The 72,089-nt window shown below is 33.9% G+C and overlaps 2 protein-coding genes and 2 long non-coding RNA genes across 13 annotated transcripts; 3 read left to right on the top strand and 1 right to left on the bottom strand.

The window, feature by feature from the left end:
• Positions 1 to 22,440: 22,440 nt before the first annotated feature.
• Positions 22,441 to 30,235, top strand: LOC146918105 (LEAF RUST 10 DISEASE-RESISTANCE LOCUS RECEPTOR-LIKE PROTEIN KINASE-like 2.1). Of its 3 annotated transcripts, XM_085719773.1 has the most exons (7): positions 22,441 to 22,740; positions 22,831 to 23,412; positions 25,403 to 25,761; positions 26,771 to 27,280; positions 27,941 to 27,982; positions 28,300 to 29,379; positions 29,514 to 30,235. In XM_085719773.1, exons 3-6 carry the CDS (start codon positions 25,425 to 25,427, stop codon positions 29,367 to 29,369), a joined length of 1,959 nt encoding a protein of 652 aa, XP_085575899.1. In that variant the 5' UTR covers positions 22,441 to 22,740; positions 22,831 to 23,412; positions 25,403 to 25,424; the 3' UTR covers positions 29,370 to 29,379; positions 29,514 to 30,235. The 3 variants fall into 3 exon arrangements, with proteins under 3 accessions (XP_085575899.1, XP_085575897.1, XP_085575898.1); XM_085719771.1 differs by lacking the exons at positions 22,441 to 22,740; positions 22,831 to 23,412; positions 25,403 to 25,761 and having other exon boundaries at positions 26,856 to 27,280; positions 28,309 to 29,379; XM_085719772.1 differs by lacking the exons at positions 22,441 to 22,740; positions 22,831 to 23,412; positions 25,403 to 25,761; positions 27,941 to 27,982 and having other exon boundaries at positions 26,856 to 27,280.
• A 12,585-nt stretch (positions 30,236 to 42,820) lies between these two features.
• On the top strand, positions 42,821 to 46,903 carry LOC146918104 (uncharacterized). 8 transcript variants are annotated; one of them, XR_015015999.1, is made up of 9 exons: positions 42,821 to 43,405; positions 43,997 to 44,102; positions 44,333 to 44,399; positions 44,770 to 44,860; positions 45,394 to 45,442; positions 45,845 to 45,919; positions 46,003 to 46,055; positions 46,466 to 46,528; positions 46,641 to 46,903. It is a non-coding gene; the product is annotated as an uncharacterized LOC146918104 (long non-coding RNA). The 8 variants fall into 8 exon arrangements; XR_015016000.1 differs by lacking the exon at positions 43,997 to 44,102; XR_015016004.1 differs by lacking the exon at positions 44,333 to 44,399.
• Positions 46,904 to 51,109: 4,206 nt separating this feature from the next.
• On the bottom strand, positions 51,110 to 52,284 carry LOC146918103 (uncharacterized). The gene is made up of 2 exons (XR_015014251.1): positions 51,948 to 52,284; positions 51,110 to 51,416 (listed from the first exon to the last, which is right to left on the bottom strand). It is a non-coding gene; the product is annotated as an uncharacterized LOC146918103 (long non-coding RNA).
• Positions 52,285 to 55,181: 2,897 nt separating this feature from the next.
• Positions 55,182 to 56,843, top strand: LOC146918102 (uncharacterized). The gene has a single exon (XM_085721996.1). It carries the CDS (start codon positions 55,182 to 55,184, stop codon positions 56,841 to 56,843), a length of 1,662 nt encoding a protein of 553 aa, XP_085578122.1.
• The last annotated feature ends 15,246 nt before the right edge of the window (positions 56,844 to 72,089 follow it).

The following is a 72,089-nucleotide window of genomic DNA, read 5'->3' as shown; positions in this document are numbered from 1 at the left end:
ACCCCAATCTAAGAAACTCTTAAAGAAATTCACTTTCAAACCTGACGCCATCTCAAAACCCCTAACCAACGTCTTTAGAGCCCACAATTTATCCATCGTTGCCTAGCCAATGCAAAGAGTATCATCCACATATTGTAAACGAAAGATAATTGTTCTGGTTCACCACACTAAAACCTTCCGCCACCAAATGAAACAAAAACGGGGCCAAAGGACCCCGTTGATTAAGAATCCTTTGAATCCTAATTTCCTTCGTTGGTCTCCCATTAACAACGATAGACATACTACCCCAAACACACAAGTATTCATTCAAGTCACCACTTGTTAATCAACCCCACTCTCATCATCGTGTATTAAAAAAAAAAAATCCAATCCACCGAATCATATGCCTTTTTCAAAATCTACCTTTAAAATTAAACATGCCCTATCCAAATTTTTCGCTAAAGTTAGAAGAGATTACATATTATTTGTGTTTTAATTTATGGGAAAGTGAGGATTTCAATTGGACGTTTGGTCCATCCGAGGACAATCGTGAAGGTATTTTATCTTTATGAACTAAATCCTTAATGTATTCTCCATTGCTAAATTTTTGAGTAAAAAAAATTCTTAACCCCATCTTTTAATTCGCAGTGACTAAGTAAGCTTCCCACAACCACTTGAGTCTCCCACTTTTGCTTATCAATTGAGTTTTTTTGCTAAGTGTTTTCTTTTCTTGGACAGTATATAAAATTTTATGCGTTGATTATGCATTATTTTTGTTTCCCTAAAAAAAAATGTATCATTTTTGTTCTTTGATATTGCAATAGTCGGGCAATTTTTAAAATAGTAAATTAGTGCTTTAAACTAGAGTGCCAATTAATATATTAAATCCAACAAAATACTTTTTTATTTAGCATCCATCAAAATCAATGAAAATACCTATTTTAGATTGTTTCTTTTTAAACAATTTAAAATCCTGTTTTGCACACTTTTTTTTTGTTGCACTGGTAGTCTCATTTTACATAAAGACAATCATATGAATTTTAAAATTATGAAATTTAAAAAAATTACTAAATTAATTGATATTTGATCAATTGAAGGGATTCAATATATATTTTAAATTTTTTTAAAGAATAAGTTGACCAAAATTTACAATTTGAAATAATAATGTCCTAATTTACTCACTCTAACATTAGAAGTTATTCTTCAATCTCATTTCATGCTAATGGATCCCAAAAAAAACTCCTTTGATGTTAAAATTAAGTTCCTTACAATATCTCTCCTCACCTACTCTATACTTCAAATTTGGATAAAATGTTAAAATTAAGTTCCTTACAATATCTCTCTTCAATCTCATTTATTTATTGTTTTCCTTTTCTTGGATAGTATGGAACAATATGTCCTTACTTTTAAAAATAGATGTTACTCTCTAACATGCTTTCACATTGAAAGCTCCTTGTAACCTCTCTTCACCTACTCTAATACGAGTACAAGTTATCTTCAACATCCCTTCACATTAATTGTGTGTTTCAACCTCTCATCTTCTACTCGACGTACAAATTTCCTTCACACTCTATAAATGTTCCTTTCTACATCCCTTCACCTACTTTATATTACAATTTTTTCTTCATTCACTAGAAAAAACACTATTCAACTACTCTTCACCGATAAACTCCTTTCAACATATCTTCACACACAAACAAGCCCCTTCATTATTTTTCTCTCAATCCACTATCTGCTCATCTCAAACTTCATAAATCAAGAATGAGCTTTTTTTTTCCTTCTTCTATTATTATATATGCCTTTATAATTTAATATTGGTATAATAGTGACCTTCGACCATTTACATGAATGCATAATGTATATCCCAGTAAACCTTCTAATAAATGTGTTTACAGTACATGGTTCTGGCCACCAAACTTCAAAGTTAGCCATACATGGTTGAACCAAGTTTGATGGCCAGAAGCCATGTATTGTGAACATATTTTATGGCTACCTTTTATGTATGACAAACATACTTAACAAGGTTGTGGTGATACATTTTACACTCATGGATATGGTTATGGGTCATTCTTCCAATAATCCCCAACAAAGAATTCACATATGGTGAATTTTCTCACAAATATCATCTTACGCCTAAAAATAGCATTTTAAATTTGTCTTGCTTATTAAAAAAAATAAAAAATTGTCTTGCTTATTAGCATTTTGAGAAAACTAAAATATTAGTTAGACATATTAGCATTTGACAAAAAAAAAATTGGCACAATTAGCATTTCATAATTGATATTGGTATAATAGTGTAGCTTGCGTTTTTTTACATGAATGTGTGATGTATATATCAATGGTTCTTTCAAAATGTGTTTACAGTCCATGGCTTTATCCATCAATTTTTAAAAATATAATTGGTCAGACAAGGTTCAAAGAAGTTTTATTGCCATAAACTAGGGATTGTGAACATATCTTTCATGTATATGTCTTATTGAGGAGTGTCCGGCCCCAGGACACCCTTTATTGCTTAGAAATAAAAAATAAAAAAACTTATCCATCAAACCTAAATTAAGGAAATACTTCAATTTTTAATGTATAAAACTCACAAATTTTCATAAAAAACTTATCATTTAAGATAATTAATAAATATTGGGGCACTCATTAGTATTTTCTTTATGTATTTATTGAGACACATCTTACATGAATAGATAGAGTTGGGAGCCAATGTTGTGCCAAAAATCACTACCAAAGAATTTTTTATTTTATTTTTAGGGAACTACCAAAGAAATCTAAAGCGTGTAACTCCATATGATCGATGATAAAATAATTGAATTTTTTTTTTAAGGGAATTGATTTTATTTAATTCAATTTTGTAGCTCGCATATTAAGAGTAACATCCTAACTATAACAGTGTTGGCTTGGATTGTATATGTGGAAATCAAAATTGGTTATAAAGTCCCCTCAAAACAATTGGATATAAAATCAAAATAATAGAAATTAATTGATAAAATTCACAATATCAAATGAAGTAATTATTACTTACAGACATATATATTAGCATTTGTTTTTCAAATTTGCATATCTTTATCATTTCATTTTGACGGAATCTTTATTGTTTAATAAATATTTTTTTTTTTGAAAAAATTGTTTAATAAATATTATTAATTTGTTTGAGACTCTGTTTGAGTGATTATTTTCATTTTTGTGTTGGTAGCTAGTATTTTTATATTTTATATTTTATTTTCTTTACCATAGCCCATTTCTGTTCATATTCTTTACTTTATTTTCTACACAAGAAAAAAATAATAATTTGTGTTTACATATTAATGGTATGTTTTCATGTGTGTGAGAGAGAAAGAGAAAGAGACTATCAACTTAATCGACTAAAACAAACTGAATTGCAAATAAACATTTTTTTTGAAAGAAAATGATAAATTCAGCGAAGAATTGTTTCAAGAATGTCTCGCGAATTGTTTTTATTGGCTGCTCAATACATTGGCCCACCATGATTTCCACTAAAATAGGAATTTAGATGATTGTCACTGTTTATTAAAACAACACATCAACATGTGAATTTTTCGGGATGATTTTTTCGCTAAGTTTGGCACTGCTCTTTTTTGAATGATTCAATGAAATAAATGTTGACATAAATCAAATTTGGTTAACCTGTTTCGTAGGGGTTAGTTAGTGTGTGTAGCTGCCATTTGTGCAAAACATTAGTAACAAGAAATTAAGGTTTTAGAAAGTCATGAGAGGAGGAAGCATTTGAAGATGGCAACCGAGGAAAAACATGCAACTCTTCATGATTGGCAGAGCATTATGTGACGGGTGTCTCTTCGAGGCTCCAATCATGTTGATCTACTGCATTCCATATTTTCAATCTTCCATATATGTTCGCTTTTAATAGTTTAGTTTCTATAGGTTTAATTCTTATCTATCCTTTCATTTTGATTTGTCTCCAGGTCATGGATGCATATGGGAGAAATCACTTACTCTATTTCATGCTAAATTTCAGAAAAGCCGTCACAAAGAAATTCTCAAACACGAGAGAAAACTGAATATTGGAAAATTGTCAGTATTTTCTCATTGATCAATTCCGTTACAATGTAAAGTTTATATACTAGTGGAAGATGACAACTAAATATAACCAACTTGTAAATAACTAAATTCAACTCAAATGAAAATGAAATCTTAGCTGAATGAAATAACTTGTATTCCAAGTTAACTAGATTCAAGCAAAACTAAAAACTTTTCAAAAACTCTTTTTTAGTTTTTAAAAACTTGAAAATTAAAAACTTGTTTGCTAAACTATTTTTAAAATTACAGTTTTGGAAACTGTTTTGAATTTTTTAGTTTTGGGGACTAAAAAACTAAAACATGTAAAAGGATAACCATTGTGGGAAGATGACTTGTATATTTCAAAAACTGAAAACAAAAACTATTTCAAACAGGCCCTTCTCTTTCTCACCCTTTGTTACTGCAAATACCAGTGAACATGTTATTCACTTCCTTTTTTCAAAAGCAAAATACTAATTGTTTTAACTACTGATTCCGTGTTATCGTTGATGATTTTATTGAGATCTTTGATTATGATGAATGAGTTATTGGAAAAAAATAACTCAAGTTTCACATTAAATAAAGATTGAACATGAAATGAGTTTATAAAATAGTTTCGGTCTTCATTTTAAAACATTTGTAGAAAGTGTCATTTTATTTTTATGTCTTCTTCTCTTTCAAGTGTAAAATATTAGTAACGAATAACATTTTCTTTTATCATCAATATTTAGAGTGAGAGGATGGTGTTTCAATCCAAAGCAGAAAACACTTCATGGCTTAAAACACACTTACAAAATTTGTTACATTTCTCAATCCTTTTTTTGTATATTTGGGGATCATATTGCTCTTCTTTAAAACAAGTGTTATCTATCCCCGTGAGCTTAGCTCAGTTGGTAGGAATATTACATATTATATATATGCAGTGACCGGGATTTGAACCCCGGACACCCCAATTCTCCACATTTAAAATGTGTGAGCTGTAGCCACTAGGCTACTTGACACAAAAAAAGTGTTATCTCTTTTGATATATATATTTTTTTAAATTTAAAGAGAAAGAAAATAGCTAACAATTTTGTAAAATAGTTTACAAAGCAATCGATAAGAAAAAATTGTCCACATTCTAAATCAGATATTAAAAAGAGAATTCAAATAAACCCTTAGCCATCAAGTGTTCTGTTATTCTTTTTTATCTCTAACTTTGTAAAAATTGGTTAAAAAGAAACATCGAGTATATAATTTCTACAAACGTTGTTTTCTCCCCGATGCACTAAAATAGATTATGTAGAAAGTGAAAGGATTTGTTTAATAGAGAACTAAAAAAATTATAAACCAAATTGTGCACCACAAACAAGCGCTTAGCGGACAACATGTTTCGCTGGTCCTGAACATTTTATCATGTATCGGCAATCCCCTTTGATTCTGCACAAAACGACGCAACTGTTATGATGCTACTGACACCATCATTTGCCACCTTACTTTCCTCTTCATACAAGTCAGGTGGAAAATGATGCTCTCAATAGCATCAGAACTGTTGCGTCATTTTGTGCAAAATCAAAGGTGATGGCATGTACAAGAAAAAATGTTTAGGACCTGCAGCAAAACAAGGTGTTCACTCGAAGCTTGTTAGTGGTGTAGGATTTCGTTTATGATTTTAAATTCTCTATTGCACAAATGCTACATTCTAGTGCATCACAAGAAAGCAATGTTTCTAGAAATTCTACGGGTACGAACGATCATACAATCAACTAACTTACCTTGCTTTATATTTACTTACTCAGTGTAGCAGTCGAATATTTTTTATCTCTACATATTTTTGTTTTAATTAAATATAATGTGTAGGCATACCTTCTAACACACATGAAAAATAGATAGGGTGATAATGGATCATCTTGTCTCAAGCCTCTTCTAGGAACAATCGAACCAACTTTTTTTTTCTTTCAAAAAAGAAGTAAACTAGCAAAGTGCTAGATGCAAAGGAGGGGGACCATACCAAACCTCCATATTAAGGTACAAATCTAAAATTAGGCATTCCTAATTTGTTTTGAACATAATTGGTCCTAATGCAATCAGGGACCTCCATCCAAATAGTTAAGTGATTGCAATCTATTCCTTTCTTAGATAAAGCATAACACAATGATGACCTTCTCTATAAACACGGGAAACGAAGAAATGCATACTTCTAGTTAGAATCATGCAGTTTCTCCATCTGTTTCTTGATTTCCAAGACACCAAAGAAGAATTGTTGAACACTTTTAAGACTAACTCAAAATCAGTTTCTAGCCAAAGATAGTTGAAATTGTGCAGGTTGGCCAGCTCAATGGCTCTCATAGCTCTAGATAACTCAGCATGGAAAGAGGTACCATTACCAGTGTTCTCAGCAAAACAAAGAAGCAAATCAGAGTCTTTGTTTCTAAAGATACCACCACAAGCAGACACATTATTACTACATGACTGTATTGGATTTTATCCAATTCAAGGGGGGAGGTTCCCAAACAACCCTAAATGATTCTGGAAGCTTTGGGAGGATGTAAGGTGACACTGAAGTTCTTAAGAATCATAAAGTTATAGATGCTAGCAGATGCAACATTGTTAGACATATTACTTGACAATGATGTGTTGGAAATGATAGTGGCAATACCGCTTTTCCAATGAACCTTCTTGCTATTAAATATTATCTAGTTCCTGGCATATAAGATGGCATTGAGGAGATTAAATCGAACCAACGTTTGCATCATTTACCAAGATAAGATATTAGACAATAGTAACACATATACTACAAAAAAAATTTACTACTTTCGACGAATTTCTAAATTATTGAATATAGAATCACTTTATTTGATAGTCTGTAACAAACGAACCTTAAAAAGGATTTCAATTTAAATTTAATTGAGTGTAATACTTTTGTAAATTGTTTTATCAACACGAAATTTAATTGAGTGTTTCAAGAAATTTTATGGGTACAGACGATCATACAATCAACTAACTTATCTTGCTTTATATTTACTTACTCAATATAGGCATCAAATAGTTTTTATCTCTACATATTTTTGTTGTAATTAAATATGATGTGTAGCCATATCTTCAGCATACAAGATAAATAGATAAAGTGATAATGGATCATCTTGTCTCAAGCCTCTTCCTGGAATAATCTGACCAACTTTCTTATCATTTACAAGGATATGATATTTGACAATAGCAACACCTATACGCATCCAATTAATCCATACTGAACTAAATTAAAGCCCATTTTTTCGAACATGCTAAAGTGGTAATTCCAATTCACATGACCATATGCCTTATTGAGGAAAATGATTAGATCGATTGACATTGCTCAATTTAAGAAGATAATTAATAAGGAGTACTCCCTCCGTTCCTTTTTAAGTGTCACTTTTTGAGAAAATTTTTGTTCCTATTTAACTGTCACTTTCAAAGTTCAATGCAACAATAAATGTTGTTTTACCAACATTACCCTTAGTTATTTATTGTGGAGAGAGAAATATATGAAATAAGATATTAAATGACTAAGGCTATTATAGTAAAAGTATAGATTATTGTAAAAGAAAAAGTAACATTTATTGAGTGTCTTGGTTTGTGTAAAATATTAAAAAGTGACACTTAAAAAGGAACGGAGGTAGTATTTTATAACACTGAAAGACTAAATTGACCGAAATTTACCGTGTCATTATTGCTTTGAGACTACAACGTTAGTAACTTGTCGGTAATCCTTCTATATTTCTTTAGGGTCATGTTAACTTGTGTCCTAAGAGCACATGTTAAGGAACCTAAAAAGAGTAATTTTGCATTGAAAAACATAATATTTTAACTTTTAAGAAGTTGACTACACGACTTTTGATATATGTATTTCTATAATGAGCTCATTAACATGTGCCCTTGAGGGCACAAGTTAACATTTGCCATTTCCTAACGATCAACATGCCAGTTTTGAAAATGAAGTTTTTCTTTATGTATTTTTTTCTTCAACTGAAGCGTCAGTACCCTTCCTCGCATCGAGCTTTCATTGATTAGTGCGTCTCTACCCAACTTGACAGTAACTAATCCATAATTATTGCTTTCACAAAACCAATTTATCTATATCACTAAAAAAACCAATTTATCTATTTTTGCATAACCAATTTGCCCGTTTTTGTATCATCAATTTATCTAATTTCGCATTACCAATTTATTTGATTTTGTATGATCAACATATCTTCTCTCACATTACCAATTTAATTCCATTCACATAAACAATTTATCTAATTTCTAATTATACACACTTCTCCATAATCCAACTTTCTCATTTCACTAATTTCTCAATCTACCACTTTCACATTTTACCTTTTCTCATATCTACGCTTCAATAACAAAATTGGCGACGATAAGTTTTATCTAAGCATCAACATTCAACTTTGTGATGATCATGTTTCACTTGATGAAAGTCAAAGACTTTTCCACACTTTTTTTTAGCAAAATATTGTTCGTAAAATCGAAAAATAAATAAACGTCTTTATTTCGATTATTAATCTTCCGTTACAAAGGTAGTGTTTGACCAAACTTTTATATAATTTCTCTTCTCAAAATGAGAAGCTGGGCCAAACATGATTTAGAAAGCTCTACAATAAATAAGTGACTTTTTTTCTTATGAAGAAATATATTGAGAAAGGAGCTTGAGGAAAGCCATAAATATTTACTCTTTGGTGACTTGTGAAACTACTTTTTGGCCAGTCCCCTCCTATACTTTAAAATCACAAGAAAACATATAAAATACAAAAAAATAAAAATAATTGAAACAAACTTTAAAGGAAAATTTAAAGGTAAAGATGGCAAAATGGTGTGATAAACTGGTTGCTATTTCAATCCGTAGCCACTCGCCCTTTATCTTTGATTATACAAGTTTCCTTTGCATAAGGATGAACCACATAACTACATTGAGTTTGATACAAATTTTCCTTTTCATGGTCCATAGTTGTTTTTTCTTTCCCTTCTCATTTTGCGTCAAACAATGTTCTATCACACATTCACACTCACAGTAGGGGGCCCACTCATCCCCTTATTTCATCATAATTTTTTGTTCTTTTCCTAACAAGACTATAATCTTCAATTATACAAGTTATCATAAATTAAACATTTTTCCTTCCTCTTCCATGTTTGCAGCAAACAAACAAACTTTCAAAACTGAGTTTTATCATAAGGTCATAGTGGTATAAAATTACAGGAATACGAGTCTATAAATTGAGGGTATCAAAGAGGAGGAGTAGCAAAATACATATATACTCATGATTGTCATGCACTCTTTCTCTTGCTCACACTCTTCTTTCTTTTCTCACATTCTTCTTCCTATAAAGATTGTTCCCTTTGTAAGGAGAAATTGCATCTTTCAGTCCTTTTGGTTGGATGCTAAAGGAAGAGTACTCTAGGTTTTCCGGTCTTTTATTTATTCTTTCTATTAGTTTTTATTCTTTCAAACTTACATCTTAAATCCTAAAGTTGACGGTTATTTCAAATTATCTTTTTGTTTAATTAATACAAAATATTAAAGTCAATGGCTACGTCAAGTTCTCTTTTAATTTAATCATTGTAAAAATCACAAAGTCTGTCTATAGTAAATCCTGAGTTTGTTTGATAATCGCAAAAATCTCAATATCGATAACTATGATAAATTTGGTTTTAGTTTAATCATCATAAACGCTTCTTGAAAGAAATAAAAAGTAAAAAAAAAAATGTCAATATTGACTGCGTCAACTCATTTTGTAAAATTTATTTTTGATTAAGTTATTATGCAAATCTCAAAGGAGATGATTACCTTAAATATTTTTAAGTCCTCGTGAACTTAACTCAGTTGGTAGGGACAATATATAAAATATGCAGGGTCTGGGGTTCAAATCTCGGCCTCCACAAAAAAAGAAACCTTAAATACTTTTAAGTTTATTCATCAAAAACCCCTTTCAAAAAATATAAATCTAAATATACCATTAAATATTGTGTTAGATCTACAGTCTACTTATAATTTCCAAAATAAAATAACTCATCACATTCAACTTGCTTTACCACAACATTTGTGTTCAGATTCAATATTGTTTTTCTTCATCAACTAGCAATATCAGATCTTTTCTTTTTCATTGTTTTAAGAATTTTGATTACAAAAATACACAATTAATTGTTATAGTGTTGCTAATTGGAAGGAAGGTACCGTAAATAAAGAAAGCGTCATCTTTCATCTATAAGAATACCACATTATTTTTTCATCAACTCAACACTATTTTTTGAATTCCTACAAGAAGTTGTGTTATGTTAATAAAAATATTGATGGTGTTTTTCGTAGAAGAGGGAGTGATTTCTTTATTTAAGAAACCTCCATTCCAATTAATAGTCGACCATGGCAACTTTGGAAAGCACCATTGAAATTTACATACACTTGTGAGGTCTCGGAGGTGAATGTCTCTCACAGACAATTAGAATTCGTTATATTAAGCTCATTTTGCACTAACATTACATTATTTCTCACATTTTTTTTCAACCCACTCTTTTACACTCTATGGAGTATTGGACAATAAGCAAAAAAAATTCACATTTTAAAACAGATATTAAAAAGAGAATTCAAATAAACCTTTGGCCATCAAGTATTTTTTTTATCTCTAACTTTGTAAAAATCGGTTAAAAAGAAACATGGTGTAAATAAATATAAAGCAAGCTAAATTAGTTGATTGTATAATCGTTTGTTCCTAAAAATTTCTACAAACGTTGCTTCCCCCCGATGAATTAAAGTAGACCCTCTGTAGAAAGGGAAAGCATTTGTTTAATAGAGACCTAAAAAAGTATAAAGCGAATTGTGCACCAGTATCAGGACACGATCGAAAACCTTGTTGTGATGGTTCTTAACATTTAGTCATGTATTGGTCCATCACCATTGATTCTGCACAAAACGACCCAACAATTATGATACTACTGACAACATCATTTTCCACCTTACTTGCCACTTCATACAAGTAAGGTGGAAAATGATTCTCTCAGTAGCATCATAACTCTTGCGTCGTCTTGTGCAGAAACAAAGGGGATGATATGTGGATGCAAAAATGTTTAGGACCAGTAAAAAGAGGTGTTCGCTCGAGGCTTGTTAGTGGTGAAAGATTTGGTTTATTTATTTTTAGTTCTCCATTGCACAAATGAAATATTTTAGTGCATCACAAGAAAACAACATTTCACGAAATTTAATGGGTTTAAACGATTATAGATTCAACTAATTTAGCTTGCTTTATATTTACTTACCTAGTGTAGCCATCGAGTATTTTTTATCTCTACATATTTTTGTGGTAATTAAATATGATGTGTAGCCCATACCTTCAACTCACAAGAAAAATAGATAGGGTGGTAACCAATCATCTTGTCTCAAGCCTCTTCTTGGAATAATCAGACCAACTTTTTCATCATTTACCAGGATATGATATTAGAAAATAGTAACACATATAAGCATCCAATTAATCCATAAAAAATTAAAGCCCATTTTTTCCAATTTTCTAAAGAGGTAATTTCATTCCACACGATCATATGCCTTATCAAGGAAAATGATTAGATTGATTGACATTGCTCATTGTAAAAATAAATTTAATATTTTATAATGTTGAAAGACTAAATTGATTGAAATTTACCACATAATTATTGCATTCAGATTACAATATTAGTACATTACTTGGTGCTATCTGGGTTTGTTTTGCCGGTTCTCTTTCTCTCCGGTGAGATTGTTAGTTGCTAGTTTCTTCCGTTTGTTGTGGTTTGGGGCTGATTCGTTTGATCTAAAACCATGGTATGCCGTTGGCCTTTTCTGGCCCCGCTGGAGCCGCCAGCGCTGGAGAATTTGGTGAAATCCTTTGCGCAGGCGGTGGCCGTCTCGGACAAACCTCCTGCTCTGCAGCTCCCCCCCCCCCCCCCCCCCCCCCCCCCGGAACCATTATTGGGGATTCTGTTCGGCTTCAGCTTTCACAAGCACACTATGAAGCTAGTATCAAGGATTGCAGCACACATTTACATGGTCGAGTTACCCTTCAGAAGCATGATTCCCCATTGACAACTCAGTCTCTACGAATGAAATTGAAAACCTTTTGGCCAAACTTAAGCAGCTGGTCTATATTACTGTTGAGAAGGGGATGTTTTGAATTCATGTTCAATACCATTAAGGATATGAGAAGGATTTTGGCACAGGGAGTAATCAATCTAAAGCCTGGGATTCTGCGGCTTTCCCGTTGGACTCATGATTTTAACTCTCAATCTCAGCAGCAAACACACACTCAAATATGGATACGCTTAATGCACTTACCTCAAGAGTATTGGCGTAAGGAGACTCTATTTGAAATAGCATCAGGGATTGGTACACCGTTAGTCATTGATGAAGCAACCAAATCTAGACTCTTCGGAATTTACGCAAGAATATTCGTTGATTTGGACATGTCCGGCAAACTATTTGACTATGTTATTGTGGAAAGGGTAGGCTATGCATTCTTAGTTGAAGTTCAATATGAACGACAACCCTCATTTTGCACTCACTGCATGTTTCTTGGTCATACAATCCAACAGTACAAGCGATTTGGTAACCCTCCGGCTAGAAATAATTCTGACCAACATAAAAGGAAGATGTTCGCTCAAAAAACTTCAACAGCTCAGATGCCTAAAGGTGCTCTAGTAACTACTTCTGGTAAGCAATCTGATGGCATCCTTAATATGTCTAATGGTCCTGGAATTAATGTACAATCAGCTCAGGCTTTAGCTGCTAGTAACATTGCACTTCCTGAATTTAATCTAAATGTTTCTGCTGTTGATGATAATGTTTTTCCTGGACAAAGCTCTACTCTCATAATCAGGGATGCTATTGTTACTCATAACCGCTCGGCTAGTCAAAATGATTTGGATGACCAAAATCTTGACCTTCATAATTCATTTGATATTTTGGGTTCTGAAGCAGAGAATGCAACTAGTAAGGCTTTGCTTGGTGATCCGGACACATTGGAGGTTTCTGTTTGCTTGCAAGATGCAGCCTGAAACTCCCCCAAGGTTGTCCTAGATGAAGTGGTTTCTCTAGTGAATCACATTAGCTTAGAGGCTCCTGTTAATAGGTCCCATGAGCTAGTGGCAGATCTCACTGAGAAACATGTGGAGCATATTGCTAGGAGGCTGTCTTTCCCCACCAATTCTTCACCCTCATCTCTGCAGGATAAGGTCACCACTACTCATGAGGACCCTGTTTTGGTTCAAGCATTACCGTATGAGTTGTTGGAAGTTTCTGTCATACCTGCTACCTCTGTCAGAGTTGTGAATCCAGACAGGATAAAGGCTTGGGTAGATACTGTAGTGCTTACTCTTATGCCGCAACCTATAACTACTAGCTATGCTAGTTTGACAACCGACAAGCTCTCTCCAAGCCAAATCTTGGTTCCTACTTCCAAATTCTCCTTCCATTCTACTACTACCCTTAAGAGTGTGCAGATTCTTTCCAAATTTTGGGGGGATGAGGCAGAAGAGGTCGAAGAGGTGATGGAGGACACTCTCAGCCATGACCAGAGGTTTGAGATGGAAGACTATCCAAGTTTATCTGAAAGCACTAAGGTAGAGAGAAAGAAGAAGAAACAGTGAACAATGTGAAACCTTCTAGTTTTAACTCATCCGGAATGAGGACTCGTGCCCAAAAGGGTACCTCCAAATAAAGCCGCCTTGACAGATACAGAATAGTTGGTTCATTTGCAACAGAATATCTGGGAATTCCATTTTTTGTTCAAATTTTCTTATAGAGAGTAGTCTTTTAGTCGTTGTTTGGCCAAGAATGGTCATACTTTTGACTAGTTTTTCTATACATTGGTTGTCTTTGACACCTCGTTCCTTAGGACATTCCCTTTCTTTGGATAGATCTGATTTCTCTTTTCATAGGTTTTACACTATGTGACTCTATGTATTGGTTCAGGCCTCTCCTAAATTTATCTTTTATTGCTTCGATTAAAAAAATAGTACATTACTTGGTGGTAATCCTTATGAAAATGAAGTTATTCCGTAAGTATTTTTTTTCTTCAATTGAAGCGTCGGTACCCTACATGGCATCGAGCTTTATTGATTAGTGTGTCTCTACCCAGCTTAACACTAATCCATAATTATTGCTTTCACATAACCAATTTGTTTGCTTTTGCATTATCAATTTATCTACTTTCGCATTACCAATTTATTTGATTTTGTATTGTCAACATATCTTCTCTCACATTACCGATTTATTTTCGTTCATATAAACCGTTTATATGATTTCTAATTATACACGCTTCTCCATAATCTAAATTTCTCATTTCACAACTTTCTCATCTACCACTTTCACATTTCACCTTTTCGCATATTTACCCCCCCTTTCACATTTTACATGTGTTCACATTATTTCTTTTGTTTGTTTTCTGATTTACACATCAATAACAAAATTGGAGACGATCGGTTTTATCAAATCATCAACATTCAAATTTGAGAGGATCATGTTCCTTCACTTGTTGGATGCTAAAAAAACTTTTCCACACCTTTTTTAGCAAAAAAGTTCTCGTAAAATCTAAAAATAAATGTCTTTATTTCTATTGTTAATCTTCGGTCACAAATGTAGTGTTTGACCAAACTTTTCTATAAATTCTCTTCTCAAAATGAGAAGTTGGGCCAAACATGGTTTAGAAGAAGCTCTACAATAAATAAATTACTTATTTCTTATGAAGAAATATATCGAGGAAGGAGGTTGGGGAAAGCCATAAATACTCTCTTACGTGACTTGTGCAACTCATTTTTGGTAACTTCCAGACTTCTAACATTTTGTATTTTTTCTCTCAAAAAAAAAAAAAAACATTTTGTATTTTAAAATCACAAGAAAACGATATATAATACAAAAAAAAAAAAAATTTGAAAGAAACTTTAAAGGAAAATATGGCAAAATGGTGTGATGCCAGCTCGCCCTTTATCTTTGACTGTGCAAGTTCCCTCTTCTTTGCAAATGACCCTTCTCATAAGCGAGTGTAATACAAATTTTCTATTTCCTGGTCCGTAATTGTTTTTTTCCCCTTCTGGTATTGCATCAAAATGTTGAACAAGTGACTTCAAACATACAAGAGGGGGTGAATTGTGATATTTAGAAAACGATTTAAATATGCACTTGAAAAAGATTCACCAAAAGAAATAAAGTGCCTATATATAATTGTTTTTAATAAAGATGAAAACTAGATATATTGACGTAAAATAAATAGCAAATAGAGTAAAAGAGATAAAGGGATGAGAGAAAAGGACACATAAGAAGTTTATCCTAGTTCGGCCTAAAACACCAAGGCCTACGTCTAGTCCCCAAGGAAAAGTCCCTTGAGATTTTCACTAACCTAACTTTTAAATGGGATAAGCTAGTAACATTTACAACTAACGAGCACTCTCCAAACAAAACAATCATTTGTAGAAGAGTCTTTAAAAACAATCATTTGTAATTCTACTCAATCTCTTGACCTAAAATTCACCCCGCAAGTGACAACCCCTTAATCTCTTAAGTGAATTCGAAACCGTTGGAGGTATTAAAAGAACGTTAATCCCTATGTCATAACCTAATAATGATCTATGTCTAGCTTGATTACTTAGGTTAAACCTATTACCTTGTTCAGAGTTAAAAGCCAGGGTTAGTGGTCATTCGATCTCTATGATCAATTTGTATATTCATAAAAGCTAGGGTTAGTAGTCGATGATAAACATACATAAAACATTAAACACAAGGTAATATGAATAAAGACTAAACTTTCATTGAAATTCATAGGAGTTCAACAAATTAGGGTTCCCATAAGATTACATCAGATTCATCTCAGGATTAACCACAAAGGAATTAGTTACTCATAGCTAAAGTATAAGCTAACTAACATAAGAAGAAGGATTCATACATGTAATGGATGATTGACTATTAGTTCTGATGGTTGCCCACCAAATCTCCAAAGTATCTGCTCCAAAATATGCTTTAGGTCTCAAAATTCATGAACCCCAATCTGAAAAAGCACCTTCATATTTATAAACTGATAAAAATCGGCCACCGTGTTCTAAAATCGGTGGCTGAACTCAAAAAACGTGTTGCCTAAGATAAAATCGGTGGCCGATTTTCTTCACTCGGTGGCCGATTTTTCCTGTAACTACAAGGCTTAAACTGGCAGCAAAATCGGTGGCAAAATTCAAGCATTCGGTGGTAGACTTCCAGTCTTCCAAACTTCAATTTGTTGTTCTTTTGTAGCTTGCAGCTCCATGAATCACAATGAATATCCTCAAAATTACATGAAAAATGTCTAATAAACAAGTAATGACAGAGTGTCATCAATTGAATATAGAATCACTTTGTTTGATAATCTGTAACAAACGAACCTTAAAAAGGATTTCATTTTAAATTTAATTGAGTGTAATACTTTTGTAAACTGTTTTAACACGATTTTGTAGAATTCAGTAATAACGAAATAGGAACATACAATTTTGTAATGAATTTCACTTGTTAGAATTATGTGATAATTTAAAACAAATTAAAATGATTTTATATTTTGGATCAAGTAAGATTTTACATGTCCATCACCTTTGATTAACCACAAAACGACACAACAACTATGATGCTACTAACAACATCATTTGCCACCTTACTTGCCTCTTCATACAAGTCAGATGGAAAATGATGCTCTCAGTAGCATTAAACGGTTGCGTCGTTTTGTGCAAAATCAAAGGTGATGGACATGCACAAGAAAAAAATGTTTAGGACTAGCAAAACAACGTGTTGATCGCTTCGAGGCTTGTTAGTGGTGCAGGATTTGGCCTTTTTTTTTAGTCCTCAATTCCACGAAGTTGTATTTTAGTGCATCGCGGGAAAGTAAAGTTTCAAGAAATTTTACGGGTACAGACGATTATACAATCAACTAACTTATCTTGCTCTATATTTTTTCTTACTCAATGTAGCCATGAAATAATTTGTATCTCTACATATTTTTGTTGTAATTAAATAAGATGTGTAGCCATATTGTCAACATACAAGATAAATAGATAAAGTGATAATGGATCATCTTGTCTCAAGCCTCTTCTTGGAATAATCTGACCAACTTTCCTATCATTTGCAAGGATATGATATTTGACAATAGTAACACATAAACGCATCCAATTAATCCATACTGAATTAAAGCCTATTTTTTATGAGTCAAGATCTTTTCCATTTTGTATCCTCTCCATTTCTCCATTTGGAGAGATATAGACTCAAAAATTTTTGAAAAAGTAAAAAATAATTAATGATGGTGGGACTCACTTAGTGGTAGGACCCACTATCTATTTTATGTGTCTATCTCTCTCTAAATTGTGTACTTCCATTTATTTTATCAAATGGAGAGGATCCTAACCCATTTTTTCCAATATGCTAAAGTGGCAATTCCAATTCACACGACCATATGCCTTACTGAGGAAAATGATTAGATCGATTGACGTTGCTCAATTTAAGAAGAAAATTAATATTTTATAACGTTGAAAGACTAAATTGACCGAAATTTAACGTTGAAAGACTAAATTGACCGAAATTTACCGTGTCATTATTGCTTTCAAACTACAATCTTAGAACCGGAATTGGCGGTTATCCTTTCAAACTACAAATGGAGAGGATCTTGACCCTTTCTTTATGATCAACATGTCAGTTTTGAAAATGAAGTTATTCCTCATGTATTTTTTTCTTCAACTGAAGCGTCAGTACCCTTCCTGGCATCGAGCTTTCATGATTAGTGCGTATCTACCCAACCTGACAGTAATCCATAATTATTGCTTTCACAAAACCAATTTATCTATTTTTGCATAACCAATTTGCCCGTTTTTGTATACAAGTTTCCTTTGCATATGGATGAACCACATAACTACAATGAGTTTGATACAAATTTTCCTTTTCATGGTCCGTAGTTTTTTTTTTCCTTCTCATATTTTTGGTTCTTTTCCTAAGAAGACTATAATCTTAACCAACTATACAAGTTATCATAAATTAAACATTTTTCCTTCCTCTTCCATGTCTGCACTAACTACACGTTTTTTGAATCCTACAACAAACAAACAAAATTTCAAAACTGAGTTTTATCATAAGTTCATAGTGGTGTCTATAAATTGAGGGGATCAAAGAGGAGGAGTAGCAAAATACATATGTACTCTTTCTCTTGCTCACACTCTTCTTTCTTTTCTCATTGGCATCTTTTCTATTTTTTTTTTCTTCTTCCTATAAAGATCGTTCCCTGTCTAAAGAGAAATTGCATCTTTCATTCCTTTTGGTTGGATGCTAAAGGAAGACTCTAGGTTTTCCGGTCTTTTATTTATTCTTTCTATTAGTTTTTATTAACTTTTATTTAAATAAGGAAGTGCATCTTTAAGTTGTATTTCGGACACCAAGCTCACATTTTTCTGCCTTGTCATCTTTGTTAGACAGTGAGAAAGCTTCTTTTCTTATCGGTTTCTAGCGCGCTCTACATATTTTAAATTATATATTATGAAAAGTGTTAAAAACACACTCCAACACCCTCCTGTTTTTTTAGATTTCATAATCCGAAGCAGATGTGAAAGGTGGGAAAAGAAACACTCTTTTTGTTATTTGATTCATGGTCTCATTTAGTTTGAGTTTAGCTTCTGTTCTCAATAAAAAAAAAATTAACCATGCAATTTGATTCATGATTCTTGGTTGAAACAATTATTAACCAGACTTTATTAACATATGAGTCAAACTGTAGATTACATGTACACTTTTCCATTAAGAATCAGAGGGTTAAAATAAAAATTTAATTCTTCTTAAAAAACATAACATATGAAAGTAATTATGTTGTGTGTTCGTCAATCAGAATCTACTTTTGATGTGATCCTTATACAATTTTATTCTTTCAAACTTACATCTCAAATCCTAAAATTGACGGCTATTTCAAATCCTCTTTTTGTTTAATCAACGCAAAATCTTAAAGTGGATGCCTACACTAGATTCTCTTTTAATTTAACCATTGCAAAAATCTCAATGTCTGTGACTACACTAAATCCTTTTTTTGTTTGTTCATTCCAAAAATCGCAATACCGATGACTATGGTAAATTTCATTTTATTTTGATCATCATAAACACTTCTTAAATGAAATAAAAGTAAAAATGTCAATAATGACTGTGTCAACATTTTTTTTTTGTCAAATTTATTTTTGACTCGGTTATTATGCAAATCTCAAAGGAGATGACTAGCTTAAATTCTCTTTAAGTTTATTCATCAAAAACACTTTTTAAAAAAAGAAATGTTAACTTGTGCCCTTAAAACACAAGTTAATGAATCAAATATATGATTTTTTTTGTTGGAATGTGTGCATTGAATTTAATTTTTGAATTTGTAATAAATAGAATACACAAAACTTGAGGGAATATATCTATTTTTGGGTTCCTTATCTTGTTCCCTAAAGACACAAGTTAGTATGACCCTTTAAAAAATATAAACCTAGAAAATAGATATATTCCCTCAAATATTGTGTTAGATCCACTTATAACTTCCAGGAAAAACTAACCCATCACATTCAACTAGCAATAATAATATATTTATTTATCAAAATTCAACACAAAAATCCTTTCTTTAAATTCAATCAACACATGTTTTTTCTACCCAAATTTTTCTACACCAAGCGGCAATGCGAACCAAATCTTTTCTTTGAACAAGTGCTCTATTCTTTCTTCGGCCAGGTCACAAAAATATAGCAGAGGAGGGGGATTCCTCTCCTTAATAAACAGGATTTGACCGGCAATCTATTGAAAATTATGTGCCAAATTAAAATCTCTACCATTTAAAATTATCTCAAGTTTTCTTCATTTTTAATCTCTACCATTAAAATACAACAATCAGTTTCCTTTACAATTTAATTCTCACTTTCTCTCTCATATTTAATGGTTGAGATTCCACTTGAAAAAACTTTATAGAATTTTCAAAGGATAGAATCCAAATCGCAAATTAAACATGTATGCAGCTGAATAGACTTAACTCCATAATTTATTCTACTTACAATCATCCTGAGAGGAATGTGATCGATTAGAGTATAGTTTCCCTCCCATCCTAGAGAAACTTGTATGCAGATTTTACAGAAAACTCTTAACTCTTTTAGTCGTCCATATTAGGGTTGGCAATGAACCGAACCAACTCGAATATAGTTCGGAACTCGACTCGACAATTAACTCGTTGAGTTTGGTTCATGAACCAAATGAGCTGAACTTGAGCTAGAAATTAATTTTAAGTTATGCATTGTACTGTCATTGTAAATGTTTTTCACTGTTTTCAAAGTGATAACCATTTCCAAGATAGTTGAAAAACTTAAAATTGTTTTCATTTCTTGTTTAAGAAACTAGAAGTATTAATGCAATTTTTCAAAGTTCATTTGCACACCTAACGAGTTGAACCTAAATAGCCGAGTCGAGCTGTTCGTAAACTTTAAACGAGCCGAACTCGAGCTTGAAAAAAGGTTCGTATCGAACTTGAGTCGAGTTTCGAGCCGAACTAATCCTTATCGAGTCGAGTTCAGATGAGTTTGACTCGACTCGGCTCATTTCCAGCCCTAATCCATATCAAAAATAGGAATTTGAACTTTTTAATGTTCACATTTTCCTTGTTTTTTGTTTTACGTATTTTCATATATATTTTTATAATAAGATAAAAACGTATCTGCATTCAATTAATTCATGAATCTGTACTAAATAGCTATCTTAACAAAATTTTTAAATCTTGTAACATGCAAGAAGATTCATTTTTTTGGAATTTTGATTACAAAAATACACAAGTAATTGTTATAGTCGTTGTTAATTGGAAAAAAGGTATCCTAGATAACGAAATTCCTATCTTTCCTCTACAACAATTAACATTTTTTCATCAACTCAACACTACTTTTTGAATTTCGGCGAGAAGTTGTGTTGAGTTGATAAAAAATGTGTTGATGTTTTTGTAGAAGAGACAAAGTGATTTCTTTATTTAAGATACATTCGTTTCAAATAATAATCAACAATAACAATTATGTGTGTATTCCTTAAAAAAAAAAAATGTGTGTATTTTTTGTTACCAAAATAAAAAAAATGAAAACCTTCATTGCATGTGACAATGTTTAAAGAACTTAAAAAAGCTATTTTGTACAAACCCATCAATTAATTCATTGCAGATACAAATCCGTCATATTTAATTGTAATAAATATATGAAGAGGCAAGCGATTACGTGATTGCGCTTGCAGTCATAATTGCGATTACGTTGCAAACCTTGATATTGCATCAAAATGCGGCCTCAATTGTGGTTGTGAGAAAAATCATTCCTATGAATCTCTATGAACCCAAGTTTTCTAAACTTTATAAATCCCTTTCAATTTTTACATAGAATTGCAATATTGTTTGATTGCACCTGCCATTGCGATGCCGGTGTGGAGACCTCTAAAATCTTTATATTGAGGCCACAATTGCAATTGTAGACCATAATTTATATATAACTACGCACTAGAGATTAAGACATTATCTATTTTAGTATCTTGCTTGTATATAAAATGTGTGTGAGAGAGAGCAAATACTCCTATGAAGTTCTATAAACTCTAGTTTTCTAAATTTTATAAAACACATTTCAAATTTTATATACAATATTGTTCTACTCCAAAAAAATTGGCTTCAACTTACATGTGTGCAAAAGGGATGTTATGAACTAAACACAGTAAAACAAACTGAATTTCAAATGATTCATTGACCTGGATGTTGACATGAAACAGACTTGGTTAACCTGTCTGAGCAATTTTTTTTTTGAAATTCTGTCTGAGCAATTTTTTTTTTTGAAATTATGTCTGAGCAATTTTGTTAGCAATTGAAATTATGTCTGAGCAATTTTGTTAGCAATAATTGTTTTTTTTTGAAGAAACTAAATTCGCCCACCTAAATTGGCACTGGAGAGAATCGAACCTGAGACCTCAAGGAGGAGCACACTCCCAGATCCCAAGCCAATACGACCGGGCCAACCCAAGTGGGTTTTGTTAGCAATATTTTAATGTGATTTGGTTCTATAATGGTTTGTTTGTGTAACTGCAATTTGTGCAAACATTAGTTACAAGTATTTAAGTATTATTTAGGTTTGTAATACTTCATTGTCTTGAATTAAAAGTAACTCAAGTATTATTTATTCGCTTATAGTATTATGCGTTTGTCTAGGTGAACTAATGAATCTGTGTTATGATTAATGATTTTCTAAGCTCTTTCCTTTGGTGAAACAATTATTGCTAATATACTCAATCATTAAAGTTTTTTCAAGTGTTCCTAAACAGCTAAATCAGATCAAATGTTGGATGGTATATTTCCTATCACCCTTACCAGTTTGTTATTTAAGAATGTGGACATAATCTTAGTTTCTCCATGTTAATTGTGATTTTGTCATTATGGAACTATTTCAAAGTCATACCAAGTCCAATCCACGAACCGATTATATCAGGCAATATCTGTAGACATCTGTTGATTATGAGCTCTCATTGAGTTCACAAGAGACATGTGTTTCATGTTAGTCCAGCCTATAAGCCTATTAATTTGATGTTGCAATCTTGTTTAGTGGTTTTATAAATTCTTTCTTGGTTTTCCTCCACTTTATTGATCAACCAACCAGAAATTTTGTTCTCCATCGCTAGGGAGCTACGTTATAGTTGATGAAAGTGGAAAGAAAAAAGCTCTTTAATCAAAAAGCAAGGTTGCATATCTCTTGAATATTGTATTGTGGTTGTGGCATCTAATACATCGAAGTGAAATACTCACAACTTCAATCATGTTTTCTGTGTAGGCCTGAAAATTTTAAACATGATTCAAATGAAAGAACCACCATTTCCAACATGAGAATGAGATGAACACGAGTACTGATGATGATGATGAAGTATCTCCACAGGAAGCCAATACTAATCGGATGAGATCTCTTGAGTTGCAGCTGGTTGATAGAATCCAGTTGATTCAAATGATTAAACAGTTGGATCTCATAGTTCAACCTATTATTGTGTGCTCGTTATCTTGAGTTTGCATTATAGGAAAAAGTTAAAATTGTTAACAGGAATTACAAAAAAGATAATTATGATAAGACTAGACTTGTATTATTTGGACAATTATGATAATAAAGATATTTCAATTACCACCACAGAAATTGTGACAAATGTATTAAAGACACTGTTCCTTCATGCTAATCAATCATGTCACAAAATTCAATGAGTGAACAAAATGCAAGAAGAGGAAGAGAGAGAATAGAGTCCACGTATATGCAAGTCACCATCAAGAATAGTGTACACTTGAAGTAAAAGAGCAAGAGAAACTTGAGTTTTACGGATCTGAAAGAAGCACAACGTCTTAGTTGCCATCTAAAGGCTTAATTAACAAGGTATGCAATTTCTTTGTAAGATAAATAATTTTAAGACATAATAGAATTAAGTTTTATTTATGTAGTTTAAAGCTTTTTTATATCTTGGCTATTTCTACAAAAAAGCAATCACTGTTAGTGAAGAAAACTTCATTTTTAAAGAATTAAGCTATTGAACTCTTGTTTGTGAGTTTTTACCTATATGATATACACTTTCTCAGGATCTTTCCATAGCAATTTGCAACTAGTTTATTTTTAAGGTGGGCGGAATTGAAATTGAACTCTATAACTAAGTGTATCTATAAATTTGGGGTGTCTAATTATTTTGTAGTCCAACAAGGGGCAAAATGAGTAGTTAATGAAGTGAAAAAATTAAGTGTTGATATTGAAACCACCTATGATATGTTATGCATGTGCAATATCAACCTATGATCTATTTATCAACAATCTATTACTCAATTTATTCTCTAAAATGATTTCTTTTTTTTTACACAATCCTCTATATAATATCATTCCACTTTTACCCCACTAAGTGAGGTCGGCTCAATCTATTAAACTCAAAGCAATACAAATAAAAAATAATGATAGTAACTATAAAAAATCCTAGTTAAAGAAAAATCTACTTTGTAAGTATGTAAAATTCTAGGACTCACTTGCTAATGAAAATTGAGTCTACCAGAAGGGTCTAGACTCTTAGAATGTGGCGACTTGTGCCTCTATCTATTGCCATCAAAAGGCTTAACAAGGATGCATTACAGGTATGGAATTTGTTAGATAATGCTGCAAACAAACATATGGTTGTTGCATTTTCTTGTTTCCACCCTTAGTTTAAAGTTATATGCACTTATGTAGTAAAATTAAGTTTTTTTTTATAGATTTTTTTTCCTACCTTGGCTATTTCTACAAAAAATCAATGTTTGTCTTAGTCTAATATCAAGAATTAGAAACAACATACTGGTTAGTGCTCTTTTTTAAAATATGCTTTAAAAGGGTATCCACTGTCTCTGGATCTGTGGATAGCAAAATTTAAATTAAGAATGACCCAATCAATGTTGTAAAACCCGGACTGGTGATCGACCTGGTCAAGGCACTGGTTCACTGGTCGAACCAGTGGGTCACTAGTCGGACGCATGAATATTGACCCGGTCTATATAAAAATATTTATGACCCAAAATTACATTATGAATGAAATTTTGATAAAAAAATCATGTCATTTTTTTCTATTTATTTAAAGTTTGTACATTAAAAAAATTATATTCACTGTTGCAACTTTGCAAGTTAATTTCTTAACTGCAGCACAATTCAAGCTAATTCCAATCCAAATTCAAATTAGCTCATACATTAAACAATAGTACTGCATAAAAAACCTCACAAATAAATTCTAATATTTAGATTTCATATTTAAAACATAGTATGTTCTAAACATTGTTGGAAATCAAAATATAACAGACTTACAAATCCAAGTAAGTTCTGAACATAGTCAACCAAAAAAAAAAGAATAGACTTACAAACCCAAGTAAGTTCGAAACATAGTCAGCAAAAAACAGAAACTCAAGCAAGTCAAAAAAAAAAAAAAAAAGGAAAACGGGTCGGGTGGGCTAAACTGGTTCAGCGGTCCGCCCACTGACCTTGCCGAGTCACACCGGGTTTCAGCTGGCTAATTGCATATCCGGTCCAGTAGCCTGCCCGAACAGCTGCACCCTCCGGTTCCCGGTCCAACCGGGTCGGTCGGGGTTTTAAAACACTGGTCCCAATTTTTTATTTCAACAAAAAAAATTATCAACAAAAATATAAATGAATAATGTAAACTGCTTGATCAACATGTATTCCATTCATATATGCAAGATTCTTAATTTATTTGACTATCAATTTCGTAGATAGGGTGTACTTCTCCATTTGTTATTTTCTTCATAATGCTTGTATTTTAACTTTAAATAGGACCTCCAAATTTGCAGCAATATGTTACTTGCTAAATTTTTAGCCATTGTTCTGATACACATTCTGATTTTAGGAAATATATGTAAAAGGGGGAAATGCTAGAAGAAACTAGGAACATCGCTTTGGAGCGTTCTTCTCGGATGCCTCCGCTTCCTTTTCTACCTTCGTTTTCTTTCATCATCAACACATTTCTCTTCCTTCCACTCTTCTTCTTAAGTCAATTTCAAAAACATGCCACTACTAATGCTGTGTCCACCACATCTTGTGAACCTTTTGGATGTGGAAATTTCAGCGATATTAGCTACCCATTCTGGAGTCTTAACATCCAACCAAGTTATTGCGGCCATCCAAACTTCAAGCTTGATTGTCAACATGGCAACTTAACTATTGACATCAAGTCCCAAAAGTTTCACATCCTTCATATAAATCAAATGTCTCAACCAAGGTTCTAAAAAACGGTCGCGGTCGCGATCGCGGTCGCGTTAAGGTTGTCGCGATTTCGGCTGTAACGGACGCTGCGATACAAATAACGGTCTTCGCGGTGTGAATTAGTCAAAATGTTTCACAAAACGTATTAAAACTATTTATGTTATCATATAATGTATAATAACTTAGATTAATACTTTTTTTCCATAATTATAACATGTTTAAAGTGAATATAATAATAAAAATAGATTACATTTAGTAAAGATAGAATGTTTGACAGATTGAAAAGAAATTAACTAATAAATTACTACTCATAGCATATCTTTAAACATAGTTCATGCTCAATTAACTACATTTAGTTCACATCATAAATTTTTATGAATAAAAAAGAGGCATTAAAGTGCCAAAAATAATGTAAAAAATAATAAAAATGGTGAAGAAATAAATAAAAACAAAATTGGCTCAGCTGGAATAAATCTGGACCACTTGATGCATCAAGGGGTCCAAATTTAATTCCTACATATAGTTAAAAAACCAAGGGTGCAGATATGAAAAAGGGGGTGCATAAGCAACAGCATATAGGACAAAACTGCAGGTGGGGCCCGCGGTCAACAAGGAAGGAAGGAGGTCAACTCCTTCTTCTTCCTTTCTTCACGTGAAGAACAACAACAAGAACATCACCACTGTTGAATTTTCTAAAACCTCAAATGTTCACCAAATCTCACAAACTAAAATACCATTTTGATTGGATTTTCACGCTGATCATGAATCTAAGCTTATATTTCACAGTGAATGTTTGTATAGAGAGAAAAGTGAGAAAAAAGTTTTGACTGAATTTTCAAGTTGGAGTCCGTAACGGCGTTTCACGGTCGTAACGGCGTTCCGTAACGCTGTAACGGCGATATTGCTGTGAATTTCTTTCTCAGCGTTAAAAGGGGCAAAAACGGTAACGGCCGCTGCCGATACCGATTTGTAACGGCCGTTTTTGCGGTAACGTCCCGTTTTTTAAAACCTTGGTCTCAACTTTTGAGGATTGTAAGGGACGATTTATGGAGTTATGATGTTGATGTTGTGCATTCTTGTCCGAAGCAATATATTGATGTAAACTTAGATTTGCATTTCTTCAAGTACACTTCTAACAATGAAAACTATACTCTATTGTACGAGTGTGGTCTTCGTCCAAACTCAAACTCCTCTACGTTGAGTTCTGAAGTTTCTGAAGTGTTTTCTTGCCTCATGGAGGGTAAAACTCGTGATGCATACCTAGTTTCAAGTGACAAATTGGTTGATTTCAATGTTATGGAGTGTAAGAATAGTATCACCTTTCCTGGCTTGAAGAATTCATTGACAAATGACTCGGATGTTTTAGGTGAAGGATTTGAGGTTGGGTGGAGTGGTGTGGGAGAAGAAATATGTGGTGGTTGCATGAAATCTGGTAGGAAATGCGGATACAATACATCAGAAAATTCAGTTATGTGTCTCTTGCCGGAGAAATCCATGGCAGATGGAGTAACATCATCAAATGGTATTCTTTCTTTTCCTGACATTTTATTAGATTCTTCTGTCGAACACAATCTTGTTTTATTAGATTTCTTTTGATGCCAAACTAGTTTATCACATATTCATAAGATGTTTTAGGATTTTGTGGATTGATTTAATGGTAATAAGTAAACGATACGTCTAGTTCATGTTTGGAACTTAGAAGTTAACATGTCACAATACAAGGCATTTGAGAATTTAAGCTTAAGATATACACATACATCTCTTGCTTAGATTACTTATGTTCCTTTATCCTCATTCTTAAAATATGATTTCTATTTAACCTCGTGCGATATTTCCGAGCTTTAAATCCAACGGACGTGAATTCGTAATCTTTTAGCAACATCTCAAGTACACTCTTGAGCAAGGTTTGTAAATAGTGGTCACTACTCGTAAGTTTGTAGTTCCCCATTCCTATTTCTATTTGCCTCTCAGTTCCCACCAGAAAACCTCCATGATTCCTTCAGCGACTCTTATGCAGCTTAGGTATTAGATTTTTGTATTGTTTGCTCAAATTAGATATTCTTATTTGCATCTTTGATTGTTTATTTGTAGCTATGAAATACTAAAGATGAAGTTAATTTTTTTATTGATCAGCCAATGTTCTAACAGATTCCTACATGATGTTTCTACTATTGTTGCACAGAGAAGCATTTGAGCAGGCAAGCGAAAATGAAAATCATTCTAGGTGATACATCTAATTTCCTGTTGTATTTGTCTCTTTAACGATTGTGGTATATTTAGTAGTAATCATTAATCTACATGCAATAAAAGAAGAACTGTTATCCTTCCTTAGATTGGACTATTTTTTTTATAGGCTAACTGTTAATATCAATTATGCACTAGACAAAACCTTAAGCAGATAGCTTGGCAGCTTGCCAATATAAATTTGATTACAAAGAGATATGGGATTGTGATTTGTTTCTCTTATACCAAAAAACTCATATAATAAAAATATGTAAATATTTTCTTAATCATAAATACATTGACTAAGCCTCCTAACAGGAAGTGCAGGTGCAGTATTTGTAGCATTATCCATATGTATCATTATCTTTTGTTTCAAATACAAGTCAACACTTCTTAAAAACCAAGACATTGAAAGATTCTTAAAAACTCATGAAGCCTTCACTGCTAGAAGATACAAATTCTCACATATCAAGAAAATGACCAACAACTTCAAAGTCGAATTAGGACAAGGTGGTTATGGTGCTGTATACAAAGGAAAGCTATCCGATGACAGCCCTGTGGCCGTAAAGATATTGAAGGCATCGAAAGGAAATGAAGATTTTATGAACGAGGTTTCTAGCATTACAAAAACCTCTCATGTTAATGTTGTTGCCCTTCTCGGATTTTGTTTTGAAGGTCGGAAAAAAGCTCTCATCTATGAATTAATGTCCAATGGTTCTCTTGACAAACTTATTTACAATAAGGGACCTGAAACACTTCCTCCTTTGAGCTGGGAAATTCTTTATCAAATTGCTAAAGGGATAGCTCGAGGGTTGGAATATCTACATAGGGGATGTAGCACTCGAATTTTACATTTTGACATCAAACCACATAATATTCTCTTGGATGAGAATTTTTGTCCAAAGATATCAGATTTTGGACTGGCAAGACTTTGCCCAAAGAAAGAGAGCATTATTTCGATGTCAAATGCAAGAGGGACAATGGGATATGTAGCTCCAGAGCTGTGGAATAGAAATTTTGGAGGAGTTTCACACAAGTCTGATGTTTATAGTTATGGAATGATGTTATTGGAAATGGTTGGAGGGAGGAAAAACCTTCATGCTGATGCAAGTCACACAAGTGGGATATACTTTCCATATTGGGTATACAAAAGGCTTGATGTTGGCGGTGATTTGAGACCGGGTGAAGTCATTTCCCCAGAAGAAGATGAGATCGCAAAGAGAATGACCATCGTGGGTTTATGGTGCATTCAAACATTTCCAAAAGATAGGCCTACAATGAGTAGAGTGATTGAAATGTTAGAAGGAAAAATGAATTCATTGGAAATACCACCCAAACCTATTCTTTCTTCTCCTACTATACCTGTACCAGAATCTTCAACTTCATGAAAGTTTTGGCGTAAGTGTTCCACACTGCATTTTTTTCTATCATCTTGTATATAAGTTTCTAAACTGTTGTTATAGTATACGTAAAAGCATTACAAATTGCTCAAATAAAAGTGTTATTTTGATAAATCTGTTGCTGCAATGCAGGTGAAAGTAAAACTGATATGGTTGAAGCGAATGAAAATATATGAAGAAGGAAGTCTTGTAGATGACATGTTTATATGATTTAAAAGAGGAGCCGATTGTGAAATACTGAAAATCATATCAATCCTTTGTTCAAAAGTTTTAATAATCTCTTTGTTGAAAATGTGAACTCGCATTTGTCAAAAAAAAAAAAAAAAAAAAGTGAACTCGCAAGTGTTGCTAAATGTGAACCCACACACATGAATCTAAAGCATGTGGATAAAACAAGGTTTGTCCTATTTTTATGATCTCAAATAACAGAAGAGAATACACACAGTTGGCAATAATCAAAATTGAGGAATTTAAGGAACACGTGACATGTGATCCGGAAATGAAGGAATCGAGGATTTGAAATGCTAACCGAAAATATTCCTCATTTCTATGTGGTGATCATTGTCTATACATACATTGTGTACACTCAATGATAATTAATGAAGTGAAACACTTTCATTCAATTTGTCTAAGTCATAATAAAAGGGCTTACTAAAAGGATTTGATGATGACTCCTCTGACCTCTCTCTCTGTGGCAATTCTAAAAGTATTTTTTTTCTTTTATATGCTTTCTAGTCTAGTAATGTACATAGAAGCTCTCCCTTATTTTACTGCTCTGAATTAAATCAAGATGGTACCTGTTCCATACTAGAATTCCTTCCAATTTCTATTATAATTCCCTACTGGTTTACTAATGGAAATTTGAGTTCCTTTACTTGCTTCATTCATATATCATAACACTTACACCTATTTAAGAAGCAATTAGATACTAACTGTCTTGATTTAAAAGCAACTCCGAATATTATTTACTTGTTTTTTTTTTTTTTTTTTAAATCAAAAACTCTACAAATGAAAGTTGGTAATAAGAGCACATCATTCTGAAGACTTCTGTAATAAGCGCACATCATTTTTTTTGCGTACAATGAATCAAAAACTCTACAAATGATTTTTTTTTTTTAATATGCTTTCTACTGCTACTTTGTTGATTTATTCAAAAAAGAAGAGAGAAGTAAAATTAAATAAAAGGAAAGAAAAATGAAAAAGGACTGGATGTACTTTTAAGCCAAGATCTTCGCTATAAATGGAACCAAGGCCGACCCAATGTATTTTTAGGCCTAAAACCAAATTTAAATAGAGGTCTTTTAAGTGCATTTAGAGAGAATAAAACAATTAACAAAATAGTTTTCATAAGTTTCCTCAATCGAAAGCAATTCTATATGATGTATGTTAGACACTTAATATATATAAGTATTTTGTCAGCTAGAAATCAAACTTTGGTTTGTCAGATTGTGAGAGTATGTTCTCTTTCGCTATAATCAACTCCGTTAGTGGGTGGCCTTTTTAATATATATATATATATATATATATATATATATATATATATATATATATATATATATATGGGTTTTGCTAGAAGACACCTTTTGTGAAGGTGTCTTTTAGCAAGTTACTCTATGAGCATTTGCGAAAAGACACCAACTTACTTTTATGAAGGTGTCTTTTAGCAAAGTTATAACTAAAAAGTGCAAATCACACCTTGAGGTGTGACTTGCTAAAAGACACCACCAAAGGGTGGCTTGTAGCAAGACCCTATATATATATATATATATATATATATATATATATCTGTGTGTGTGTGCGCGTGCGTAGGTGTGTGCGTGAGCGCACGCTTGAAAATAATATTTAATATAGACATTATACTATGAAAGTATAAAAATATAATTAAAATATAATTCTATGAAAGTATAATTTTATGAAAGTATAATGCACTAAACTAAATTTAATTTTATGAAAGTATAGTGCATTATATTTTCATAGAATTAAATTTAAAATACACTTACAAAAGTATCATGATGTGACAAACACATAAATTAATGTCATGAACATCCACCTCATTGGATGAAATATTATTAAACTCATAAACAAGCCTTAGGATCAATTTCCTAACAAACACACCACATTAACATCCACCCCCAACCATCAAAACTTTTTCTTTTGGATGGTCAATAATGTCATGAAGAATGTCAAATCCCACTTTAAAAATGTCAAATCCCACTTCAAAAACTATCATCTTCAATAGAAAATCAACACTATCGCTTCTTACTCTGTTTCTTGTTGGTTTCTTTGGTATGTTCAAGTTTCTTGTTGGTTTCTTTGGTATGTTCAAGTTTGGTTTCAACCCTGATACCCCATTTCCTCAAAAACCATGCTCAACAAGTCATGAAGAGTTCTCAATATCAAATCATCATTCATTTTCCAAACTTGGTCTTAGTGTTCTCTTGCAGAAAGTGTAACACCCATACCAAATTTATTTAGAATATTTAGCATGTGCGTTAAACTTAGTACTGGATACATTAAAATTATAATAATAAAAATTTCGACTGAATAAATATATATACATCACTGCAGGATCGTACATTTGCTATCTGAATACATGTCTGGAACCGTAATAAATATTCTGAACTAGTACGACACGAGCATGTGAAAATATATCATTCAGTCTCCTGTATTGTCTCCTTGCCACGTACAACCTGCTGATCTGAAATAAAATAAAAGGGATTTGGGTGAGACGGGATGTCTCAGTGAGTTCCACCTATCCTAGGCTGTAGGCAATCTCAGGGAACCTAGGATCGCCATTTGTCTCTAAACTCAACCCTTTTTGGATTTATAAGGCTCATATGTACATAACTGAGCGATCGGGGAAAAACTAAGATCGCTAAATAACTGAATATTCTTGTCATCTTGACATATTCATAATCATATACTTGTATATAGTCATAATTGTAATCATAATAATATTTATCATTATGTTAGAAGTTAGCGTTGAACAAACAATATTATCTGAGTTGATTTTACAGAATAAACCCAGGTGGAGTAACCCCGAAATTTATTCCACTCTGACCGGTAATAATTTCCAACTGGCGGGAACCCAACTGACGGGGATACCGGACTCCTCTGATTATCGTGGGGTCATCCTCACGGATAGTGCCCGTTCCAACTGGCGGGAACCTTTTGTATCCTAACTGGCGAGGATAGCAAAAGCCACGGTCTAATAAATCATTTAAGTCTCATTATCAGTTATGACAGAAAGAGAGAAAAACATCTTTGAAAAATGAGCATAATGATGAGTTTTTGCAACATGGTAGTTCGGAACAAGAACAAGAACAGGAACAGGAACAAGAAAGAGAACTGTTTTTGGTTTCTCATGTGCAACTTCAAGAAAGATGAGAAGCCTTTGAATAGGTTCATCTTTAGAATATATACCCTTCAATATTGTTGCTTCCATTATATTGGTTGTCAAAAAAATTTCATAATATAAAAGGACGTAAAACTTGTCCATGTGAATTATCTCTCATCATACAATACAGAGCTTAAGAAAACATGTGTGAATTAGAGGAATTTTTGAATAGTCCAATAAGATTAACAAATGAGAATTGGACTATTCATTATTCCATCAAAAAATAAGATTTCGTACATCAAATTTCGTAAACATGTTCACTCGAAGTTCAAGTGGTATGCAAATGAAGAGTCGTAGTTTTATGTTGTAAGTTCGATTTCAATGCTATGTATTTTATTGGTTAATTGAACCTTAAATTATTTTTGCCTTTAGATTCCAATCAATCAAATTCGATGTCGGTTGTTCTAAATATATTAAGACAAATAGTGTTTAATTAAAATTTGTAAAAGTAAAAAATTAATATATATTTGTATCATTTCAATAATATTATGTTAGTTTATGAACTCCAACAATTGATAAATAATGTTTATATTAAATATTATTTTCAACACGCACGCGTGCGCTCGCACACACACCCACGCACGCGCGCACCCACCCACACACACACACACATATATATATATATATATATATATTGTAATATCCCACTAAATTTTTAATAGACTCCGCAATCAATTCAACGCGTCAGGGAAGAAATATTTAAGAAGGGTTAATTATAACGAAGAATACAAACATTTCTTGTTATATCTTGCAGATTAGTTCAACGGTTTACGGGGAATATTTAACTGTGCAGTGTTATTTTAACGAAGGTTATAAGACTACAAGTTAAGAAAGGGCAGAATGGTAATTTCTAGTATGGGTGTTACATATATTAAAAAGGTCGTCCACTAACGGAGTTGATTATAGCGAAAGAGTATATACTCTCACAATCTGACAAACCAAAGTTTGATTTCTAGCTGACAAAATACTTATATTTATTAAGTGTCTTACATACATCATATAGAATTGTTTTCGATTGAGGAAACTTATGGAAATTATTTTGTTAATTTTGTCTTATTCTCTCTAAACGCACTTAAAAGACCTATATTTAAATTTGCCTTAAGGCCTAAAAATACATTGGGTCAGCCCTGGTTCCATTTATAGCGAAGATCTTGGCTTAAAAGTTCATCCGGTCCTTTTTCATTTTTCTTTCCTTTTATTTAATTTTACATCTCTCTTCTTTTTTTAATAAATCCACAAAGTAGCAGTAGAAAGCATTTTCAAAAACTTTTTCATTTGTAGAGTTTTTGATTCATTGTAAGAAAAGAAAAAAAATGGTTTGTAGTTGACTCACTGTACATAGCAGAAATTTTCATTCATAGAGCAAAATCAGCTTTTTCATCTTATATTTCATCTTATATTGTCAGGTTGTACAATATTACGGAAATGCCATTAATGAAAATTGCACTCTTTTTCGTGTTTTTGCTTTTCAAAAACTGAAAAATTGAGAAGCAAAACACCTTTAACTTGTTTTGCTTTTTTAATTTTAAAAACTAATAAATGAAAAACAGTTTCCGAAAACATGTACTCTTGTAATATTGGATTGTCAAACAAGTTTTTGAATTTTTAATTTTTAAAAACTAAAAAACTGTTTTTAAGAAGTGAATCAAACAGGCTCTTACTGTTCTTATATCATTATCACATTATGCCTTTGTATAGATGAACTAGTGAATCTGTGTTATCATCGATGATTTTATTGAGCTCTTGAGTTTGATAAAAGATTGTTGCCAATATGCTCAATCTTAGAATGGATATTCTCTATTTTCAAATGTTCCTAACCTTCTATTCTTACCCAAACCCTTCTATTTAGATATATTTTACATCACTAAATCAGATCAGGTGCAGCATTATATATTTTGGAATTTAAGAATTTGGAAACAATTTCAATTTCTCCAAGTTAATCAAGAAGCAAGGTTATGTACCTTGTTACTCAAGTTCTTTTCTATGAACAAGTTCGAGCATATTACAGAAGTCTTCAGAATGATGCGCTCTTATTATCAACTTTCATTTGTCAAGTTTTACTTAAATTCCTTATTGAATAATCATATTCTCCATATCAAACTTGAATGCTACATGCTGGCACCTAATAGTATACATAAAGGATATCAAATACTCACATTTTTATTATGATTTTCATGTCGGGCTAAATATTTAAAACATGATTTAAATGAAAGAACCGCCTCTCAACAAGATAATGAGATGGATACAAGTGATGATGATGGACTACCTCCATTGGAAGTCAACCTGTTGAGTTCCATGTTGATGAAGATTCAGAATAATGTTCTTCACCTATCTTGGTGTGCTTATTTTCTTTAGTATTTACAGGTTCGAACTCCACCGAAAACAAAAAGAATTGAGTTTGCATTAACTTGTCAAACTATCGAACTCAAACAAATAGAAATCATTTGTTTGATTAATTTCATCTTTGAATTTTTTTTCCTGGGTAAATCAATGGTGACAACTACTAAGAAGATTTAGTGGTACCGTGTTTTAAAAGCTCGTTATGGTGAGGAGGCTGGCCGATTGAAGGAGGGGGGCAGATTAGGTTCGTCTTGGTGGAGGATGTTATGTAACGTTCGTGGGGGAGTTGGGGAGGAAGTGGGCAATTGGTTTGAGGGTAACATTCAACGGGTTGTAGGAGATGGTCGTAACACCTTATTTTGGTTCGATCATTGGGTTGGGGAGTCGCCTTTGCGATTCAAATTTCCTAGACTTTTTGATTTGGATGTGAACAAGGAGTGTACGGTGGCTGAGGTAGAAAGAGAGGGATGGGGCGAAGGAGGAAGAGGGTGGGTATGGAGAAGACGTTTGTTAGCATGGGAGGAGGAGAGTGTGAGGGAGTGTTCTTTATTATTACACAACTTTGTTTTACAGGTGAATGTTTTTGATTCTTGGCGGTGGACACTTGGTACCACTCATGAATATTCGGTGCAGGAGGCCTATCGCTTTATCACTACTACGGGGGCTGAAGTCAATAGGAGTCTTGTTGACAATGTTTGGCATAAGCACATACCGTCAAAAGTGTCGCTGTTTGTGTGGCGCTTACTTCGCAATCGCATTCCGACTCGAGACAATTTGTTACGGAGAAATATAATACAAGCTCAAGGTTCTGTATGTGTGGCCGACTGTGAGGCATTAGAGACAGCCCGTCACCTATTTTTATTGTGTACTACATCATCTTTGTTATGGTCTTATGTGCTCAAATGGTTAGGTCTGGTCTCGGTTTTTTTTTTGGATTTACGCGACCATCATCTTCAGTTTTGCTCTATGGCGGGTTTACCGCGTAGCACTCATTCTTATTTGCAAGGTATTTGGTATGCATGTGTGTGGGTGATATGGAAAGACAGGAATGATCGGATATTTCAAAATGCAGCATCACATCCTTATGTCTTGTTTGAGAAAATCAAGTTCAACTCTTTTGTGTGGATGAAAGCAAAGCACAGTTCTTTTATTTATAGTTACTATGATTGGGCGACACACCCGCTCCTTTGTATGGGTGTTCGACTTTAACTTTTTTTGATTGTTTTTTGGGGAGCCAATTGTTTGGTGGCTCATTGTTTCTTGTAAATATTGGGCGGTGGTGCACTTTTGCACGTCTTGTGCAGGTGTATTACTGTCGTTATTAATATATATCATTTTAGCTTGTGCAAAAAAAAACTAAGAAGATTTAAATTTCATTGCTAATTAGTTCCTCCAAAATGGATTTCAATTTGAATTTAAATGTGAATACGAATTGTATAATTGTTTTATTATGATTTTGTATAATTAGGTAAAAACAAATATAACTGGAAGATAAAAATATATTTTCATTTTTGGAACTGGTAAGATTTTCATTTAAAATTGAGGGGTTGAGTAGCGCGATTGCTTTCATTTATAACATCTAGGCTAAGTAAAAAAATAATAAAAAAAATCCAATTACATTTGTTTTTTTAGTTTTTTTTCTTCCGTGTTGTTTATCTTTATTCAAAATCCTTACATTATTATTCCTTTTATCCTATTAGATGGGAAACAAATTATTCTACTTAGACAAAGTAGTAAACACCACTAAAACTTACACACAAAATTACAAGGTTTTGGTTTCAAACCAAGGTAAATGTCTTCATCCTAACAATATTGGTATTGTCATTTGAGTAAGATCTTAAGGACAATGAGAACTCCTATTATTAATCTCTCTTTGCACTATTCAGGAAAATATATATAATAAATGAAAAAGAAACAAAGTATAATTATATTTGAGGAATAATGTAAACAACACACATTTTTAATGCACCATTGAGTATTGGATGAATTTCACTACAAATCGTCAAATTCACAGAACTATGAGCAAACTACTATATTTAGCAATTGTTGATAACTTCAATTATACATATTCAAAACATTATCTTATCTTTAGATATTTTATCTAATATGTATAAGCAAGATAGTCTGCATCAAGCACAAATATATTTTTTACCATTTGATCAATAAATCTCATTGTATTTTATTTCAAGAGTAAACAACATCAAAGAATAACAAAACCACAATAAACAAGATAAACACTTCCAATTTTGATGAAATGTTCTAATTTATTTATTGTTTGCTTTTCTTGAACAGTATGGGATAACTTTTTGCTTTGTAATATGCCCTTTACTCTAAAAATACAAGTTATTCTTAAACATCATGTCACGTTGAAAGCTCCTTGCAACCTATCTTTACCTACTCTATGTGAGGACAATTTATGTTCAACTTCCATTTCAACCTCTTTTCACATACTCTACTTACAACAACCTCCCATCACATTCAATAAATGTGTCTTTCTACCTCTCTTCTCCTATAAACTCCTTTCAACCTCCATTCACACTATAAAAACTACTATTTAACTTCTCTTTCACCTATAAATTCTTTTCAACCAATTTTCACATAAATCACTACGGAATTTTGTTAGTTTGAGTCTTGTTGTTTTCAACTATAATTTGTAGAGTTATACTTAGATTCATTATTGAATAATCATATTCTATATATCAAACTTGAATATTATATTTTTCCATCTAATAGTATGCATAAGGATATCAAATACTCACATTTTCAATCATGTTTTCTTTGTAGACCTTTCAATTTTGAAACATGTTTTAAACGAAAGAACTACCTCTCAACAAGAGAATGAGATGGACACAATTGATGGTGATAATTTAATTGCTCCCATAGATCATTTAATACTATATATGAATAATGTTCTTGTCCTATTTTGGTCTGCTCATTCTCATAGGTATTTACAAAGATTACATATTCGAACTCTACTTTTTTTTTTAACAGCAAATTTTTTTAAAACCGAATCAATACTCAAGAAGAACAGAGACCGGTAAGACAGAAACAAGCAAAGGGCGTTGTATACGGGTGGAACACCCAAACGTAAGCTCCTACACCTCATGCATCAAAACACCCATAAAGACACCACCCAACTAATATCGATCACCAAACTGAATAAAAACTAACCAAGACTACAACCAACACCAAAAAAATCAACACCAAGCCTCTCACAAGTGCGTAACTCAAGTTTAGGCAAAATTTCAAACTCTATTGTGAATGCCAACCGAAACTAGTTCCAAAAATCTAACACATCAAACACATTCCCGTTTGCTGAGCCCAAATGAAAAGTATTTAATAAACTATTTAATAAGGGGCAAAATCAAAATAAAACAAGTAATTACTTAGTTAATAGACGATATATCTAATTTAGCCTTTAAAATATCTAAAGAGCCTCATCAACAATGTTGCAAACATAACATGGAATCGAACAGGGATTGAAGAGGTGGTGGAATTTTTTGCTTTATGATAAATAAACGACGTCGCTTTGGAGGGGAAAACAAATGAAAAAGAAAATGAAATGAAAAAGTACGCCGTTGCCGGGGATCAAACCCGGGTCACTCGGGTGACAGGCGGGAATACTTACCACTATACTACAACGACTTTGTTGTTTGTTTAAACACTCAATATTTTAATATAATTTCTAGACATTACTTAATGTTATGTGTTAAATTTCATTGAATTGATGAAGCAATTACAGACGCAGACCATTGAATTGATTTGTTTAAATAAATCATGTTAGGGCAACAGTGTTATCTATTGCATTTAACTTATAGAACAAGATTATATGCATCAAGTCATGAAAAATTTTTCCCAAAAAAAAATGATCTAATTGACAAATGTATTGAATTGAATGAAATTTTATGCATGATTAATTCAAACAGTAGAACAACATTCAACACAGTCATTTTCTCTCATTCAAAATCAACATTGGAAGATTAAGTCACTTATGGGCTAGCTGAATATGCTATCATTTGATATATCCAATTGAATAGACTACATACTCACTCAAATTGAAGATGCTTGTATGTGATAAATGAAAAAAAATTAATTTTATTTGAAGAATAATACTAGTAACACATTCTTCCTCACATTTTTTCAACACACTCTTTTACAGGCCATTGAGTGTTGAATAAGTTTTACTACTGATATTCAAATTTACAACACTATGTTTTAACTACTGTATTTAGCAATTATCGATAATATCGATTATACATATTTAAAAAAGTAACTTGTAACATCCCATACTGCTTTTTTTAGGATAGCCGACTGACCCCACAAACCAACACGAGTCTTTTCAGCGTGTTTTGTCCTCACTCGCACGCTTACCAGGAAACTTCCTGGTAAGTCACCCATCCCAAAATTGCTCCAAGTCAAGCACGATCAACTGTGGAGTTCTTATGGAATGTCCTACCGAAAAGAAGATGCATCTTGTTGATATAGGTAGTACGAAACAATTCTTATAAGCCTTCCTTCAACCATGCAGTCCCATAACTGCACGACTTCAGGATCCCTCTCATTTTGATGTGATTCTGTTCTGCCTAGAAGCTGCCAGGAGGCGAACCATTGTTAATTAGTCCCTTTAAAAAAAAGGGTTTCAATTGAGTTTAAATGACTAGAATAATTTTATAATTGTTTTAATACGATTTTTGAAGAATTAAGTCAAAAAATACATTAACACCATTAGTGTTGTCATTTGAGTTAGATCTCACAGACAATTATAATTCCATTTTTTCAACACACTCTTTTACGCGCCATTGAGTATTGGATGAGTTTTACTACTAATCTTCAAATTTGCAGCACTATGTTCTAACTACTCTATTTAGCAATTATTGATAACATCGATTATGCATATTATTTAAAACAGTAACTAATACCTCTCATATGTTTTATTTATTGTGCAAAAGTAAAATAGTCTTGCAAAACGTAAAAGTGTGTGCTTTTTTACTGTTTGATTAATAAGTTTCATCAAATCTTATTTAATTTAATGATTAAAAAATTAAAACAACAGTAAAAACTAACTTATACATGATGGAAGATGTAACACACTTGTGCATCAAAGAATATGCAAACAACACGAAACAAGGTATGATATAGGTCAAATTTTGATGAATTTTTCTAATTTATTCATTGATTACTTTTCTTGGACAATATGGTTTTTTTTTTCCTTTCCATAATATGTCCTTAATCCAAAAATACAAATTATTCTTTAACATTATTTCACGTTGAAAGATGTTTACAGCCACTCTTCAACCTACTCTATATGAGTACAAGATATCAACCTCCATTCACATTAATTGTACCTTTCAACCTCTCTTGACCTACTCTACGTACAACTTCCCTTCACATTCAATACATTTTCTACCTCACTTTATTTACTTTTAAAATTCAACTTCTCTTTACCTATAAACTCCTTTCAACCTCTTTTAACATACAAACAAGCTCCGTTGATTATTTTTCTCTTAAATTTGTATTTTACATATTAGCATGCATCATGAGAAAATCAAACCACATGAAGGAAAAAAATAGGTCAGAGTTTGATGAAATATTGTTATTTACTTTTTATGTTTAGTGTTTACTTTTGGCAATATATCAAATTTTATGAGGGGTACATTTTTCTTTGGAATATGTCATTTCCTACTGAAACAATGAATCATCATTTTGTTATTTGAAAAAATTGTAAAGATCAGACAATTTAATCTTTCAAATTTTGTAAAAAGAAAATTAGCCCTTTAAACTAAAGAATGTAAATCTACTTAGTGCATTCATCAAAACATTTCTTTAGTAAGCGTCGACCAGGGACTAGTAATTATAGTGAAAAATTACTAAATTAATTCACAATATTCAATTTAAGGGACTTTCTAAATTGACATTTTAATGTTTGAAAGACTAAATTGACCAAAACTTACAACTTGAAGTATTAAAGTGTTATTTTACCCACTCTAAAAATATAATTAATTCTTCAATCTCCGATCATGTTTAAATTTTAAGCTACCTCTCCAACCTATCTTCACCTACTTTAGTTACAACCTCCCTTCTCTATAAATGCATATACGTACCTAACCTTCAAAGAATAAAATCTCTATCCATTCTCTCTTCACCTAATAAGCTCTTTTCAACCTCTCTTCACATGTTAACAAGCTCGCTTCATTTGTTCAGGAAAAAAAAAACATGCTCCCTCCATTCTTTCTCTTCAATCAATAGTTGCTCATTTCAAACTTTATAAATCAATTGCTACTTTTTCTTCTTGGATATGCATATTTTTTTCAACTATAATATCACTATTATATATATTGCTCCCTCTTTTAACTAGTGATGATAATTTAATATTTTTCATAATAGTGGCACACGACTATTTACATGAGTGCATATCAAAATAATCATTCTAAAATATGTTCATATTTCATGGATTTGACCATCAAACTTTAAACTAATTGACCAAACAAGGTTAAATTAAAAGAAGTTTGTTGGCCATAGTTCATGAATTGTGAACATATCTTTGGCCACATTCTATGTATGACAAACATAGTCGCGTGATTGTGAAGATAGATATTTCATTCGTGCATACAGTTGTTGTGCCAGTAATCATCTGTAACACCCACGACGTGGCTTTCGATATCCCGCCAGTTGGATACGAAAGGTTCCCACCAGTTGGAACGGGCACTATCCGTAAGGATGACCCCACGTTAATAAGAGGAACCGAATCACGTCGAAATGAGAGGGATCTGGAGGCGGTGTAGGTATGGGACTACATGGTTGAAGGAAGGCTTATAAGAATTGTTAGGTACTTCCCATATCAACAAGATGCATCTTCTTTTCGGTAGCTCTCATTCCATAAGAACTCCACAGTTAAGCGTGCTTGACTTGGAGCAATTTTGGGATGGGTGACCTACTGGGAAGTTTCCCAGTAAGCGTGCGAGTGAGGACAAAACACGCTGAAAAGACTCGTGTTGGTTTGTGGGATTAGTCGGCAATCCTAAAAGCAGTCTGGGATGTTACATCATCAGCGGAAAAATCTACAATACATTGAAACTACTTCTACATATCAATCGATGCAAATCGATGCAAATAGATTAAAGATGCAAATCGATGCAAATAGATTAAAGGTTTGGAAGTCAGCGTTGTATTTTATATGATTTTATCTTATTTAAATTTGTTGAGTCAAAACAATCTAACTTTATTTTGTATCTCACTTATTAGCATCATCAAAAAACTATAACAGAGTTGTTCCATTGGTGTATGTATGTGTGAGTAGAACCAATTTTTATTCTTTTTCAAAATTAGCTTTTCTTAACAAAATTGGTTAAGAAATCAAAATAAGAGAAATCAATTGCTAAATTCAAATATTAAATGAAGTGATTATTACTTACAAACAGTGTAGATATTGTTTTTCAAATATGTGCATGTCTATTTCATTTTATTTAGTTTAGATTCACATATAAACAATCTCATTTCAATATCTTTCTCTATCAATCCACTAACGTGATCCACTAGCTATCCATTTTAAACTTCATGAATTCATAATGACGTATTTTATCTCTATCATGTAGACTGCTCCTTTTCCTTGCCTTACTACATACCTCCCTCTCTCTCAACAAATATGATAATTTAATATTTCCATGGTAGTGGTACGTGACTATATACATGAATGCACGTTGTATTCCAATAATCTTTTCACTACTACAATTTTGACCTTTAATAGCACCACTTTAATAGCGTTTTTTGAAAAATGCTATTAAAAATGCAACACACAGATATACAATAGCGTTTCTGTGTCGAGTGCTATTATAGGCTGCCACTAAAGATGGTTACATAGCGCTTCTTAGAAAACGCTATTAGTGTGAATCCCTTAGTTAGCGCTTCCTTGGAAACGCTATTAATGAACTACCCTTTGTTAGCGCTTTCACAAAAGCTTGTGGGCCAATTCTGAAATAATAATAATAATAAATAAATAAATAAATAAAAAGGGAGACACACGTTGTCTTTCTTCAGTTCTCTCTCTCAACCTCGCGACTCTCTTCTCACATCAGAAATGGTACACCTCTTTCTCTCTCTTCGCAAACAAAACAACAACCAATCGATTCTCCAAACATGTCTCTAACTCAGTTCTCTTCCACTCTCTTCTTCCTTCAACAGTTCTTCCTTCTTCTCTTCACTCATTTAATGTCTCTAACTCAGCTCTCTTCCACTCTCTTCTTCAAACCCAGTCACTTTCTCTTTCAGATCTCACTCACTCTAAGCCAAGGTAAGCTAATCGATTCTTCAATTTCCCCTTCCGTATCCAATTGCTTGTTTTGGGTTTTTAGAATTGTGAATTGTTTTAGGGTTTCAGAATTGGGGATTAATTTAGATTTCAGAATTTATGCAAGTTTGGAAAATTGCTCTGTGTGCATGTGGGTTTCAGAATTGGGAAAATTGTAAGTAACATTGATTTGGTATCCACAATAGTCAATAGCTTTCAAATATGTGATACTGTTGTAGGTGTTTTATCTATGAAATCATGTATTTAAGCAATCTTTTTTGTTATTTATTTTGATGTATATATGCTGTTTGTTCAAAAGTCTCAATGAATCTCAAACCTGTAAGAGGGAAAATAGGGATATATTGGTCAAATAATGAAATTAAGTATTGTTTTTTGTTTTTATTTTGATGTATATCAAGTGTTTGTTCAAACATCTGAATGAGTCTTTCTAAAGTTGAGTTTTTTATTTTGAAAGAGAGCTTTTTCTGGTTTGAGTTTTAAATGTCTTTGTAGAACTCATTCATTTTAAATGTCTTCCAAGAAATCAGAATTGGTGCTCTTTTAATCTAGCTATGAACCTATTGTTTTTGACAGATTTATAGATGACAAGCTATCTCTAAGCATGTCTATGTTTTCCTATTGATAACATTTTCAAATTATTTAAGTGGTAGTGAGATGGACAAAGAATCTTTTTCACAAGGTAATTTACATTTCTTGAGATTTAAATTTGAATTTTGGGCTTAACTTTAATTGGTTTTGGAATTGTTGAGAATGATTTAGTTCTTTAATTGCTTTATTCTTTTTAAAATCAATTGGTTCCATCTTTGAAGTGTTTTTTTTATGATGACATTCAATCAGTGCTGCATAATAATTCTATAAATATTTTTGAACTACTTACAATAAAGTTGTTTTGTTTGCTTCTTCTAATAGAGAACTTGGTTACCAATTTTGTACAACTCCTTAACTGGTGCAGCTTATGTCATTTTGAATACTTAAGGTTTGGTTCCTTACATAAAGAAAGTGTGCCTTATATTTTAAATTTTGAGTACAATAGCTTCTCGGTTTGATTTTTTTATGATTAGTACTTTATCACAACATCATAAGACTGTTATATTGTATCTAAAATACAAGAAAGAGTTCATTGTAGGTCATTGGCATGGAACTGTCCTTACAATGATTATTAGTAAAATTCAGTGACTGATATTGTGTACATAGATACTCCTAATTCTGCAGAAAATTTCATGAAAAGCTTAACTTACACATGCTAATCTATATGGAGATTGTATGTTATTTTTTATTAAGAAAAATGGCTTTGAGAGAGTTGTTTTAATTTCTCATCCAAATTTTCTGCTATTTTTTGTTTGTAGATTGACAAGTAAGAAAAATTTGAATTGGGTTTGTGGCACATGGGATGGATCGCTGAATTAAAGTGACTTACCCTTTACATCAACAAACTAGGTATGCATGCCTTCTTTAGTCATCTCTAATTTCAATTATTATTATTATTATTATTATTATTATTATTATTATTATTATTATTATTATTATTATTATTATTATTATTATTATTATTATTATTATTATTATTATTATTATTATTATTATATACTTCATTATACCCCAACCACAACCATTCCTGAAAAGTAGATAAACACACACATGAATGTCCCTGAAACGAGCTAGCTAACACAATGATCATTTAATATAACATGACTATAGGAAATAGTAGTAATAGAATATGTGGCATTAATTAAAGGAGTGTAACACTGACTATGAATGGGGTGAAAATGAAACAGGGGACCTGAGGGGCATGTGGCTGTATTTTTGCTAGCTATTACTACTTAGAAGCAACACTAGTACTACTGTCATCCAATGGAATCTTTGTTCTATTTTTGCTAGATATTACTAAAGTTAGTTTTTAGTCACTTTAATGTGTTGCTAACAGGTAGCTTATGCGTGTCTAACATGTCACTTTAATGTGTTGCTAACAGGTAGCTTAGGGGTATGTGCTCCACTTGAAGACTCCATGGTTCCAAACAGGTAGCTTATGCTCTTCCTTGGTACTTTAGATTTGTGTTTGGGATATTGGCACTAATTCACCGGGAGTGTCAAATTAGAAAATGAATAATGTCTTTTTAGGTTAATCTTTTTTTTTTTTTAAGCCTTTGTAATTTTGCAATTTTTTTCCTAACTATTTTATGAATATTGCAGCGGGAGTGTCAAATTAGAAAATGAATAATGAACTTATAAAATGAATAATGTCTATTTATATATTGTGAAATATATTTGGTATCCTTACCAAATATGTTGCTTCCGTTCTTTACCTTTGGTATTTTTCTCAAATTTTCAATATTTAGGGGGCCAAAAGTGTAATTAAGCTTGTTTCAAATGCGAGTGCATCCGTTTTTCTTCCCTGATCTCAATCAGTTACTTATTTTCTAGATTAATGATTTTTCTATGATCGAATATGGTTGTTAAGGGGCTAGTTACTCGAGGGCAGGAAAGACATTCACCATGGTAAGTGATATCAAATTTGTGTTCTCAAAGAGCATTTAGATAAAGAAAAAATGTTTGATATATGCCTTTGTGGTTTGTTGCAGGTATTTGAAAACATTCAAAGGTCGCTACCTTTCAAGAAGTGGATAAACTTTCGGTAAGTTTCTTTTGGTTAAACCAATAAATGAAGAGCTATACGTGGGAAGATAACACTATTCTTTTAATTTCTCCCATAGTTGTTCAAGAACTCAAATAACGTGTGTATACACGCCTAATTTAGACATATTACTTAAGAGCTTGAGATGTGAGAGAAGTAAAAAGTTTATTTCGACAATAGAGAAGATAATTGAGTTAGTTCAAAACATACCTTAAACTAAGTTGCAGTAGTTTGTCTAGTTACCGAGTCTGTTTAGCATTTTTCTCGAGTAATTGTTCCAAATTCCTGCTAGCGATGCAACACCTAAGATTGGTATCTTCTGATTGTTGGGCCTGCCGCATTTTCAGTTTTGTTTTGGTATCTATTTTTTATGTTATGGTTGTGTTTGTAATATGTTTTCACCCTGCTAGGAACCTGTTACTCCCATTCAAGAGACTGATGGTGACAGTGACAACTAACAACTACATCTGGAGGTATTATTGTTTATCTACTTTTGGTTAGAATCATGGGGAAAAAGTCTTGTTGTGAACAAATATCATATCATGAATTATAAGTAATATTATGAAATTGGTTGCTTCAATGCAGACTTTGAAACACATGTTCATCACTAATGTAGATTGACATAGAAGGCCAAACAGCTTTGTGAAGAAGGTTGTGTTGGAAGTTCATAAAGAAATGATTGATCTTTAAAATTGTCATTAGATGTCCTCTAAGGTTGATTAATATTATGAGATTTGTAACTAAGTTTTCGATCAAAAAGTTGCTCATGTTTATTTTTGATCAATGGATTACTCATGTCTGCTATGAGATTTGTTATCAATTTGTTAATATTTGCATTTGGAGAATAATATTAGTTTTTGGTGCAGTATTGAACTTTTATAAGCAGGATTTAAAAAAAAAATGAGGGGGACTTATAATAGCGCTTTTAGAGAAACGCTAATAAATCATCGTTCAGAAGGCCTATTTAATAGCACCAAAAGCAGGGCTTTGTTAGCGCTTTGTTGAAAACGCTATTATAATGTGTTCTTACCATAGCGCTTTTAAAGCGCTATTATAGGCATCTTACCTATAATAGCGGGGGCTTTAATAGCACTTGGAAAGCGCTATTAACAACCAAAAAAAATGCTATAAAAGCTATAAAATTGTAGTAGTGTTTTGAATTTGTTTTCTGTACATGGATTTGGCCACCTAACTTTAAATTTTTTGACCATACAAGGTTGAGAAAAGTTTGATGGCCACACCCATGTATGGTAAACATTTCCTTTAAAATATGTTCACAATACATGGTTGTGATCACCTAACTTCAAAAATGAATTGCCGTAGAAGCTACTAGAAGTGTGATGACCACAATCAATGTATGGCAAGCATATTGGCAAGATTGTGATGGAGATACATATTACATTTATGGATTCAGTATGCGCCAATGTTTTGCAAATAATCATTATTTACAATATTTTGATGTTACAAAACATATGATCAAATTGCTTGCACATATAAATTCATGCCAAAATTGAAAAGGTTTAGAAATGAATGCTACATTTTAGTTTATTTTATTTAATATAAATCTGTATGCCACTTGTATTAAATGGTATCAGTCATGCCAATTTTTTTTTTTTTTGTCAAAGTGTTTCCCTAATAGAAGTAGAAAGATAAATGGTCCCTTACTACAAATGGATTTTGAAGAGAAAGGTTGCAATTCAGATTCAATGAGTTCTTAGAAGAAGATGTAATGAAACAATTCCGATTAATAAGATTATTTTGTAGGTACCAATTAGTCATAAAATGGTGGTCAGTCAACATTGATTGATTGTGAATTGGAGAACAACCATAAATGCATGTTGCATAATCTTTTTGTAAGCAAAGGCAAAGCTTCCATATATGCATGCTCTCCCTCACAATACTGTCACATTGATTAATTAATTACCCAATCAAGAAGGATTATTTATGCACAAACAAATCAAACAAACATGAAATGGTCAATAAACAAACAAAATAAAACCATAAAAGATGAAAGATAACAAAGAAGCACATTAAGCAAAGGCAAAGCTTCCATATATGCATGCTCTCCCTCACAATACTGTCACATTGATTAATTAATTACCCAATCAAGAAGGATTATTTATGCACAAACAAATCAAACAAACATGAATTGGTCAATAAACAAACAAAATAAAAGTATAAAAGATGAAAGATAACGAAGAAGCACATACAATTGAAGGCACCGAGTTATGGGATGAGGAACTTAGTTGCCTTTTTTTTTTTTGGCACCGAGTTATGGGATGAGGAACTTAGTTGCCTTTTTTTTTTTTGGTAGATAGACGAAATAGCAAAGTCATTATAAAGTCACAAACACAAGTGGAGGTACCGGGGTTCGAACCCCGGTCATGGCATCCGGCCTAACAATTTCGGCATTTTTACCAATTGAGCTAGGACTTCTAGATACTTAGTTGCCCTTTTAATGAGCTTCTTGAACAATTAATTATTGCTTATCTAGCTCTAATTTGGATTTCGATTTGTTGCATTCAACAATTTACACATTCACGTGATCTAAGACGTTGTTGTACGTTAAATTAAGATCTATCGGTCTAGATTCCGATTTTGGTATTTTAGGTTTTTCTTTGAATCAAAATATACATTAAAAACTTGATTGTTCGATCTCAATTCAACTAACACCAAAATCTCCCTAAAAAAAACAAAAACTAACACCGAAATCCTTGACTACGTGAATGTGTTGATCGCCGGATGCGGCAAATCAACATTCTTAGCAAAAGCAATAAAATAGTACACTCAATCAATATTATTGCCTTCTAAATTCTGATGCATAATAGTTGATTTGTCTCTCATTTCTTAATGGTAAATTTTAGGTTTTCTTTCATAAAATTGTCGAAATTATCCCTACATAACATGTCACCAATGAAAATCCGCCACTTGTACTTTAATATTTATATCAAACTTATTATTGTATTTTTACAGGTTCTAATATATGTTATTTGCATAATCACCTCACTTTCCATAGATTAGATTTTCTTATAAACAAAAATTTACTAAACACAAAGACACGCTAAAATATACTTGATGGACAATTCACAAATAAGTCTGTTGATAAATGTCATTGATCACCCCTTAATTCCACTCTTGGATGGATCTTTTCTCGAAGCATGACAAAAAAACATATAATTTTTGACGGCGCTGATGCTATCCACAATCGTTTTAACGCTGCCAAAAGTCCATCGTTTATGTCCTTGTCCGGAAACTAGACAGCAGAGCATATCAGCTTTTCACAGTAAAAATCTTTGTCGCTTCAGGTAGCCAAGAGAGTGAATCTGTCTCTTCAACTCGCAGCTGAACCTGCTGCACCGGATTGCTAATAGCAACAACATCTGCACTGTGTTCTGTATTCAAAATGTTGTGCCAAGAAATACCCGTTTACTGTACAGCCTCAATCCTTTTTCTGCCACTAAAAAAGATTTATCACCTGCACGCGATATAAATTAGGAAATCTGATATATAGAGGCTCCTCTATCTACAAATCCTTCCAAAAAAACGCAATCTCCCTGTTTCCAATTATCAACAAATACCAGTTTGTTTCCATGTCAAACTCCATTTCAATTGGAATCGAGTCTTTCACCAGTAGTTATTTACGACAACATGAATTCATTGGAATACCACCAAAACCTATTCTTTCTTCTCGTACTAGATTTTTTTTTATAAACAATGGCGTAGGTGTTCCACACTGCATTATTTTTATCATGATCTTTGCATGTTTTTCTATCACCTAGTAAAGAAGTTGCTAAACTATTGTTACAGTCTGCGTAAAATCATTACAAATTGGTCACATAAACTCCATATTATGCACACACTACTCACTATTAAATTAAAGTTGGTCAAATAAACTCCATATTATGCACATACTCATTATTAAATTAAAGTGTTACCTTGACAAATTTGTTTCTGTAATGTAGAACAAAGTAGAAGTGATATGGCAGAAACGATTGAAAATATATGAAGAATTTAAGGCCAGTAGATGACATGTTTATATGATTCAAAACAGAGGATTTTATAGACAAAACTTAAAATCATATCAATCCTTTGTTCAAGAATTTTTAATTTCTTTGTCGAAAACGATAACTCACAAGTATTGCAAAACATTAATCCGCACACATGAATCTAAAGCATGTGGATAAAACAAGGTTTGTTCTATTGTAATGATCTAAATAATGGACGAGAAAATGCACAGTATAGTCAATAATCGAAATTGAAGAATTTAAGGGAAACATGACTTGAGGTTTGTCATACCCCAAATTTTGACCAAAAATCATGCATTCCTACACCGACACGTGTCCTCAGACCTTGATCAGTCTTTGACTTTTCAGCGAAAATTTCGGCAGAGAGGTATTTTAAAATACCTCATATTTGGTTTCGAGTCAGGCCATTTTCTCTCAATTTTTATTTTTGGTCCTTTATTATTATTATTATTATTATTATTATTATTATTATTATTATTATTATTACTATTATTATTAATATTATTATTATTATTATTTGTTTTTTTGTTGTTTGTCCGTAAAAAAGGGTCCAAAACTTTGTCCAAAACAGCTCAACACAGCTCAACATTTTCAGTCCAAAACAGCTCAACACAGCTCAACACAGGCTGTCGTGTTTCCCTTCATCCCACACAAGCAGTTTTTGTCACTGCCATAACAAACACCATGTCTCAATCCATTCTATAAATATAGCATCTGCAAACAACAAAAGAAGGAGGAGCCAACACAAGAATTTTCGCAACATAACACACACACAGAACCGCAACCCAAAACTCATTCTTACAGACATAATCAACGAACCAGTATACAAACAACACAAAATCTGCAAATTCACAATATCACAAACCCACAGGGGCGGATCCAGACTTTCATTATACGTGGAGCTAAAATTTCTAAAAAACAATAATGCAAACCATAAAAAAAATAAGAATTAACATTATTTTTTTGTTGAAACGCTAGGTCCTTAGATTCACTATACTCAATCCAATCATACAAATTAAACCAATTCTTACAAAATCTACGTCTTTGTCTACCATGATCAGACCAAGGGTAAACGAAATTGCTAGGTTTATAACGACCTTTTTTAAGGTAAGCTTTACGTACCTCATCTTGGATGTTAGGATGATAGCTTGAAATTGGAGACCTAAGTCCTGGATCCGTTTCCAACAAATTGTAATCAACAACTTGAATACCCTCATTGGCCGAGTTAGGTGTAACTTCATTTTGTGGTTCACTTGGATGTCGACTATTTGATGGTTCTTGACTAGTCGAAGAACTAGATTTGTCTCTAGAAAGCACGGGAAAAAATTTCTTCATCCTATAAAACACACAATCATTGTTACAAGTAAGTAACAAGAATATCATTAGTCATTAAATCACATAATAAACAAATACAAAATACATATATATCAGGATACATTATATATCTACATTCCGACACATATATATCAGGATACATTATAACAACCAATTGATAATACAAACATGGATATATGGTGATGATATGCTTAAATTAACCCAGCCACTTATTAATTAGAAATTAACCCAGCCACTTATTAATTAGAAATAGAAAGTCCAAAGATAGATTTCATACGCAAATACGTAGTTGTTGTTTGTTTGATACGCCCCACCCTGCGAAGAAATTAACATTGCATACAAAACGAATTCATTTCTAAAGGTAATAACATGAATCCCTAACAATTAATTAGTCGAATTCCTACTCAAAATCAATATAAAACATTCTTAGTAAATGATTGATGTCACTACTAAGGAAACCCTAACAATTTTAAAACCCCAATTTTAAAAACCTAAAACAATCAATTGGAGAATGAGGGGGGAAATTGCTTACCTTAGAGTGAGAGGTGAGAGTTGAGAAGTAGGAGAAATTTGAAATTGAGAGAGATGGAGAGCTGAGATTGAGAGAGATTGCAATTTAAGAGAGAAAGGGGCGTGTTTTATTACGGTACAGGAAGGAAATTGGAATAGAAAATGAAAGAGAGTGAGAGCGAGTGAGACACACAGTTGTCTTTTGTTTAATATACGCTCCGGTCACTATTATAAGCAAAAGTTTGCATTTTAGATTCATTCATTGAATGATGTATGTGACCTACAACAAAGACCATATATATCATTAATTGTTGAATGAACCTAAAGTGTAAACTTTTGCTTATAATAGTGACCGAATGGTGTATTTAAAAAAAAAAAAAAAAAAAAGGGGGAAAAGCATGTGGAGCTATAGTCCCACATTGCTCCTACATGCATCCGCCCCTGCAAACCCACACTCAAACTCATACAGCTCCAACAACCACGTGAACCACACCAAGTCACCAAATCCGATTCCAAAAGAAAAAGGTTATAAAGCTTGTGTTTTTATCTAGATCCAAAGATAATACACTCTTTTTTTGAAAATTCAAACTTAAAACAGAAGAAGAAGTAGAGAAGAGAAAGACGAAAAAAAAAAAACAAATAAAAGAGGAGTTTTTAACTCCGGTGCGGCGGCGCCGCCGCGATGGCTCGCCGGCCACCGCACCGGAGTTCTTTCCAGCCGCTACCTTCTCACCGGAGAAGAAGAAGTAAGATGAGAGAGTAGAGAGAGACGAGAGCAATTTATTTGGGTAGAGAGAGAAGGAAATAAGAAAATGAAGGAAATATGGGCATTTCACCTATTTATACTAATACCCAAACCCATGACCCAGCAAGCAACCCATGACCCGTGAACCCTAGCCCATTTTCGAAATCCAACAGAGCCCAATTTCCCTTCCTGATTTCAATTCTGCTTACTTTCTGCACTCCCCCATTCACTGTCTGCACCCCCAGCATCTAACTCTATTTATTTTGCATGCAATTTAACATTCTCTTGCATTTTCATATTTTCTTTTGGCATTTTAATCTTTTACTTCATGTTTATTATATCATCATGCATATTTAAATTTTGTCCACACCTCAATCCAGAGTGCTCTGGTCCATTTTATTTTTGCATTCATTTTTATTTTATTTTTGCATCACATTCTATTGTCCACTATTATCATATGCATATTTAAATTTTGTCATTAAATACGCACCTCAATCCAGAGTGCTCTGGTCCTAATTAACTGTTAATATTATATTTTTGTTTAAATTTAATTATTCTCCAGAACGATCTGGTCCTTGTTTAATTAAATTAATCCAGAGTGCTCTGGTCCTAAAATCAACTGTTAATATTATATTTCTGCTTATATAATCGTTCTCCAGAGTATTCTGGTCCGTGTTAAAATAATCTTATATTTCAGCTTAACATTATTTTTCTCATTCTGCTTATATAATTTTCATATCAATATTCGAAATAACAAAAACATTCAAATAATCAAATCACAAAAATATTTTCATAAACAAACCTTGATTCTCAATCAAGCGATCGTCTTTTTATTTTATTTTCTTAAATGAAACATCAATCAATGTAATGCTACTTTGAGTGATTTTGCTTTCAATATAAAAAAAACACAAACAAAATCCAATTTGTCATTTGGCTTTTCATTTTAAAACCTTTTTCAAAAACTATTAAAAAAACACAAAAACAAATCAAACGCGAATTTCGACCCCGAACTACGAGGTTTTGATCCCTCACGGGTACGTAGGCAAAGGACATGCGTCCTTCCAAATCAATAAAAATGTAGATAAATTAGGTCTTTCTTTTCTTTTATCATTTCAAATTCCATTTTTTAAGCAAGCAAGTTTATAGCACAAAAGTTAAATAAAATCAAGAGGTTCTCGTAGAATACTACGAATATTTAGGGTGCTTAACACCTTCCCTAAATATAACCAACCCCCGAACCCTTAATCCCTAAAAGATGTGGTATTTGAACCTTTTTCCACTTTCTTTTGAAAAGAATTAAATGTTCAGTCGTGAAATCAAATAGTGGGTCGAACGCCAATCAAATGGCATTTGACCGTCCGAAAAATGGCGCGACAGAAATGGCGACTTCACTGGGGATTAAAAGTAAGAGGTTTAAGCCTAACTTGGCATTATTTAAATTTTGTGCTAAACTTGCAAAAAAAAAAAAAATTAAATAAAAGATGGAAATTGCGTGTATATTTGTTCTTCCCTTTTCTTTTAACGTGAGTGGTGAGAAAGTAAGTCCTATACCCGGACTTGAGGGAAATATAAGATACGATGGGGTAAAATCATAGTGACATACCAAGAGCATTCTTGGACCATGTTTACAAGTGATAACCCTACTCGGTGGAGGCCTCGCGGAAGGTAGTAGTCTTGTTAACATGAGCATTCGTGTTGACGTTATTACTTTCAATGTGAGTGTCCGTCGAAGCCGTGGACCTTAGTAACCCTTAACCCATCTTGGCCTTTTTAGGACGTAGTGCGGTGGCTAAACCAAGAGCATTCTTGTCTTTAGTTGATACGCGATACTACACTCAAACTAGACTACCTTATGGATGTTATTGGACTAGGAGCATTCCTATACACCAATATATTCACAAGGGGGTTGCAATTTGGGAACTTGGTAGAACCCTTGGTACAAGTGCAAATTAAACCATAGTCTTTACCAAATGGCGTTGTTACCCTTGACTCCAACATTATGGACCTAACCTCACCATGTTTTCACTGTTCTTGTTGCATAATCATGCATACATGCATTCATTCATAAAAACTTTTCTCATCAAAAACATCGAAGGACTTAGATAAATTTTTGTAAACATCAGAGATATTCCACCTTGAAAAGAGGAACACCAAGAAATACAAACTTTAAAAATCCTAACTAAGCTTTTGGCTTTTGTTAAGAACTTCTTCCTTGGTTTCGTTCTTACCTTTTGAAAACAGAACCGATTGCAATATCTTTACAAATTTTCGAATGGAATCATGTTCATCTGCGATGTTTACAATTCACCTTGACTAATCATTCGATAACAAAAAAATTGTACATTTTTTGCATAAACATATCGTGTATCATCTTGCATTTCATAATTTCCAAACTCGAGTCTCACTGAATTTTCTTTTCCATAAAAAGGTTAAACCGTCTCAACTGTGGCCCGACGCACTCGCTACCGGTCAACTATTGTATACGGCACTCGAGCAAACTTCAAGAGAAAAATGGAACGTATCGAGCAAGATAATGCGACACTTCGTGATGAGGTGGCAGCCCTAAACACCAAATTGGATGAGTTGGCAGACATGAAGGCGAAGATGGAGGAATTAACCGTTCTGGTAAAGGTGTTGGCAGTTGCACAGACTCCGCCACCCCCTCCTCCTATCAGAGTTCGAACCGAAGCTACTACATCTGCTACTCCTGAATGGACTTTCTGTGCTGACACTCCAACATATTCTGCTCCACAACATTCCACACCATGGTTTCAGCCCATGACTGCGGGCGAGATACTCCGCCCCATTGCCTGTGAAACACAAACACCTCCTTTACAACATACAATTCATGTTCCTCAGCAAGTCCCGATGTTTCCTCCAGCTGTTGCGACCTACGCAGCACCTACTGTTCATGCTACACCACAAGAAGAAGAGCCCATCTTCCATTCTGGGAGTGTGGGGGCGCCTGACAGAGTCGACGATCTACAAGAAAAATATGAAGAAATGCATCGGGAAATGAGAGCCCTAAAAGGAAAAGAAGCTTACGGGAAATCTGCTTACGACCTCTGTTTGGTACCGGATGTCCGGATACCCCATAAATTCAAGGTACCTGACTTTGAAAAGTATAAGGGAGACTCCTGTCCTAAGGACCACCTGACAATGTACGTAAGGAAAATGTCTGCGTATGCTAAAGATGATAAGGTCCTCATCTACTTTTTCCAGGAAAGTTTGGCTAACCCCGCTTCGAAGTGGTACAGGAACCTGGACAAAACAAGCATCCAAAGTTTCCAGGATTTATGTGACGCCTTTGTGCAACAATATGACTACAATGTAGATCTGGCTCCAGATCGAGGCGACCTTCAGGCTCTAACTCAAGGGGACAGAGAAACGTTTAAAGGGTATGCTCATCGATGGAGGAATTTTGCCGCCCAGGTTAGCCCACGGGTGGAAGAGAATGAGATGACCAAGTTGTTTTTAAGAACTCTCAGTCCATTCTACTACGAAAAGATGGTAGGGTGTGCATCGAGGAGCTTCGCAGATATGGTCGGCGTAGGTGTAAGTGTAGAGGAAGGTGTCCGAGAAGGACGAATAGTGAAAGATGGTGCATCTATTAGTGGTGCGAAAAAGTATGGTGACAACTTTCCAAGGAGGAAGGAACAGGAAGTCGGTATGGTGAACAACGAAAGAGCCCAGCAACACTATCCAGCCTATCGACATATTGCTGCCATCACACCCGCCACCAATACAAATCAACGACCAAATCATCAACCACAAAGGCTTCAGGGACCTCAACCATATTATCCGCCACTATACCAACCAAATTACCAACCACATAATCCTCAACATCAGCATCGTCCTCAAGCTCAACAACAACCTCGCCCTCCTAGAAACCAGTTCCCTCCTATACCTATGTTGTATAAGGATTTGTTACCCTCCCTACTTGCAAGAAATTTGGTGCAACTCAAGGCACCCCCTCAGGTGCAAAATCCTTTACCTCACTGGTACCGTGCCGACCGCACCTGTGATTTCCATCAAGGGGCCCCGGGGCACGACATTGAACAGTGTTATTGTCTTAAGGATGAGGTTCAGAAGTTAATCCAGAGCAAGGATTTATCCTTCACAGACTTAGGTCCAAATGTGCAAGTCAACCCGCTACCGGATCATAATATCTAGTGTTTGTGACACATGTGATGACCAGCTGCAATCGGGTCGTCATTGATATTTTCTTCTGCTACTCAATTGTTCAAGAAATGTGTTTGTTGTTTTATGCTTTTCTCAAAAAAAAAAAAATCCTTTCGTCCCGCCCAAAGCGAAAGTGAACTTATGTAGGGCTTCTTGTTTTAAGTACTTTCCATCATTAATGAAAAGATCATTTTGATCCCAACTTTGTTTTTATTTTGTGTTGTTTCTGGAAAAATGGTAATACGAGTTAAAAAAAACAAAAAAAAATCTTCTTTAATCATTGTCAAGTATCTACATAATCATAATTTACAAAATCAACAATCAAAGCATGCATTAATAAACCCGTTGAACACTTTAACCATGTACTTTCTTTTCAACTTTGAGTATCCGAGACCGAAGAAAAGGAGGATGAGAGTTTCCCAATAAGATATACTGCCTACTAGGGCATCTTGGCCGTCGAAGCTGGAAATATCAAGGAAGATTGTCCAGAGGAGGATTTTCATGTACAAAGACTGGCACGAGATGCTACCATCTGCCTTGCATGGGTATTGTACTTCAGTACACACTTCAACAGGGGCAATCCCCTTCCATCCCTCAGTATACAGCATAAAGGCAGTGCTTCTTAGGGAAGTCAAAGTCCCGTCAATGGAAGTTCCAATGAAAGTTAAACTGGATGGAATTTAAAAGTGTTACCGCCGCATGCCGTGGACAGTTATATCAAAAAGATAAAGCAAGTATGCGACAAAGAAGGCTTGTCCCCGCGAATGTCAAGAAAATGTCTTTGTGCGCAAAAATATATATTACCCGATTCCAGGGGCAAAAGGATGCCAAATTCACAATAAATGGTAGCAAGCTTGTATGTACTGTGAATACTGATGCAGTTAAGAAATACTTTGTTAAAAAAATAAAAGCTCAATGAGTCATAAAAGCGACTTAGGCAAAAATGAGCGTCTCGATGGATTGAAAACCCGAAAGGGCGGTCCATGCAAAAGTTAGAGACATGAACAAAAAATGATTATCTTGATAAGTCGAAACCTGAAAGGGCGATCTATGCAAAAGTTAAGGATCATGACAAGGTAACTGCATCAGGTCAGACATGACTCACTTGGGGCATACTGGCTATCAAAAGACCTCCGATTCGAAGCATCTGCAGATCAAAGACTCAGAACAGGGCCATTCAAAGTTATCAGGAAGTATAATGGTTATTGTGTTCAATGTACCTTTCCCTTTATAATTACCGTTTTCCAAACTTTTTAAAATCTGTGGAGCCACGCCTTTGGCATGTTACTATTCCATTACATCTAATTTGAGCTTGTGCCCATTTATTTGAAATTCTCATTTATTCTGCTCGCAAAATTTTCTTCCATTTTTGATGATTATACTTAAAGCAAAAAAATATTTATCTTGAAACTTTTTTTATGTCTTTCGGAATGCATAAACAACAGGTACATTTTTCTTTGAGCTTATGAGTGGATGGATGATACATCAACGTTCGTCCCAATGACGGTTGAACCTCTGCAAGATAAATAGACCAGGTGCATCACATTTCGAGTGGGCCAAATGGAAGAATGCACTTCATGCTGGCTTGATTAATGGCGACTTCTACCAGAATGATTGATTCATGGGTTTTATCCTGAGAAATAACGACTTCTTCCAGTAGTTTGTTTGAATGGATGTACCCCGACAGTGTTTGACTCGTCCCCAAGAGATGTTATCCCCCGTTGAAGATTATTGAATGCTTGTAAAACGATGTCGGGCCACTTTCTTTGGACCTGCCCGACCTTGTCTCAATGTCTTACTATTGTACTGTCATATGAGTCTCGTGCATATTCATACATTCATTCATTCATACATACATAGCATGCATACAAATATCATTCATACATGGTTGTGTTATATTTCCTATGTCTTACTCCAATACATAACAATGTCATCCCCAATGTGTCTGTTTCAGAGTTTGTCACCAATCAAATTTGTTTCAAGTGGCAGGTCCCACTAAATATTCATCTTTACCAATGTCTATCCAAATTTCCCCAGTAATTGTTCAAATCTTATCTCGAGTGTCCTTTGTCTTTACCTAATTCACGGTAATAGACATGTTTTTATCTCTTGCTTGTTTGTCTTTACCTAATTCACGGTAATAGACATGTGTTTTCTCTCTTGCATTATTTGTCTTCACCTAATTCACGGTGACAGACAGGTCTTTACCTAATTCACGGTAGTAGACATGATTTCATTTCTTGCATTGTTTGTCTTCACCTAATTCACGGCGACAGACAGGTCTTTACCTAATTCACGGTAATAGACATGTGTTTTCTTTCTTGCATTGTTCGTCTTCACCTAATTCACGGTGACAGACAAGTCTTTACCTAATTCACGGTAATTGACTAATTTCTTTCTTGCATTGTTTGTCTTCACCTAATTCACGGTGACAGACAGGTCTTTACCTAATTCACGGTGACAGACAAGTCTTTACCTAATTCACGGTAATTGACTAATTTCTTTCTTGCATTGTTTGTCTTCACCTAATTCACGGTGACAGACAGGTCTTTACCTAATTCACGGTGATAAACATGTGTTTTCCTTCTTACATTATTTGTCTTCACCTAATTCACGGTGACAGACAAGTCTTTACCTAATTCACGGTAATTGACTAATTTGTTTCTTGCATGTGTGTCTTTACCTAATTCACGGTAATAGACATGTCTTTTACCTAATTCACGGTAATTGACTAATTTCTTTCTTGCATGTTTGTCTTTACCTAATTCACGGTAACAGACAAGTCTTTACCTAATTCACGGTAATTGACTAATTTCTTTCTTGCATTGTTTGTCTTCACCTAATTCACGGTGACAGACAGGTCTTTACCTAATTCACGGTGATAGACATGTGTTTTCCTTCTTACATTATTTGTCTTCACCTAATTCACGGTGACAGACAAGTCTTTACCTAATTCACGGTAATTGACTAATTTGTTTCTTGCATGTGTGTCTTTACCTAATTCACGGTAATAGACATGTCTTTTACCTAATTCACGGTAATTGACTAATTTCTTTCTTGCATGTTTGTCTTTACCTAATTCACGGTAATAGACAGGTCTTTTGCCTAATTCACGGTAATTGACTAGTTTCTTTCTTTCATTTGTTCGTCTTTACCACGGCAGTCGGTAATAGACAGTTTTATTCCTCCCCAGCAATCATTATCAGTGTGTCCCCCAGTCGGCATATGTTTGCCGTTGTTGCGTTCAGAATTACATGTGCATGCATTCATATCATTACATTCATAAGCATTGCATTCATAACATTTCAACTGGTCAAATTTGGTGTACTTAGTATTTAAGTATCTTCGACCCGTCAAACCAAAGATTCTATCTTCAAGTCTCTAGGACGAAGAAACTTAAATAGGGGCATCTGTCATACCCCAAATTTTGACCAAAAATCATGCATTCCTACACCGACACGTGTCCTCAGACCTTGATCAGTCTTTGACTTTTCAGCGAAAATTTCGGCAGAGAGGTATTTTAAAATACCTCATATTTGGTTTCGAGTCAGGCCATTTTCTCTCAATTTTTATTTTTGGTCCTTTATTATTATTATTATTATTATTATTATTATTATTATTATTACTATTATTATTAATATTATTATTATTATTATTTGTTTTTTTGTTGTTTGTCCGTAAAAAAGGGTCCAAAACTTTGTCCAAAACAGCTCAACACAGCTCAACATTTTCAGTCCAAAACAGCTCAACACAGCTCAACACAGGCTGTCGTGTTTCCCTTCATCCCACACAAGCAGTTTTTGTCACTGCCATAACAAACACCATGTCTCAATCCATTCTATAAATATAGCATCTGCAAACAACAAAAGAAGGAGGAGCCAACACAAGAATTTTCGCAACATAACACACACACAGAACCGCAACCCAAAACTCATTCTTACAGACATAATCAACGAACCAGTATACAAACAACACAAAATCTGCAAATTCACAATATCACAAACCCACACTCAAACTCATACAGCTCCAACAACCACGTGAACCACACCAAGTCACCAAATCCGATTCCAAAAGAAAAAGGTTATAAAGCTTGTGTTTTTATCTAGATCCAAAGATAATACACTCTTTTTTTGAAAATTCAAACTTAAAACAGAAGAAGAAGTAGAGAAGAGAAAGACGAAAAAAAAAAACAAATAAAAGAGGAGTTTTTAACTCCGGTGCGGCGGCGCCGCCGCGATGGCTCGCCGGCCACCGCACCGGAGTTCTTTCCAGCCGCTACCTTCTCACCGGAGAAGAAGAAGTAAGATGAGAGAGTAGAGAGAGACGAGAGCAATTTATTTGGGTAGAGAGAGAAGGAAATAAGAAAATGAAGGAAATATGGGCATTTCACCTATTTATACTAATACCCAAACCCATGACCCAGCAAGCAACCCATGACCCGTGAACCCTAGCCCATTTTCGAAATCCAACAGAGCCCAATTTCCCTTCCTGATTTCAATTCTGCTTACTTTCTGCACTCCCCCATTCACTGTCTGCACCCCCAGCATCTAACTCTATTTATTTTGCATGCAATTTAACATTCTCTTGCATTTTCATATTTTCTTTTGGCATTTTAATCTTTTACTTCATGTTTATTATATCATCATGCATATTTAAATTTTGTCCACACCTCAATCCAGAGTGCTCTGGTCCATTTTATTTTTGCATTCATTTTTATTTTATTTTTGCATCACATTCTATTGTCCACTATTATCATATGCATATTTAAATTTTGTCATTAAATACGCACCTCAATCCAGAGTGCTCTGGTCCTAATTAACTGTTAATATTATATTTTTGTTTAAATTTAATTATTCTCCAGAACGATCTGGTCCTTGTTTAATTAAATTAATCCAGAGTGCTCTGGTCCTAAAATCAACTGTTAATATTATATTTCTGCTTATATAATCGTTCTCCAGAGTATTCTGGTCCGTGTTAAAATAATCTTATATTTCAGCTTAACATTATTTTTCTCATTCTGCTTATATAATTTTCATATCAATATTCGAAATAACAAAAACATTCAAATAATCAAATCACAAAAATATTTTCATAAACAAACCTTGATTCTCAATCAAGCGATCGTCTTTTTATTTTATTTTCTTAAATGAAACATCAATCAATGTAATGCTACTTTGAGTGATTTTGCTTTCAATATAAAAAAAACACAAACAAAATCCAATTTGCCATTTGGCTTTTCATTTTAAAACCTTTTTCAAAAACTATTAAAAAAACACAAAAACAAATCAAACGCGAATTTCGACCCCGAACTACGAGGTTTTGATCCCTCACGGGTACGTAGGCAAAGGACATGCGTCCTTCCAAATCAATAAAAATGTAGATAAATTAGGTCTTTCTTTTCTTTTATCATTTCAAATTCCATTTTTTAAGCAAGCAAGTTTATAGCACAAAAGTTAAATAAAATCAAGAGGTTCTCGTAGAATACTACGAATATTTAGGGTGCTTAACACCTTCCCTAAATATAACCAACCCCCGAACCCTTAATCCCTAAAAGATGTGGTATTTGAACCTTTTTCCACTTTCTTTTGAAAAGAATTAAATGTTCAGTCGTGAAATCAAATAGTGGGTCGAACGCCAATCAAATGGCATTTGACCGTCCGAAAAATGGCGCGACAAGGTTTGTTCTATAAGAGGCATAGAAGATGAATGGAAAAATGTATTACATCACGAGCATCAAGATAACAAGGATTTATCCACTCTTAATTAGAGTTAGTATATGCAATCATGATAGTTAAATCTTGTGGTTACTTGTTTAATAAGCTAGTATGTGGTGATCATTGTCTATACATACATACATCATGTACACTCAACCACTGTCATTCCAAGTCATAATAAAAAGGGTGAAGAATTTGATGATGAAAACTTTGAAGGTGAGAAAAACACAAGAAGGGGGGGTTGAATTGTGTTTTGAAAAATTCTTCGTTTCTCCTAAACAACTGAATACACTGATCAGAAGCTAAGTGAGACAGCTTCTGAAGTGATGATCAGAATCTAAATGCAGCGGAATAAAACAGAGAGAGAGAAGAAGAACGACACAAAACAATTATATTGGTTCCTTCCACAATCCGGAAGTAGTCCAGTCCCCCTTGCACTTCCAAGGAGATTTCACTATGAGTAATATCTGATTACAAATGCTCAAGCACACAAGCAAGAGACTTCCAATGCTCAAGCACACAAGCAAGAGACTTCCTTTGCTCAAGAACACAATCAAGAGACTTCCTGCTCAAGCACAATTGCAAGAGACTTCCTAACTAAACAAAATTACACAGAAAATTGTTTAAGTTTGAACACTTGATATACAATCAGGGGTGCTCACAATACAAATCAGATACAGACTCAATGGACTTAAGAATTTCTAAGATATGACTTTGAGACACAGAAATTTTAAGTGAATGCAGAACAATTTCAGCAGAGGTTTGGTACTTGTGAAAATCTTGTGAGTCTTTCGTTCAGCGTTCTTGCATTACCAAAACTCTAAGTCTTCACTCCTTTATATAGTGGTGTGAAAGAGACGTTGTGAAATTGCCAGCACACCAAAGAGTCGTTGTTGAAGCTTGATCTTTCACCAATGATATATTGCCTGATTTGGTTGTTGTCCTATGAAGAACAAATTTGAATTCCATTCCTTATCCAAAGGAACATCTATGCAGGCAAAACCGTATTCTGGAGCTGTTTTCTTGTCCTGTAGCGTGGACACAAAACAGAGTAGTGGAGAACGTGGTTGTACACTTCGTACAAAGTACAATGTCAACGCTTTCGTCCAAATTGCAAGCACAAGCCTTCAAACACCTTTGAAATGACCGTTGCAAAATCCACTAATCCTTTGTTTGTGTTTTCGAATCCAATAGACAGTTTTTGCATTGATAATTCTTCAATTCTTGATTCTTTGCAAATCCAGTTGAAATTCAGCTTCTGGTGAAATGGCTTCTGATGAGGCAGCTTCTGATGATGCAGCTTCTGATGATATGACTTCTGGACTTCTTGTCTTCAGGAGCACTATTCTTCAGGAGCACTAATCTTTCTTTCAGAAGCGGCTTAGCTTCAGGAGCGCTTTTTCTCTTCAGTAACAAGTTGCCTTCAGGAGCGTCCAAGCTTCAAATTTTTGTTGTTTCCTTTGCTCTTTATTTGCTCATTCAGAACCAATGATGATGTAACTTTATAATTATGGTCCTGTACACTTGAACAAATATTAGCTAGTCCAATTTACAATTTTTAATACCTTGTTATCATCAAAACTCTTTAAGGTTCATTGTTAAACACATTTTGTTCCAACAATCTCCCCCTTTTTGATGATGACAAACAAAAGTATTTAAAATTGATCAATTGTTGTTAATCTAATTAACAAGTTGACTTTGGGGTTCTGAGGTTTGTAAGCTCAGAATCTGAGGTTTGTAAGCTCAAACTCCCCCTGAGTCTGATAGTCTTTAAGGTGAGGTTTGTAAGCTCCCCCTAAGTTCTATCCAGGTTAATTAAATTCATTTTTCGCACAATAAAAATATAAGAGCTTTAAAAAAATGAATCATTGAAAGAATTAACTTATAGATAAGAAGAATGGTTCAATTAATTTTACTTGAATTTTGATACTCCTTCGTTCGTTCATAGCTTATACCAATAAGGTAAAAAAATGATAGAAGTTTTTCAAAAAATTTCAAATGCCATTAATGGGGCTCAGAGCCTTTAAATACTTGTCACATATACTCCCCCTTTTGTCATTATCAAAAAAAATTAAAATAAATGTAAGCATAGAAGACAAAAAGATATGAGAAAAACTCAAACATGAGAGAGTATAATAGGAAATTAACTAAATAAATCAGAGCAAAGTATATGAACATGAATATCCAATTGTCAGAAGCAGCTAATCAGTCAGAACCAGTAAGCATTCAGAAGCATAGAGAAATAAAACAAGATGGTTTCAGAAGCAAGGACTAAGAATTTAAAACAAACAACAAACAAAAAAAAAAAAAATAACACAAAGGTGTGCAACTAAGGGTTGGTTTGTTGTTGTTTCTTCATCTTCTCCATTTCTTCAATCTTCTTCTGCAACAGTTCTTCAAGCTGTTGTTGCCTCTGGAGAAGAGCTTGTTCCCTTTCCTTAGCTTCTTGCTGCTGCTGTGCCATCTGTTTCTTCAGAAGCTTACACAACCTTGCTTCTCTGGTCAAGTAGGCCGTTTCTGAGAAGAAAGGCTGGTTTGCCAGGAGCAGTGTAGAACTTCTTACTCTGAGACTCTGATTCAGATTTTCCATTAGCCTTCTGACTGATGCTTGCTTGACTCTGATGCATTTAGCCTTGATCTCTTCAATAAGCTCAGCTGCCCGGTTCTGAAGTGATGCCCAGGAGTCTTCATATGCACTTGTGAGATCAATTGTCCTTCTTTGATCCACCAGATTATGCATTTGACTCAGGATTGTGAGAAGCTCAGCATTGATATATCCAGATTCCAGGATGTTTGTGGGTGGATGTTCAAGGGTTTCAAGATCAGAATCACTGATTTCCAAGTCTTGAACAGGGTTAGGAACTGGAATGGTAAAGTGTGTTTGTGTGTTTGAAGATGAAGGCTGGTCAGAATCAATGTGTGTGGTAGAGGTTGAGGCTTGAACATTGACTAGAGAGTTGTCAACATCCATGGGAGTTGGTTCTGGGGAGTGTTCAGGTAAAGGTTGAAAGTCAGTTTCAGTTGGTGGTTGTTGTGGGGAAGTTGATGTTTGAGTGTTGAGTTGGGGGTCAATGGTAGCTATTGGTGATTGTGGGGGTGTTGTGGGTTTATGTGGTTCAGGTGTTTGTTGATGGGGGTTTTCTGAAACAACATTTTCAGAAGCAGCTGCTTTTGGGGTTGTTTCAGAGGCTTTTTCTGAGGTTTTGTCTTTGGGTAAGTCACCTGAATATTGTAGAATAAGATTGTCTAAGACAGAAGTGTCTTCTATTGGTTCAGGTACTGATGGTGAAGAGAGTGAAATGGGAATAGAGGTGACTGGATTCTGGATTACCTGAACTGCAGGGCCAGCTTCAGAAGTGATCTTCTGTGGACCAGCAGCTTGAGGAACTACTTCTGAAGTTCCATCTTCTGGAGCATTTTCAAAAATGAGCATCATATCGTCTTCCTCATTGTCTTCAGTAGGCTTACCAGCAATGGCTCTTACTTCAGCCAATTTATCTTTGTAGAACCTATCACAGTCTTCCAATCCCAAAGCCTTGAGCTTTTCATCTATTTGATGAATGTATTGTGCTTTTTGTTCCTTTCTGTCTGATATAAGATCAGAAGCACGTTCATCTGCCATCTTTTTCATTCTTGGAGTCATCTCAACCATAGGACTCACAAGTTGAAGGGGAGCCTTCTTCTTCTTTAGCTTGGGATCAGCCTCTTCTTTCTCTATTTCTTTAAGAGCTTCCTCCAGCTGCTCTTCAGTGATTACCAAGTCTGCCTTACCTTTTCTTCTTTTCTGAGGAATAGATGCAGCACCAATCTTCAGCAACTTTCCTTTATCCTTTATAGAAACAGGTTTAGCTTCAGACTTAGCAACTTTTGGCTTTTCAGATTTAGCAATAGCAGCTTCTGACTCAGTACTAGTTCTGGCCTTCTTTCCTTTAGTAGGAGCAGCATCAGATTCTGAACTAGTTCTGGCCCTCTTCCCTTTAGGTGCATCAGAAACATCAACTTCTGACACAGCAACTGCTTTGGCTTTCTTGCCTTTCCCTTTAGCAAGAGCAGCTTCCTCTTTAGAATTCGCATCTTCCTCCAAGACGTACTCAGCTACTAATCTAGCTAAGTGTTCAGGATTACTTTCCTTAATTATGGAAGGAAAGTCCCTGATAATCTCAGATTCTTCTGTGGTCATCTCCAACCACTTCTCATCTTTAGGAGCTGTCTTGAATAGGTGCATAGAATGCAAAGTCTTGCTACTGATAGTCTTCTCTGCAGTAGAAACTTCGAAGCATTTATCAGAAGCATCTCTTGTTCTTCTCAATAAATCCAACACTCTCCCTTGATAAAAGATCTCAGAGAGCAATCTTCCATAGGGCACTTGTTTCCTTCCTTTGACTGTGCATTCATTAATAGCCCAGCAGAGATGATCCAATACATATCTTGGGAAGTTTATCTTTTCCAGATTGGTCATGAAATAAATTGCTAGCTTCTGTTGATTGTTGGGTTGATCAGACCCACCTGCTCTTTGAAAGAAGCAATCGTTGCTGAATTTCACCAACATTCTGTTGTGAATCTCCATTTCAGAAGGCTTAGCATCCTTGTTACCTCCCAGGAGAGTGTTGTAGTAGTTTTGCAGCAGGACATCATCCTTCTTAACTATTTCCTGAAACCTTCCTTCTGCATTCATTCTACAAGCTTTAGCAATTATCTCCTCTGTGATGATTACGGGAATACCCATCACTTCAGACCTTATCTCAAGGCTACTGAAGGAAGTGGGATTCAAATCAATCTCCTTCTTTCCTTTCTTCGACCCAGCTTGTTTACCTGCTACCTTCACAGGCTTTCCATTGACGATTTCAGCCCTTAACCAGAAATCTTTGACCAAATTCGTATATGTTGGCCCATTTAGCATCTTGAAGTATCCGGACAGTTTCTGAGTTTCTACATAACCTTCCATGTCCACTTCGTACTTCTTGAGTGAAGTGAAGTCCACTGGCGATTCTACTTGAACTATTAAGGATTCCCATGGAATATCCATAGTCTTCTCTTTGTAGATGGACCCAGATTCTGGTACGCTTTGCATGATTGATGTAGATTCTGAAACTTTTGAGCTTGATGATGCCATTTGATGATTGACGAAGATTTGAAGAAAATGAAGATTTTAGGGTTCTAAGGTTGAGAGAATGCGCTTACTTCGCAAGAGGTTTGAGAGCAAATGTGTTTGTTGTGAGTGAGTAGTGTGTGAATTGTCAAAGTGTTAAAAGTAAAACGATTGCAATTCAAAAGAGACAAACAAACATAACATTAATGACAAAATTGGGGGCGCGTGAAAAGTACTTTCAAAGCTATTAAATCATCATTGCCCTTTTAGTTATACACCAACACATACAGGCCACGTAAGAAGTTCACAGAGTAACTACCAAGTTAGTGGGCCAGAAGTTACTTTTTAAAAGGTAACTTCCAACGTTTCCACTAATTCAACTATTCAGAAGCAACAAATCCAGCTTCTGGACTTCAGATGCTGACGTCATCATCAGAAGCGAGTTTTCCTCAGAGCCTCAATAAAGAGCTTCTGATGGACTACCGCTTCTGAACTAACTTCAGAACCTAAAACCCTATTCAGGAGCAAGCAAGCATTTAATCAGATACAAAGTGCATGTTCAAATTTTTCTTTATAAAATCAAATCTTTCAACAGTTAAAGCCTTAGTAAATATATCAGCCCATTGATTTTCAGTATCAATGAATTGTATATCTAAAATTCCTTTTTGAACATAATCTCTGATAAAATGGTGTTTGATTTCAATGTGCTTAGCTCTTGAATGCAAAATTGGATTTTTAGACAAACAAATAGCAGCAGTATTATCACAATAAATGGGAATACTGTTAGCAGTTATCTGATAATCTTCCAACTGATGTTTCATCCAAAGTAGTTGTGTACAACAACTTGCAGCTGAAATGTATTCTGCTTCTGCTGTAGACATAGCAATAGTTGTTTGTCTTTTGCTAGCCCAGGATATAAGATTATCACCCAGAAATTGACAGTTGCCACTGGTTGACTTTCTTTCAATCCTATCACCAGCATAATCAGCATCACAGAATCCAATTAGCTTATAATCTAAGGATTTCCTATAAAGGAGTCCAAGATTAGTTGTTCCCTTCAAATACCTGAAGATTCTCTTGACAGCAGTCATATGAGATTCTCTAGGATCTGATTGGAATCTTGCACACAAGCATACACTGAATAAAATATCTGGCCTAGATGCAGTGAGGTATAACAACGAACCAATCATACCTCTATACAGCTTCTGATCTACTTTAGCTCCTTCATCTTCTTTGCTTAAGTTGCACGTAGGGTGCATTGGAGTGTTCATCACTTTACAATCTTCAAGTTTGAACTTCTTCAGAAGCTCCTTTGTGTACTTTGATTGATGAACATAAACTCCATCTTTGCATTGATTGATTTGAATGCCAAGGAAGAACTTCAGCTCTCCCATCATGCTCATTTCAAATTCATCCTGCATTAACTCAGAAAATTCCTTGCAAAGAGATGCATTAGTATAACCAAATATTATATCATCAACATATATTTGCACAACAAGAATATCTTTCCCAAGAGTCCTTCTGAAGAGTGTAGTATCAACCTGTCCTCTTTTAAAATCATTTTTGATTAAGAAATTACTTAGTCTATCATACCAAGCTCTGGGAGCTTGTTTCAAGCCATATAGTGATTTCTTCAGTTTAAAAACATGGTCAGGATATTTAATATCCTCAAATCCAGGAGGTTGCTTGACATACACTTCTTCTTCTATGACACCATTTAGAAATGCACTCTTGACATCCATTTGATATAATATTATGCCATGATTAACTGCATAGGAAGGAAGTAATCTGATTGCTTCCAATCTTGCAACTGGAGCAAACGTTTCAGTGTAATCAATGCCTTCTTGTTGACTATACCCTTGTGCAACAAGCCTGGCTTTGTTTCTTGTTACTTCACCTTGCTCATTCAGCTTGTTTCTGAATACCCATTTTGTTCCAATAATGTTCTTGTGCTGAGGTTTGGGTACCAGATCCCACACATCATTTCTTTGAAATTGATTCAACTCTTCTTGCATAGCTAGGATCCATCCATCATCTGAAAGTGCTTCATCAACTGTTGTAGGTTCAATCATTGAGATTAGTCCAATCATTGACTCTTCTTGTCTGAAATGTGATCTTGTTCTTCTTGGACTATCTTTGTTTCCAATGATTAGCTCCTCAGGATGTGAAGACTTGTGTTTGAATGTGTTTCTGGGAGGATCTGCTTGATGTGAGCCATCTTGTGCTTCATCAGAAGCAGTTTCATCTTGCGCTTCTGATGTGGGTTCAGCTTCTGGACTACCTTCAGACTCAGCTATCTGATCAGGTTCTGGAGTAGCTTCAGGAACCTGTATCTCTGCAAAACTTTCATCTTGCTTTGAAGTTTTATCTTCAAGCTCCTTGTCATCAAATTTAACGTGCATAGATTCTTCAACACAGAGTGTCTCTGAATTATACACTCTGTATGCCTTTGACCTTTCAGAGTAACCTAAAAAGATTCCTCTTTGGGCCTTGGCATCAAATTTCTTTAGGTAGAGCTTGTTGTTCAGAATGTAACATGTACATCCAAATTGATGAAAGTAAGAGATATTGGGTTTTCTTCCTTTAAAGAGTTCATATGCTGTTTTCTCCAAAATAGGTCTAATATAGATCCTGTTTTGAACATAGCATGTTGTATTCACTGCTTCTGCCCAAAAATGTTTTGGTAAATTGTTTTCATGAATCATGGTTCTGGCCATTTCTTGTAAAGTTCTATTCTTTCTCTCTACAACCCCATTTTGTTGTGGTGTTCTAGGAGAAGAGAATTCATGGAAAATTCCATGTTTTTCACAAAAAGCTTCAAATGGCTCATTTTCAAATTCTCCACCATGATCACTTCTGATTTTCAAAATTTTTGATTCTTTTTCAGATTGAATTTGAGTGCAGAAGCTACTGAATACATCACACGCAACATCTTTACTCTTTATGAATTTCACCCAAGTCCATCTGCTGTAATCATCAACAATGACTAATCCATATCTACTTCCATATAAGGATGCAGTACTCACTGGTCCAAATAAATCAATATGGAGTAATTCTAAAGGTCTTGAGGTTGAAACAATGTCTTTGGTTTTAAAAGATGATTTCACAATTTTCCCTCTCTGACATGCACCACAGAGTGCATCTGAATGATAGTCAATGTCTGGTAGCCCTTTCACAAGTTGTAACTTACTAAGCTTAGAGATTAACCTCCAGTTAGCATGTCCCAACCTTCTGTGCCACATCCATTTCTTATCATTCACTGATAGTAGGCAAATCACCTTCTGATCAGCCAGTTCAGAAAAATTGATTTTATAGACATTGTCAACTCTCTTTCCCTTGAACACAATGGATTTGTCTTCCTTGTTGATTACTGTACAGTTGGGTTTTTCAAAAAGCACATCATAACCATTATCACAAAATTGACTAATGCTCAAAAGGTTATGTTCAAGACCATCTACCAACCATACATTATTAATTGAGGTAGAGGAATTACCAATAGTTCCTGTACCTATGATCTTGCCTGACTGGTTGCCTCCAAATTTCACATTTCCTCCCTCTTTCATTGTTAGGCTGAGGAACATGGACTTGTCTCCTGTCATGTGTCTTGAGCAACCGCTGTCTAGGTACTGTTTTATCTTGGTTTTCGGGTGTCAAACATTGATTACGTTTGAACCTTTTAAACCGGTGATATCTTATTTTTTCTTGGGAAGGGAAAAAGTAAGCAAAACCCTTGAGAATCGAGGTCCGGGAGTTGTTTTCGCTACGGGAAGGTGTTAGGCACCCATAACGACTATAGTAACCTATAGGAACCGTCTTTAATTTCTACGCGCGCGCTTTATTTTTAAATGCTATTTTGAAATGATATTTACACCTAAGAATGTTCTAAGTGAAGAATTGGAGGGAGAAGATGTTTTTGGATTTTTATTTTAGTTGAATTGAAGGAATTTTGTTCCTTGCCTACGTACCCGTTTAAGGGATCAAATCCACCGTAGTTCTCTCTCAAAAAAAATGTTTTTGTTTTTGTTGGTTGATTTTAAGTTTGAAAATGAATTTTGAAGAATAGAGGTTGAGAGGCTTCAAGGGCATTGAGATTATGAAATTGTGAGGTTGAATTAGTCATTTGCAAAATGTGGTCTAAACATGATTAGAGTTCATTTGAAATTTGATTAAGAAAATGAAAAAGGAAAATTTACAATGGGATTTTGATCCCAAGGTTTATTATGAAAAAGAGTTTGAATGATGTTGTTCACATTTTTTGGAAAATTGATTTTTTCTAAGTATAAAGCCTAGGCATTCATCTAAACATACAATCCTAAACATACATCTAAACATGCATATTCTAGCCATATACCTAAAGTGAAGTGTGTGCATGTGTCGGTGCTTGTGTCGGTGTACATTATTAGAGTCCATTGTCCTTTACATCATACCCTAGAT

This window comes from Medicago sativa, chromosome 6 (genome assembly GCF_051527215.1).
Source record: "Medicago sativa cultivar Bolivia chromosome 6, Bolivia_mono, whole genome shotgun sequence".
NCBI classification, from domain to species: domain Eukaryota; kingdom Viridiplantae; phylum Streptophyta; class Magnoliopsida; order Fabales; family Fabaceae; genus Medicago; species Medicago sativa.
Note: the sequence above shows the minus strand (reverse complement) of the source record. Positions and strands in the feature narration are given on the sequence as shown.

Bases quoted from the DNA above. Each gene is read 5' to 3' on its own strand.
- LOC146918105 (XM_085719773.1), top strand. From the start codon at position 25,425: ATGCTAGAAGAAACTAGGAACATCGCTTTGGAGCGTTCTTCTCGGATG. The intron at 27,281-27,940 runs GTATTCTTTCTT...ATTGTTGCACAG, and splicing joins TGGAGTAACATCATCAAATG to AGAAGCATTTGAGCAGGCAA. The intron at 27,983-28,299 runs GTGATACATCTA...GCCTCCTAACAG, and splicing joins GAAAATGAAAATCATTCTAG to GAAGTGCAGGTGCAGTATTT.
- LOC146918102 (XM_085721996.1), top strand. From the start codon at position 55,182: ATGGAACGTATCGAGCAAGATAATGCGACACTTCGTGATGAGGTGGCA.